This window comes from Sphaeramia orbicularis, chromosome 19, assembly GCF_902148855.1.
Source record: "Sphaeramia orbicularis chromosome 19, fSphaOr1.1, whole genome shotgun sequence".
NCBI classification, from domain to species: Eukaryota; Metazoa; Chordata; class Actinopteri; order Kurtiformes; family Apogonidae; genus Sphaeramia; species Sphaeramia orbicularis.
Window position 1 is genome coordinate 48,989,107 of NC_043975.1, and position 72,089 is coordinate 49,061,195.

At 40.6% G+C, this 72,089-nt stretch overlaps 1 protein-coding gene and 3 gene segments (V, D, J or C); 3 read left to right on the forward strand and 1 right to left on the reverse strand.

The window, feature by feature from the left end:
* Positions 1-28,899: 28,899 nt before the first annotated feature.
* On the forward strand, positions 28,900-29,381 carry LOC115439485 (Ig kappa chain V region 3381-like). The segment is given in 2 exon segments: positions 28,900-28,951; positions 29,059-29,381. Coding segments are annotated over 2 exon segments (375 nt in total).
* A 1,421-nt stretch (positions 29,382-30,802) lies between these two features.
* LOC115439597 (Ig lambda-2 chain C region-like) lies at positions 30,803-33,092 on the reverse strand (the record flags this gene model as incomplete). The annotated part of the segment is given in 3 exon segments: positions 30,803-31,303; positions 32,636-32,741; positions 33,039-33,092. Coding segments are annotated over 3 exon segments (486 nt in total), but the record flags the coding sequence as incomplete, so codon positions are not given.
* A 105-nt stretch (positions 33,093-33,197) lies between these two features.
* Positions 33,198-51,434, forward strand: LOC115439486 (uncharacterized). The gene is made up of 7 exons (XM_030163299.1): positions 33,198-33,249; positions 33,357-33,670; positions 37,772-37,799; positions 45,201-45,350; positions 45,858-46,178; positions 50,647-50,732; positions 51,318-51,434. Exons 1-7 carry the CDS (start codon positions 33,198-33,200, stop codon positions 51,360-51,362), a joined length of 996 nt encoding a protein of 331 aa, XP_030019159.1. The 3' UTR covers positions 51,363-51,434.
* Positions 36,205-36,879, forward strand: LOC115439585 (immunoglobulin kappa variable 6D-21-like). The segment is given in 2 exon segments: positions 36,205-36,361; positions 36,558-36,879. Coding segments are annotated over 2 exon segments (363 nt in total).
* Positions 51,435-72,089: the final 20,655 nt, after the last annotated feature.

Here is a 72,089-nt window from a genome sequence, read left to right on the forward strand (position 1 = left end):
GTGTTCCAGCAGTGCCAGTGTCAGAGCTGCTGACTGGGTCCGTTACTGCCTTCTGTCGTAGATCCCATGGGATAAACCAGTGCACATGGGTGTGGTGCTTTCATCAGCCTCAGGTTCGCTCTGGAACTGGTCTGTGTTGGATTTGTGGATCAGGATCAAACACATCCATGTTGTGTTTCCTCTCAACACACACCAGTACATGAAGAGTCTGAAGCACCTTTACTGATCCACTTCCTGTTTGTCACAGCAGCTGCTGATTCCAGCTCTGTGATTGGTTCCACAGTCTGTCCATCATCTGCTGTTCCACACTCCACTGACTAGGGATGGAACCATATGAACATTTCATATCACGGTTATTGTGACCAAAATTATCACAATTATCATTATTATTGCACTATTGTTGTAATGTGTTCCAAATGTTCACAAACTACTTCTACACACACTGAAATAATGGAACCAAGTTGTATTTTGAAAAAAAAACAAACAAACCAAAACCAAATAAATAAGACACCCAATGTCCTTTCTGTGGCAGAAACATTCAAATATTCACATGTCAACATCAAACATACAAATGTGCATTGTACTGTTACCACTACGTGTTAGATACTCTGTGTATGTTAACGTAGATAAACAGCAAGCCAAACTCATTTTCACAAGCCAGGATCTGAGCGTCTTGCTCCTTTAATACAGTCTTCTTAAGACAGCTTACAATTTACCATTGTGGCTTGAAAAGGTCGAGTGAAACTGAAATACATGAAACAGAAATGGAAAAATATACCTCAGTTTGGTATTGAGTATATGAATACATCAGGAAACACTTAGCGCCAAAGTAATGCATTAAACTGAACTAAAATGCCATCCCCAAAGTCACAGGAGGTATCAATAGTTATATTGATCCATTGATATGCTAATTAGATTGTTAACACACGTGAATAGCTGCTTTGATATGCTAAAACATTGCAACAAGCTAGTGGGATGCACAGGCTACGTCTATTTCCTGGTAATAAACATTCAGAAAAACGATCTCTAACAGAGCTTATACAGCTTATAAAGGTGACACATTCTTATTGTTTTAGCTACTAAACACTTACTGAACTTACAGCCATTGCTTTCGGAGGTTTGGATGAGATGTGAGACACAGCAGTAACTTGGACATGAGTACACAGGCTTACTGACAGCGCATTTTTCCAGACTGAGTTTCTCCTACCTACAATGCATTGCAACCGTCATCTATACCTTCAAAATAAAATACATGTAAACAAATACTGACTGTATAATCATTTTTAGCTTGTACTTTTAGTCTGAATTACAACCAATGAATTATGGAATATTTATCACAAAATTATTATGAACTTTTTTTTTTACCAAACACATTTTACCGAGGGCAGAACATGCATTAAAGATAGCACCTTATGGCCATAGGAGATATCTGCACCAGGGCTGGAAATGAAGAGGATTTGATCAATATTAATGTTATTGTGGATTCTGTTTACCGATCCAATTCCTTCTCAAGTCTCCTATCCATTCCTGAGTGTTTTTTGGAGCGGGAAAACCAGGAGTTGGACAGGTCTGTCTGCTGGATGAGGATCTGAAGCAGCGGGGGCCGGGGAGGCTTTTACAGCAGCGCCGACCCGCTCTGTGCACGCGCTCAAACCAACCGGGTCCGTGCGGGAGTCCGTTGTCCTCAGTCTGTGGAGCTGTGTCCATGCAGGAGCCTTCCAGCAGGTTTTCAGAGGCCAAACATTACAAACTGCACACGCACGCCTGGAGTGGAGCTGCTGGACCAGGAAACCAAGAGCAGCACCGGGATTTTCAAAGTGCCCTAATCCAACACGCTTATCATCAGAATTAGAATTTAAAGGCTAATACTAACCGTGGGAAATTTTAGCGCTTTAGCTTTCTCATTCTAGCGGTAATGGTTCCATCCCTACCACTGACAGAACCTGTTCAACTCAACATGTGGGTTCAAATGATCCAAGTATGAGTAGAATCAGTCCAGATCAGTTCTGCTTCAGTGTTTTTACAATTCAACCATCAAACACAAACTGAACAATAATCAGTTTCATCAAGTCTGGGTTTATTTCAGCTGATTCATGAACGATTCCTCCAGTTGGACTGATCCTGCTCAACCTAAATGTGTCAGTTTCATCTTGTGGTGGTTCATCTGCTGCTGTTCAATCATGTCATAGATTTGGATTTGAACCTTCATCTGTGTCTCATGTGCTGCTTTGGTATTTAGACGCCGTTTGTCAAAGTCAAAGCACAAACACAGTTCAGACAGATTTGGATCCAACCTGATCAGCCTCAGTTTCCTGTTTGGTTCCTAATGTGGACATGTTGGAGTTCTAATCCCAGTCTTGTCCTGTTTTCATGGCTGTCCTTTGTGTTTTTCCTGCAGGGCTCCTGTCTGAAAACAACAGCACTTCAACAGGTAAGAAATGCACAAAGGAGGGATGTGAACTGGGCTGAAGCTGAACATCCTGGTTCAGGTGGTTTTCATCTGAACAAACTGGAGCCAATGCAGAGGATTCAGGAAGGATGGGTTTACAGAAGCTCCACTGAGCACGCTCAGCTCCTGTTCCTGACATTTGGATAAGTGTGGCTTTAAAGATCCACAAGTGAAGGAAACACTGACAAACAGGAGCAGACTGAGCCATTCAATTCACTGACTGAATGAATGAGGGATGAACTGAGTCCGTTTGGACACAAAATCTGTCAGTGGGACTGAAAACACTGTTCACACATGGAAACCACATGTGCTCAAGAATCCAGTCCATGTGGTCCACATGGGCTGGGCTGGTTCTGGACTGGACTCTGACTGGTCTGTCTTATTTCTACAGGGTCGGTCCACTTCAGGTTGGTGGGAGGAGCCAGTGGTTGTCATGGTGACCTGGAGATGAAACGACAGGATGGAAACTGGAAACCAGTGGATGGGTATTACTGGTACAGGGAGTTAGGAAACAGAGTCTGTGCAGAACTGGACTGTGGATCTGCAGTTTCAGTGAGAGGCAGACAGACTGGTTCAGGTACAGATGGATGGAGCATCAGATCAGACTGTGATGAATCTGAACTGAGGAACTGTTTTGAATCTGAATCATATCTCTCTTCATTCCTGGAGCTGAGTTGTTCAGGTAAGAGCATGAACACTGAACCCTAACCCTTCCACTGTCACTGTGGGCTCCAGACTCTGTGGACTCTCAGATCCGGGTCGGTCCAAGACTTCAACTCACATTTAATGTCAACTCACACAAACTGAGCAAAACAATCAATACAATCTGTATTAATATAGCATTTATCATACAGCCAAAATGGAGCACAAAGGGATTTACACACACACACACACACACACACACACACACACACACACACACACACACACACACACACACTCCCACAGCCCCCCGGACAGACCCATCACACATATATATAAATAGAATATAAATCTCTAACAGTAAACAGATCTAACAGAAGCATTAGTTAAAGCCAAATTCAAAGGTGGATATTCAGCCTGGTTTACACATGTCTACATTCTCTGTGGCCATCAGGTTCTCCTCAGGTTCTCCACAGGTTCTCCACAGGTTCTCTTCAGGTTCTCCTCAGGTTCCCTTCAGGTTCCCCTCATGCTCTCCTTGGGTTCTCCTCAGGTTCCCTTCAGGTTCCCCTCATGTTCTCCTTGGGTTCTCCTTGGGTTCTTCTCAGGTTCCCCTCAGGTTCTCCTCAGGTTCCCCTCATGTTCTCTCTGGGTTCTCCTCAGGTTCCCCTCAGTTTCTCCCCAGGTTCTCCCCAGGTTCTCCTCAGGTACTCTCAGGTTTTCTTCATGTTCTCCTCAGATTTTCTTCAATTTCCCCTTAGGTTCTCTTCAGGTTCTCCTCAGGTTCCCCTCAGGTTCTCCTCAATTTCTCTTCAGGTACCCTTCAGGTTCTCTTCAGGTTCTCCTCAGGTTTTCTTCAGGTTCCCCTCAGGTTCTCTTCAGGTTCCTCTCAGGTTCTCCTCAGGTTCCATTCAGGTTCTCCTCAGGTTCCCCTCACATTCCTCTCAGGTTCTCCTCAGGTTTCCATTCAGGTTCTCCTCAGGTTCCCCTCAGGTTTTCTTCAGGTTCTCCTCAGGTTCTCTTCAGGTCCTCCTCAGGTTCTCCTCAGGTTTTCTTCAGGTTCTCCTCAGGTTCCCTTCAGGTCCTCCTCAGGTTCTCCTCAGGTTCTCTTCAGGTTCTTCTCAGGTTCTCCTCAGGTTTTCTTCAGGTCCCCCTCAGGTTCTCCTCAGGTTCTCTTCAGGTTCTTCTCAGGTTCCCCTCAGGTTTTCCTCAGGTTCTCCACAGGTTCTCCTCAGGTTGTTCCATAGGTCAGGGTCATAATGCTGTAAATCTGCCTCAGCCTTAGTCCAAGCCTCAGACCCTGATCTACTCCAGTCCACTACAGCCCAGTCAAATCCACTATATAGTCCAAGCCTCAGACCCTGGTCTACTCCAGTCCACTCCAGTCCAGTCAAATCCACTATATATGTATATATGCAGCAGCAGCAGCAGCAGAGCCTTTTTTATTCATTTTTTTAACTTACTGCTGTCAAAATTTGGGAGAAGTGGTGTTTTGATTATTTATGGCCGTGGATTGAGAAATTTAAAGGTGACATTTGGTGGATTGAAACTAGGCCTGTCATCCTTGGTGACAAACTAGCCAACAGCTTTAGCTGTAGCCCCTACTTGGCTTTAACAGCTTCCACCACCAGGCCTAAGCAGCTTCCACCACCCGGCCAAAGTAGTTTCCACCACCTGGACTCAGAAGCTACCACCACCACGCCATAGCACTCTTCACTACCAGGCCAAAGACGCTTCCACTATCACCACCATGCCCTAGTAGCTTCTTCCACCTTGCCTCAGGAGCTACCATCATCAGGCCAAAGCAGCCTCCTCCATCAGGATAAAGCAGCCTCCACCATCAGACCTCAGCAGTCTCCCCCACGCGGATCCTGGAGCTACCACCGCCAGGCCACAACTGCCTCCACTACCGGTGTGGATCAACCAACACCAAAGTTCCAGCAGGTGCTAGTTACATATCTGGCCAGGCAAGTGATTTCATAATCTCTAGGGGGTTCTAAACAGCTAAGTTGAGGAATATGGCTGTGAAAAAGGAAATTGAGGATATTAAGAAATCTCTGGACATGCTGCATGGCAATGTTGAAAAAATCACTGAGCAGCAAGCAAAGATCTTGGAGATGATGAGTGATATTAAAGCCCTAAAACTGCATAATGCTAAGAAAGACAAAAAAATCTGTGATCTTGAATGTAGGGTGGCTGAGCTGGAACAGTATTCTCGGATTAATGATGTTGTGATCACAGGTCTAAAGATACAGCCCCAAACATATGCTAAGGCTGTGGGAAAAGTGACTGAGGAAAACATGTCTGAAGATGATCGGGCAACAGTGGAAGAGCAGGTTGTATCATTTCTGAAAACTAAGAAGATTGCTGTTGACCGCAATTTTATTGAAACATGTCACCCTCTCCCACAATAAAACACCACCCATCCACCAGCCATCCTTCTCAAATTCACAAACAGGAAACAAAAGATCGGGCTCCTAAAGCAATGAAAAATATTAAGAGGAACTAATGTATATTTAAATGAACATCTGACAAAAAAAATGCAGACATTGCTAAGAAAGCTCGACTCCTTCGTAAACAGGGGAAAATCCAGTCAACATGGACCTCCAACTGCAAGATATTCATTAAACTGAATGGTTCACCAGAGGAAGCAAAGGTGAAAATTATTAGAGAGCTGAATGAGCTAGATGTGTATCAATGACTCTGAATTTTAATCTGGGTGATTTTTTTTTTTTTTTTTTTTTTTAAATTATTGACTGTGTTTTAATTTATTGTGATAATCATGTGACAAAAACCACATCATGTCATCCACTTACCTACCTCCTGTTGGGGTGACTGTCCCCCATGATTTTGATTCTTTCACCTTTAACCCATTTGAGTTAAATACTGACAAGGGCGGTATCTATGATGAATTTTTAAATCCAGATTTAAATCTTCTTAACTCAAAAAATGTGAAATTATCTTGTGAATATTTTTCTGATGATCAGTTTAACGATTTATCTCTTACTTTCCCACATGATGAGTTTTCAATGTCTTATGCTTTTTCAACTATGCACTTAAACGTTCGCAGAATGCCAAAAAATTATGATCACCTTAAGTTATATTTATCAACCTTGACGCATTCCTTCTCAATCATGGCATTTTCAGAAACCTGGTTAAATGATGATATTACTGATCTTTATCCCATATCTCAGTATAATGCTATCCATTCTTGTAGAAAGAACAGAGTGGGAGGAGGTGTGTCTTTGTATGTGTCCAATCATTTTAATTTTACCCCTAGAAAGGAGCTGAGTGTCCACTTTGAAAGCACCCTTGTGGAATCTGTGTTTATTGAAATTCCATCTTGCCGTCCTTTCAGTGGGAAGACAGTTATAATTGGCTGTGTCTACCGACCACCTGATACTGACCTCAGCATATTTAATGAGGCTCTTTTCTTAACTTTGGAAAATGTAAGCAATGAACATAAACTGTGTGTACTTCTGGGTGATTTCAACATTGACCTTTTCAAGAGTGAATTGCCATCTACGGCTGATTTCTTGAACACACTATATTCAACTTATTTTTTCCCTCTAATTCTTAAGCCCTCTCATATCACCAGAACATCACCTTCACTTATTGACAACATTTTATTTAATTCTCTGGATTTTGAGATCACCTCAGGTTTATTAATTTCAGATATTTCAGACCATCTCCCGATATTTCAGATAATACATACCAATGAAAATTATAAAAACAGTCATTTTGATGACACACAAACTAAATATCGCAAATTTAACAAACAGAATATGGAGTCTTTTGAGTCTTTAATCAGTGTCGTGTCCTGGGATAAGGTTCTAAGGTTGCAAGATGTTAATGAAGCTTATCAGTTATTTCTAGATACTCTGAATTCAATTCTAGAGTCTAGCTTTCCCTTGGTTTCTCCAAAACCCAAGAAGAACTCTTCCAAAGGAAAACCTTGGATGACGGATGAGTTAAAAAAAATGCTCTTGTAAGAAAAATAAACTATATAGGAAAGCTATTAGTAACCCCACTTCAAAAAATGTTGAAACTTACAAGAAATATAAAAACAAATTTACTCAATCTCTAAGAAAGACCAAAAAACACATATTATGCCAATAAGTTTACTCAGGCTTCTAATGACATTAAGTCAGCCTGGAATCTCATCAACCAGTTGCTTAATCGGAAAAAAACTCAAGCTGCTGTATCTGCTGATATGTTAGGAACTGATGGTCCCCTTTGTGACCCGAGAGACATAGCTGAGGGTTTCAATGAGTTTTTTGTCAATGTCAGCTCTTCCTTGGCGTCCTCCATAAAGGTCTCAGATGTTAATCCTTGTAGTTTTATCAAGGGTTCATTTTCACCACTTTTTGTGTTTGATCCTCCCAGTGTTGAAGAAGTTTATGAAATTGTTAAGAATTTAAAAACCTCTGCTCAAGGTCATGATGGTATTAGAAGTAATCTTATCAAAGAATGTATAGACTACATCATTTGTCCCCTAACCCATATTTTTTCTCTGTCTCTTCAGTATGGTATTGTCCCTCAAGAATTCAAAATTGCTAAAGTCTTACCAATATTTAAATCCGGTAGCACAAAGGAGTTTGGCAATTATCGGCCAATATCCATACTTCCCTGTTTTTCTAAGATTTTGGAAAAATTGGTCTATGTAAGAATCTCTAATCACTTAACTGTAAACAATATCTTGTATAAACATCAATACGGCTTCTGCAAGAAATATTCCACTGAGCATGTGTTGCTGCAATTTGTTAATAATATTTCTTCAGCTATGGATAGAAAAAAATTGCCCTTGGTGTTTTTCTCAATCTAAGCAAAGCATTTGATACAGTCAACCATAGCATACTTATTTCAAAGCTCAACAGATATGGAATCCAGAATGTTGCCCTTAAATGGCTGATACATTACCTGAATAATAGAGAACAGTTTGTTGTCTTTAATCATGTATCATCTACCAATCGAGAATCCCTTTTGGGGTTCCACAAGGATCAAGTTTGGGACCTTTATTATTCTTAATTTATATTAATGACTTGCCTATGTCTTGCAATAATCTTTTTCCCTTATTATTTGCTGATGACACTTGTCTTACAGCCGCTCATGATGACTTTAAGTCTCTTATTACATCGGTAAATAATGAATTACAAACTGTTTCGAATTGGTTCCAGATTAATAAATTAACACTCAATGTAAAAAATGTAACTTCATGATCTTCTGCAACAAAAATAAATCCTACATAAAAGAAGAAGCTAAAATATTAATTAACGGAACTGAAATCCGTCAAGTACCTCACACCACATTTTTGGGTGTTGTTCTGGATGAAGGTCTTAATTGGAATAGCCATATCAATCATGTATGCAAAAGATCAATGAAGATGCTTGGTATACTGAGAAAAGTCTGTCCCCTGATTCATCACTCTGCTCACTTGACTTTGTATTATAGTTTTCTGTTTCCGTATATGAATTACTGCAATATTGTCTGGTCAGGAACTTATCCAACTTATCTCAGCAAACTCTTGATAATCCAGAAGAGATTCCTGAGAACAATCTCACTGTCTAGTAGATACGAACCATCTGCACCAGTTTTTAGGAAATATTCAATACTACCCATTCATGAACTCAGTGTTTATCACTCATGTTTATTTGTGCACAAGTTTATCAATAATAAGCAAGATCTTCCGGACACTTTTCATAATTTTTTTAGTTTTTCATCCGATTTACATTTATACCCAACTAGACATAGCGACAATCTTCATTTACCCTTCTGTCGAACATCTGGTCATCAATTTAATATTTTATTTAGAAGTCCTAAATTGTGGAACATTCTAGACATGTCTTTAAAGTCTATATTGTCATTTACATCTTTCAAAAACTCACTGAAAAAACTTCTCCTGTCCTGACTTTTTCAGTGTTTTCTATATTGTTAATTGTTGTTTAATTATTGTTTTCTTATGTTTGTACATTCTATTTTTTTTATTTTATAATAGATGATGGGAGTGGAACTCTGTACAAGCCCTTTGGGCTTTGTTCCCACCCTGCACTGTTTTTATTGTGCTAAATAAATAAATAAATAAATAAATAAATAAATAAATATAGTCCAAGCCCCAGACCCTGGTCTACTCCAGTCCACTACAGTCCAGTCAAATCCACTATATAGTCCAAGCCCCAGACCCTGGTCTCCTTCAGTCCACTAGAGTCCCTTAGAGTCCACTTCAGACTCTAGGCTTATTCCAGTCTTCTTCCATCTGTGTCCACAGACTCTGTCAGACTGGTCCATGGGTCCAGTGGGTGTTCAGGCAGACTGGAGGTCCGGTCTAACCAGTCCAGGTCCTGGTCCTCAGTGTGTGAAGGACACTTGGACCTTCCTGGTGCCCAGGTGGTCTGTGGGGAGCTGGGCTGTGGGGCTCCTGGGCTCCTCCAGGGGGCGCTCTCTGGAGCAGCGGAGGCTCCTGTGGTGCAGACGTTCACCTGTGAAGGCCATGAGTCCGCTCTGCTGGACTGTGGAAGCTCAGGGTCACAGACCTGCTCATCTGGAACAGCTGTGGACCTTACCTGCACAGGTGGGCGGAGCTTTGACTGACACCAGCCGACATCAGTTCACTCACTTTGAGCTCATTTATCTGTCACTTGTATTTGATCAGATCCTGATGATGTCAGACTGGTGGGAGGAGCCAGTCGCTGTCACGGTGAAGTACAGATCAAACATCATGGAGAATGGAGAGGTGTGGGATATTTTTTCTATGACCCTTTGACCCTGAAGGCAGCAGATGTCATATGTGGTCAACTGGACTGTGGATCTGCTGTTTCTTGGAGAAGATCTGGCCCATATGGTTCATTTGTTCCTATGTGGTCCATCAGCTCCACCTGTCTTCTCTCTACATCTGCACTGATGGACTGTGTGACAACATATTCTGGGTTGTCTGACTCCCCCCTGTTCCTCACCTGTTCAGGTAAGTCTACTGATGATGGTCCTGGTTCTGTCCCAGTTCTTCCATGAGTCCATTCAGGTGTGTTTGATCTGAGCTGGGTCAAACCAGACCCAGTCAGACCAGGTCCACACATTGGACAGTTGGACTGAACCATCAAACACATGCAGCTGAATTCAGTTCCAGTCCATGAACGTGGTCACATGACTCTGCTTTCCAACTTTCCATCATCCGTCATATTTCCAAATGTTCTGTGGTCAGTGGGGTCCATAAATTCAGATTTTCTGCTGAGAACTGAAAACCTTCTGCAGATGAATGTGAGAACACGTGTGCACAGACATGGTTCTGCAGCCATTATTATTAGTAGGAGGATTTAGAATTAGGACAGATTTGATCCTTCTAATCATCTGTTTGTGGAACCAACCATTATTTATCTGTCATAATTCTGTCAGTCAGTCTGTCCCAGGGCAGCTGTGGATACAGATGTAGTTTACCACCACCAGAGTGGGAATGTGAGAGCCAATGAAGAATGGATCCTCTGTACGCACTTTGAGTATGTGTTCATAGAACAGAGCTGTAGAAATCTAATCCATTATTCTGATTAGAATTGGAGTATTTATCACTGTGACAGTAGACTGTATAGAACTGGACTGGGTTCTTCCAAATGAACACGTGTGTTGTTAACTCTTTCAAACCTGTCGTGTCATCGCTGACACACCCTGTGCATCTGCAGTTTGGATGGATGGAACTCTGGCACCGTTTCAGACGTTGTGCTTTTCAGCTTTTATTGGGTCATTACGCTCATTTCACTCAGACCTGAACTAGAAGTTGGAGACCATGGGCGCAGATAGCACTGGGGACGGGGGGGCATGTCCCCCCAGATTTATAGTGACCCAATCCGTCCCCCCAAATTGCTCAGTTTACCATTCTCCGACTCCAGAAGGTGGAGGCCTGGAGCAGATCCATGCTGAGTTGAAAAAGCGAGGAGTTCAATTCTGCACATAATCCTCAGTTCATAACAGTGCACAGCTGATCCATGAACATCCTGGTGTTTGTGCTGTCTACATGCCTACCACTAATGGTGCCTTCAGGTGTACTCGTAAACCAGAGTTTTGAAGTCGGAAAAGCATTGAAATCTACAAGCATAAACATTGGGGTTTTGGATTTATTTCAGTAATTGTCTTTTTTTTAATTCCATGTTCCATGAGTGAAAAAAGGCTCAATGGCAGTGATGTGTGATATTCACCCAGACAAAGTGAACAGAGCAGCAGTATGTTCAGGGAAATGACCAGAGGACACATGTTTTTAGGACCTGTTGAGTCTGTTTCAAGGCGCTACGTTTGTTTGGCTTTTATCAAGTGTGTTTATTATTTGAAAAAAAAAAAGTACAACTGTGCATACTTACAGAGGGAATTCCTGCTATTTCATTCAAAGTGTGAATTTCATTTCCCATTTCATTCCATGTAGGCTAGACTTCTGTAATTTTTCCCCTCAGCCACAGCGCTCACAGGGCATTGTTCCAAAAGATGGTTGACAGAGGCATTTTCATTCCTCCTTTTTTCTGAACCATGCTGTGCACTGTCACGTCCCATCTGGGTCCACATTGAGTGCAGTCTGAGTCCGTTTGTTCAAGCTTGTGAAAATGACCCTAATGACCCTAACATTTTACATTTTGCAAATCAGCGTATCAGTGACAGTCAATATTTGAAGATGTTCATAAGTCAGGCTGAAGGTTTTTGATATGAATCAGCTGTTTAAGTCAGTGTATACTTCTGTTCTCAGACACATTCTTATGTTTAGAATCGATTACATGAAGGCACAATTGTGAATCACTTCAGTTTTATTTTATTACTAATTTTTGTACACAGGTTCTTTGCTTTTTTGTCAGAATTCAGTTCAAGATTCTGGGCTGAGAATGAGATTCTTCATCCTGTTGAAATCAGCAAAGGCATGAAGTTTAGTGATTGACAGCAGACACATACCAGACAAATAACAGTTTGATCAGCTATGAATAGTGTTGATCAGGCAGTGGGGGAGAAAAGTCAAGATTCTAACTATACATATATATGTGTGTGTATGTGTGTGTGTGTGTGTGTGTGTGTGTGTGTGTGTGTGTGTGTGTGTGTGTGTGTGTATGTATGTATATACACACACACACGCACACACACATATTTACAGCTTGGTCCCCCCAGTTCTTAAATCCTATGTGCGCCCCTGCTGCAGAAGAAGCCTTTTAGCAGAATTAGAACATGCAGTCAATTGGAAATGACTAGATTGTGAACGTTCTAAGTGTTCTGGAAATATGAACAAAAGGACAAAGTCCCACATATTTTCTGTCCTTTTTCTAGTCCTAGATCATAAAAAAGTGCAGGCGGTCCATTTTGGGCTGAGGGTTGAAAGGGTTCAGTTGTCCACCCTCACACTGCCGTCTGTCCAGGGGCTTTTGTGTCTTTAAACATGTGTGTGTGTTGTTGTGGGTCCACAGACTCTGTCAGACTGGTCCATGGTTCCAGTCTGTGTTCAGGCAGACTGGAGGTCCACTCCAACCGGTCCTGGTCCTCGGTGTGCGAAGAGGATTTGGACCTGAACGACACCCAGGTGGTCTGTAGGGAGCTGGGCTGTGGGGCTCCTGGGCTCCTCCAGGGGGGGGCTCTATGGAGAGGGGGAGGCTCCAGTCTGGACCAGTGAGCTCCAGTGTGAAGGAAATGAGTCTGTGGTCCTGGACTGTAGGAGGTCCAGCTCTGCTGGGAAGACCTGCTCACCTGGAACAGCTGCAGGACTCACCTGTACAGGTACCAAGGGGGCGTGGCTTTCATATGACAGACTTTTACAGGTACCAAGGAGGCGTGGCTTTCATCTGACAGTGTGTTTGTGTGACTCATGTCTTTGTGTCTCTGCTCTGATCCAGGTGGGGTCAGGTTGGTGGGACAGCCAAGCCGATGTGCTGGTACTTTAGAGATCCAACACCAGGGACACTGGAGACCAGTAGGAGACCAGTATCAAGACTGGGACCTGAAGTCTGGATCTGCTGTGTGTCAGTATTTGGACTGTGGATCAGCTGTTTCAGTCGACAGCACAAATGATTCTACAGACAGACCTGTGTGGTGGGTCTCAGTTCCTTGTCTAAAGCTGACATCTGGACCCAGGGACTGTGTTAGACTGTATGATTACTATGAACACTCTGCTGTGGATGTGGTGTGTTCAGGTAAAAAAGGACACAAACTGTGTCTGAACTGAATTCTCAGTGACCAGATGGTTCTGACTCTGACGTTTAAAGTTCCATCTAATGAATCTGTTCATTTCATCAGTTGATTATTTTGTCTCAGTTCATTGTTTTTTCGGTCAAATGTGTCAAATATTGACCTTTGACCTTTGGAGCGTCCAGATCCCAAATGAACGTCTTCATTTGGACCAGATGAGGCTGAAAACACAAACAGATTTCCCATTAGTCTCATTTAGGACAAAAGGACCAAATGTTGACATGTGAGACTGTAAAAGCACCACATGTGTGTCCTTTTTTACCCATAATGCCTTTGAAGGTCAGCTGTGCTCTAAATGAGCCATTCCTCCTGTTTTCATTGGTCAGTGTTCATCCCATCCCAAACTCCTGTGGATCAGATCCATCTGTGTCTCTGAGGAGGATGGATTCTCTGACTGCTTGTTTGTGCTCATGTGTGTTGCTTGGTCCAATCATGTCTCTGTGTGTGGACAGATCTGCTGCCTCAGCCCAACATCTCCCTGTCTGACGGGGTCTTTGAGGTCTACCGGCAGGGGTTCCGGGTGCTGGTGTTCTCCGACTTCACCGTCACCTGCTCCGTCCGACCGCAGTACCCGGGAGGCTCCTTCCGGCTGATCTCCGACACCGAGAAGCCCCTGAACCTCACCCTGCCGGCTGTCAATCACTCCGCCCACTTCCTGTTGTCCTCCATGGGCTACGCCCACCGAGGGAACTACACATGTGTTTATCACGTGGACGTTTATAATCGCAGCTTCACGTCGTCTCAGAGCCCCGCCCTCTATCTGACTGTGGGAGGTAACGTCAGGACAAACACACACAAAACACCCACAATGCATTTGGGTCAAATCTGATTTGTTTGTGTTGGTTCAGATTCACATTAAATGTGACTTCTATCAGTTTGGAGTCTGAACTGAATGTGACCCTGAAGTGACCCACATGGACTAAAGAGGTCCTGAAGTGACCCACATGGACTAAAGAGGTCCTGACGGAATGCCAGACCACACAGACACACACTGTGTTTACAGAAGGAAATATGGTTTTCCTCCGCTCCGACTGACAACTGCGACGTTTGTCGCATTTCAATGACGGAAAGGTCGGATAAATGTGACCTGGACATTCAGACTGAAGTCACATTGAAAAATATCAGATCTAAGTCCGATTTAGGACCACATATGACAGTGGTCTGGGTCAGATGTAGGACCACATATGACAGTGGTCTGGCTCAGATGTAGGACCACATATGACAGTGGTCTGGGTCAGATTTAGGACCACATATGAAAGTGGTCTGGGTCAGATTTAGGACCACATATGACAGTGGTCTGCATCAGATTTAGGATCACATATGACAGTGGCCTGGGTCAGATTTAAGACCACATATGATAGTGGTCTTGCTCAGATTTAAGACCACATATGACAGTGGTCTGGCTCAGATGTAGGACCACATATGACAGTGGTCTGGGTCAGATTTAAGACCACATATGACAGTGGTCTGGCTCAGATGTAGGACCACATACGACAGTGGTCTGGGTCAGATGTAGGACCACATATGACAGTGGTCTGGCTCAGATGTAGGACCACATATGACAGCGGTCTGGCTCAGATTTAGGACCACATATGACAGTGGTGTGGCTCAGATGTAGGACCACATATGACAGTGGTGTGGCTCAGATGTAGGACCACATATGACAGTGGTGTGGCTCAGATGTAGGACCACATATGACAGTGGTGTGGCTCAGATCAGTGCTGTTCAGACTGTGTGTACCAGATCAGATCCAGGTCACATATGGACACATTTCCCTTCAGTCTCAGTCAGACTCAGAATCCCACTGAGCTCAGCACAAACATCCTCATGATGTAAATCTGTCCCACTGGTGCAGGTTTACTTCAGACTGAATACACTGGTCTACAATTAGGACCCCGCCCCCAAAGGGGAGACGAGGGCTGTGGTTTTTGGTTCCGTTTGTTTGTTTACAGTTTCGCAGTAAAACTATTGGCTGAATTCAGACCTAATGTGGTTTATAGATTAGCACTGATCCAGAACAGATGTGAGGACATTTGGGGAAAAGTAGGTCAAAGTTCAAATTTTTGATGATTTTTTTAATATCTTTTTTTTTCCATTTCCTTATAGTGGGCGGAGTTTAAAATGTCAATAAAAACATCAGTTTTGTTTCAGTTTACTTCAAACTCTGCACAAATCCAGAGGTAGTTGTTATCCATCACTCTGACATAAAGCTCAGACAGACCTATGTATTTTTTCACATTTTGGCTGAATTCTTTTCTTTTTTTTGCCCCCATTTTCCTGCCATTTGTGGTACTCTGCTGTTGTAAAGGATCGGGAAATCAGTCAAATTAAGAAAAAAAAAGAATCCATCAAAAACATGTCATTTCTAATAAACTTATTCTGAAAAAACAAATGAACTTTGCCGTTGAGGAAGTGATTAAAGGTGCTGTGGGTTCAAATGTTGAGCCTCGAGTCTGTGACCATGAAATAATATCAAGGAAATAATCTGAAAACAGAGCAAAGTCCTGAAAACATACTGAGCATTTATTTATTCAACTGCAAGAACATTATCACCACACCAGGGTGGAGAATAAGAGCCAATAGGTGCGAGGGGGCGGGGTTTGTGGTGCATGGGTTAGAAATGATCCTCCTCAGATTAAATGTGTTCAATGTTCTAGATTTGAATCAGATGAACTGTTCAACTAATGACCACAGTGTTGGTTTATTTATCCAACAGATGTGGAAATGTTCCACTGGTAGAACCTGTCCAGTCCATTTAGAAACAGATGTGTAGATGTTCCACTGGTAGAACCTGTCCAGTCCATTTAGAAACAGATGTGTAGATGTTCCACTGGTAGAACCTGTCCAGTCCATGTGTTGTCATGTGCAGACAGTGTTTGCAGTCGATGTGACACTAATATTCATCTGGTCTTAAATCCATTCTCTGGTTAATTTTCCAGTTTTCCATTTGGAGCCCAGACCTGATGCTTGTTGTTGTTGTTGTTGTTGTTGTTGTTGTGTTTCAGACTTGGTGACAAATCTGATCATCAGGGTGGTTGTGGTCCACTTCCTCCTGATCACAGGGACCATCTGCCTCTTCTTCTACTGTCGGGTCAGTTCACAGCTTTATTCAACACTAACACACTTCAACACTGACATGGGACGCTTCTGCCAAACTGGGTTTACCTCCAACATCTGACACATGTTTGTGCAGGTTTACCAGACTCATGGTGTGGACCAGACCACCACAGAAGAACCACTGAGAACGGAAGAACGGCTGAGAGCATAAGAACGGACCTGAACCCATAACGGAATAACTTACTATCTTATTGTCCTGGTAAAAAAAAAAATTCTTTGCAAATGTAATAACTGAGGTAATAACGAAAAATATATGAACTAGAAGCACTCGGAGAGCGCAGACCTCCACCAAGGCTGATCATTGCCCCCCCCCCGGTTCCCTTTTGTCTCTGTTCATATCTGAGGTATTTTTTTGGACTTCTTGTATGATTTGGTTTTGTCGCTGCCTCACTGTCGTTTTGTTTTCATGTGAAGAAGATTGAATCTGAGCTGCAGACAGATATGTGAGTTTTGGACGGACACATTTACAACATGTGTCAGTGATTCAATTCCCTTTAATACTTTTTAGGGATGGAACCAGATGAACATTTCAGATCACAGTTATTGGGACTAAAATTATCACAGTTCTCATTATTATCATGGTATTGTTGAAATTGTGCTCAAAATGTTCAAAAAGTACGAATACACACACTGAAAGAATTGAACCAAGTTGGATTTTGAAAAAACAAAACAAATTACATAAATAAATAAATAAAATAAAATAATAGTCCCAATGTCCCTTCTGTGTCAGAAACATTCCAATATTAACCCTTAGTGGTTTGAGTCTATTTTGTCTGTTTTTCAGTCCTTTTGATTTGGCCTTTATATACTATAGAAACAAATGTTTACTATACCCATGTTTGGGATCTGTTTTTTCAGCACAACTTCATCTAGATCATCTGTCTATTATTTTTTCACTTTAACCTACTACAAAAACATAAAAGGACAAAAAACACAAAAAGATAAAATCCAATTTTAAAAATATATAATTTATTGCATAAATAACACACAGATGTTTAACGAACCTTTTCAAAGACTTTAAAAGTGAATATTGGTTCAAATATTAGGTATAGAAAATTAAAATTGTAATAAATTGAAACTCTACTTAAATATTTGACATAAAAGGAGATCTTTCCATCGGGTTTTTTCCCCTAAAAGTGCGGTAATCAAGCACGGTTATCATGAGAATTAGAATTTAAACGCTAATACTAACCATCTGTGATTTTACTGCAGTTTATGGTTCTACCAGTAACAGTTGTGTTTATTCTGTTTGATGCTTTTATTTTGACAGTTGTGTTTTTATTCTGTATTATGCTTTTATTTTGAAAGCTGTTTTTATTCTGCATGATCCTTTTATTTTGAAAGTTGTTTTTATTCATTATGATGCTTTTATTTTGACAGTTGTGTTTTATTCATTATGATGCTTTTATTTTAAAAATTGTTTTTTATTCTGCATGATGCTTTTATTTTGACACTTGTTTTTATTCTGTATGATGCTTTTATTTTGAAAGTTTTTTTTATTCTGCATGATGCTTTTATTTTGACAGTTGTTTTTCTTCATTATGATGCTTTTACTTTTGACAGTTGTATTTTTATTGTCCATGAAGCCATTATTTTGAAAGATTTATATTCTGCATGATGCTTTTATTTTGACAGTTGTGTTTTTATTCATTATGATGCTTTTATTTTGACAGTTGTGATTTTATTCTGTATGATGCTTTTATTTTGGCAGTTGTGTTTTTATTCATTAGGATGCTTTTATTTTGACAGCTGTGATTTTATTCTGTATGATGCTTTTATTTGGCAGTTGTGTTTTTATTCATTATGATGCTTTTATTTTGACAGCTGTGATTTTATTCTGTATGATGCTTTCATTTTGGCAGTTGTGTTTTTATTCTGTGTGATGCTTTTATTTTGACAGTTGTGTTTTTATTCGGTGTGATGCTTTTATTTTGTGTATAGTTGTGTTTTTTAAGTCATTTCAGACAAACATACACAGGAAACAGGTTGTACTTTTCTTTCCTCCTTTTCTTTTACCTTTTTTCTTTTTCTTTCTTTTTCTTTTCATTCCTTTCTTTTTTGTTCTTTTCTTCCATTTCCTTTTCTTTCCTCTCCTTCTCTTTTCTTACCTTTTCTTTTTCCTGTTCTTTTCTTTCCTATTCATTCTTTTCCTTTTCTTATCCTTTTTTCCTTTTCTTTTCTTTCTTTTCCTTTTTTCTGTTCTTTTCTTCCATTTCCTTTTCTTTCCTGTCATTTCCTTTTCTGTTCTTTTCTTTCTTTTTCTTTCCATTCCGTTTCTTTTTTCCGTTCTTTCCTTTTCTTACCCTTTCTTTCCTTTCCTTTTCTTTCCTTTTCTTTCCGTTTCTCTCCTCTCCTCTCCTCTCCTCTCCTCTCCTCTCCTCTCCTCTCCTCTCCTCTCCTCTCCTCTCCTCTCCTCTCCTCTCCTCTCCTCTCCTCTCCTCTCCTCTCCTCTCCTCTCCTCCCTTTTCTTTCCTTTTTTCCTTTTCTTACCCTTTCTTTTCTTTCCCTTTTCTTTCCTTTTCTTTCCCTTTTCTTTCATTTTCTTTCCTCTCCTCTTCTTTCCTCTTCTTTTCTGTGAAATGAGTCCCAGTAGTTTGTCATCTGTTTTTTTCCTCTTCCTCTCTTTCCCACACATGGAAATCCAAACAGCGTCACTCCCACAGTAAAGCTGTCAAATGTTCCCATCCAACCTGTTTGGAATGAGAACCCAGTGGAACCCAAACCCACTTCCACCTAAATGGACTCATTGCTTGTTTGTCAGTCACTTCCAAACAGGACTCATCCGTATAAAGGCTGTTGTGCTTTCAAGTGTCAGACCTTCAGTCTGTTTCTGTTCCACTTCTTCAATCAGCTGATGGGACTTGTGGATTTTCTGCACTCTAGAAACATTCCTTTCATTTGATGGAACACATGTTCCCCACTTTCCTCTGTCCATTCAGTTCTCTTAACCTTTCACTCCTTCATCTCCAGAACATACAGTGTGTTTGGATCCACCAAATGGACTCAACCTGCAACTCATCTGAAGAAAAACCACTGTTTTCCTCTAGTTTGGAGGAAACTTTTCCCAAGATTTTCTCACTATGATCTCAAACATTTGGCATTTTTCAGTCCAAACCAAGTATTTTTATAGATTTAATAGAAAACAGTTATTGATATTATTTCATCTTTTTTTTTTAATCCACTTTATTGATGAACCATAATAGTTCAAACAGGACAGGAAACACTAGGAGCATCTAATGAAAGTGGATTCATAAACAGTTTGGATTCAAACTCAAAGTTTATCGTCAGGAATATTTTTCAAGAATTTGTGAAAATGAAGATGAAATTTACCTGAAAAAAAAAAAGAAGAAAAGATTAATTATAAACTATTTGTTAGGATCTCTGTTCATTTGGAAGAGATGATCCAAACTATTAATAATCTATCTATCTATCTATCTATCTATCTATCTATCTATCTATCTATCTATCTGTCTGTCTGTCTGTCTGTCTGTCTGTCTGTCTATCTATCTATCTATCTATCTATCTATCTATCTATCTATCTATCTATCTATCTATCTATCTATCTATCTATCTATCTATCTATCTATCTATCTATCTATCACAGGTGAAGCTCATCTTCTCCTAAAATGACTCCCATTAAATGCTCAAATCTGTTCAGTTGTTTTCATTTCATTGACTCCAAATGTGTTGGAACACGTTCATCTCTCAGACCAGTTGGTTCAGAATCAGTTTGATCCCAGATCAGTGGACTGGATGTTGTTCACTTCTCCTCCATTCCTGTGTCTGTTTTCTCATTCCATCTCTGCTCAGTGCATTTGTCCGTAGACGCTCAGCGTCCATGCACTTCAATGGGACTGAGTGGAACTGCTTTAAAAACCACTACAAACTGGACCAGCACTGGACACATGACACCTATCGTCCCGCCCCCGGACGCTCGGAGCCATGGGCGGAGCTCGGCCGGGCCGGACGCTGAGCTTCTGCGCGCCGATCGGAGGACGGGTCCGAAGGCTGAATGCGGTTTGATTGACAGCTGTTCTCAGATCTGCTCCTTCACTGACACAGTTCAGTTTAATACCGTCACACATTCTGCTGTGAAATCAGAGAAACCAAATGAACTGTTCATTTACTGACCTGAAAGAAAACACAACCACTGGAATAACTGGGTACACTGAACTGAAGTTACACATTTTCTTGTTTCAGTTCCAGAATTGAATCATTTCTTGTTCAGTTTCATATGGTTTTGTCAATAGTTAAATCAATCAAACTATTGTTTGTGTTTAAATAACTTGACTTTTTTTTTTATGTACGCTGACAACGAGCTTCCCCTGTCTGAAAGACGAACAGACGACACTGAATCTGACCAACATCCAAACCAAACCTGTTCACTCTGTGTGTATCTCATCTACACTATATTGCCAAAAGTATTGTCTCCCCCATCCCAATAATCAGACTCAGCTGTTCCAGTCCCTTCCATGTCCACAGGTGTATTAAATCCAGCCCTAGGCATGCAGACTGCTTTTACAAACATTTGTGACAGAATGGGTCTCTCTCAGGAGCTCAGTGAATTCCAGCGTGGAACTGTGATAGGATGCCACCTGTGCAACAAATCCAGTGGTGACATTTCCTGGCTCCTAAATATTCCACAGTCAGCTGTCAGCTGGATTATAAGAAAGTGGAAGTGTTTGGGAACGACGGCAACTCAGCCATGAAGTGGTAGGCCACGGAAACTGACGGAGCGGGGTCAGCGGATGCTGAGGCGCAGAGTGCGAAGAGGTCACCAACTTTCTGCAGAGTCAATGGTACAGACCTCCAAACTTCATGTGTCCTTCAGATTAGCTCCAGAACAGTGCGCACAGAGCTTCATGGAATGGGTTTCCGTGGCCGAGCAGCCGCATCCAAGCCATACATCAGCAAGTGCAATGCAAAGCGGTGGATGCAGTGGTGTAAAGCACGCCGCCACTGGACTGTAGAGCAGTGGAGGAGCCTTCTCTGGAGTGACCAATCACACTTCTCCATTTGGCAATCTGATGGACGGGTCTGGGTTTGGCGGTCGCCAGGAGAACGATACTTGTGGGAGCGCATTGTGCCGAGTGTAAAGTTTGGTGGAGGGGGGGTTATGGTGTGGGGTTGTTTTTCAGGAGCTGGGCTGGGCCCCTTAGTTCCAGTGAAAGGAACTGGGAATGCTTCAGCAGAACAAGACATTTTGGACAATTCCATGCTCCCAACTTTGTGGGAACAGTTTGGAGCCGGCCCCTTCCTCTTCCAACATGACTGTGCACCAGTGCACAAAGCAAGGTCCATTTGGACATGGAGGACAGAGTCTGGTGTGGATGAACTGGACTGGCCTGCACACAGTCCTGACCTCAACCCCATAGAACACCTTTGGATGAATTAGAGCGCAGACTGAGAGCCAGGCCTTCTGTCCAACATCAGTGTGGGACCTCACAAATGTGCTTCTGGAATGGTCCAAAATTCCCATGAACACACTCCTAAACCTTGTGGACAGCCTTCCCAGAAGAGTTGAAGCTGTTAGAGCTGCAAAGGGTGGACCCACGTCAGACTGAACCCATAGACTAGGAATGGGATGGACCTGACATTCATATGAGAGTCAAGGCAGGTGAGGGAATACTTTTGGCAATATAGTGTATTTTCTCTCCCATTGATTCCAGTGGAGGTTTGGATCCAGTCCCTTCTAGACCTGCAGGACCACACACACACACACACACACACACACACACACACACACACACACACACCAGAATAACCCTTTAGATTGTGTTCAGTTTTGTGGCTGAACTGGATCGTCAGCAGATTCTGTTTGATTGATTCATGTTGAGTGTTTTTATTCCTCCTTAGGTATGAAAAAAACAATACAATTGAGTTGTGTTTTTTTGTTTTTCGTGGATTTACAAAAATGTCCACTCAGCTTCACCATGCATTATATTCTTGAAACAAAGAAACAAGTATTTCAAACCCAATATCAGAAAATGATGTGAAAACAATGAAATAAAAATATGTTTAATGCTGCTAATCGGATGTTTTCCTCACATTTTAACATGTTCTAATACTAGTTATTACTCACTTCATGGAGATAATATGCAATAATAATAAAAAAAAACAACAAAACTGTTAATTACAATCTAACAATTAACAATTGATTGACACTCCAACCTGTTAGTGCAGATCAGGTTTATCCAGAACAGTAAAGTTACAGTAATGGTCTGTGTAGCAGCCCTTGGCATCAACGAAACGGCGTAGAGTTCGACTGGTGCAAATCTTTATTTCATCATGATGCGCTGTGAAACTAAAACACAAACATTTTTACATAAGTTATTTTACAAAATTTACTTAGTTACATTTTCCTTAAAAGCACATACATTACAAACAAGACATATTACTCATAATTGTAATTTAATACACACATTTCAAAAAACAAAAACAATCAAAAGAAAAAACATGCCACTACAATTAACACATACCTTGCTCCACCTACCAAGGGTGCAAACTCCTCACTCATCCCATGGATAACAGGTATGCGAACCAAACTGTGCTTTAACAACAAAAAACAACCCATTCCACATGAGTGTCAAGCTTGATATTTGTTCAAAAATAATATATCAAACAAATCAAACTCAAATGTTCTCTGTGCTCACCTCACTTCTTTATTCAGCACAGTCCTGCTCTGCTCTGTGTGGCAACCCAAATGCATATGGTAAAACAGGTGTGTGGCAATCAGCCTCATTATATCCCAAAAGGGGGTGTGGCAACAATAAAACAAAATGAAAAGAAAATCCAACAGAAACCAAAATAAACAAAAAAAAAAAGGGAAGAGGAAAAAATCTAAAACAATAAGCCTATCAACCGGCCACTGACAGTCTGAATGTCAGTGTATGAGGTGATACGGAACTAAAACAACCAATATAAAATATAATATACATATAAATAAAGTATAGAAGAGAACAGCTGTAGAAAAACTGTCCACTGGAGGAACCATTCTGCAGGAAAGGGTTCAAATGACTCCACTGGTCCCAAACACACCATGGTGCAGTCAGATGCAGCTGTTAGCTTTAGCCACCTTAGCTCGTGTATCTGTGCATTCAGATGCAGCTGTTAGCTTTAGCCACCTTAGCTCGTGTTTCTGTGCATTCAGATGCAGCTGTTAGCTTTAGCCACCTTAGCTCGTGTATGTGTGCTGAGCTGCTCCTGAACACACACAGACCCTATTTGGACTCAATGGGACTAAAGTGGAACTCTTGTGTTTTTCCCACTCATTCTTCCCATGAAAACCACCCGTATGTGGAGGTTCAAACATGGACGACCTCTGCTTTGGAAATGTTACCTCGCACTTTTCGCCGTTAGCTTCTAGCTTCTCCACAGGTGGCTAATGCTGTTGTTGGTGGTGAGTCTTTGCTCCTGCTCAGTGCAGTCTTCATCTCAGTTTTCGTGGTTCCGTCGTCTCGGTGCTGCCGTCTGCTGGTTGTTCTGTAACTACAAAGTAGCAAATGACCAACCTTCAGCTGCAAATCAATCTTCATTTTGTAATCACTAGTAGGTCTAAAATGCTGTAAGACAACAGAAAAACAGCAATAAAATCGAAGTGAGTAATCAAACAAAATTAAGGTAAAGATTAGATAACTCCAAATATTACATGGATCAGAATGCACATGACCAGTTGGAACGAAAAATCAAGGGTGAATAAAATGAGCATAAACCACACGTAGGCTTAGAAAGTCAAAACAGCAATAAAATCTGGGTAATGTAAACAACAATCAGCGAGTAAGTAATTATTTCTAAATACTAGAGAACTTTAACAATCAATAACAAACAATAAGTAACGCTAAACTAAATCAAAGAGATACGAGTAAGAATTTCTAAATATTAAAAATTGGAAATACACAAACAACCAATAATCAATACTAAAGAATTTCAGAATAATCAATACTAAAGAATTTCAGAAATACCTGAACCACGATAATCAATACTAAAGAAATCTATCTGCATAAATCAACACAGATCAATAACTAAAGATCCAAGAATGCCAAAGTGACAACAAATCAATACATTGATTATAAATGCATAGACAACAACAGATCAGCTGATAGGATTAACTAAATCAAAGATCAATGCTTAGAGAAGTAGGGCAGTATAAAGACAACTGATCAATCAGTGAACTTAAATAAATAAAACCAATACTAATCAAATCTATAAATCAATTACAAGTGCATAGTCAGAAACAGATCAATTAAAAGGATCAATTGAATCAAGATCAATGCTTTAAAAGGAAAAAATGCCAAAGTGACAGCAAATCTATAGATTGATTATAAGTGCATAGACAGCAACAGATCAATTAGTAGGATTAACTAAATCAACATTAATGCTCAGAGAAATAAGGTGGTATAAAGACAACTGATCAATCAGTGAACTCAAACAAATAAAACCAAAACTAATCAAATCTATAATCAATTATAAGTGCATAGACAGCAATAGATCAGCTGATAGGATTAACTAAATCAAAGATCAATGCTTAGAGAAGTAGGGCAGTATAAAGACAACTGATCAATCAGTGAACTTAAACAAATAAAACCAATACTAATCAAATCTATAATCAATTATAAGTGCATAGACAGCAACAGATCAATTAATAGGATTAACTGAATCAATGGGAGACGACTGATTACTTCTAAATGCAAAACAAGGACAAGGTAATCTGATAGAGATTAATCAGAAATAGCTAATAGGAATAATGGAATTAAATCAGGCAATGTAAAGTGATTATTATACTTCTAATTATTTATGGGCCAAAACCTAAAGAATAAAACTAAGGGAAATAGAGTTGGACTTCAGTCAGTGTGTCATTCCAAAAAGTTTCACTAGATGAAGCCAAAGCCTGCCTTATGCAAATTAGGCTGTCTGATGGCCCTGTCTCTGTTCTAATTTAACCAGATATGTTTATAGAAGATTTTGTAAAGAATGGAATAGAGTCAATAAACTTGAATAAGGTTTCTCCTTTTTCTTTTAAATTCGCACTGCCAGTTCTATTAGCCCTCTGTACTTATCTAGTCTCAAAATGGAACTTTCCAACCAGAATGAACTCAATACTTCAAGAATACTTTCAAATGGAGGCACAGTAATATGTTACGTCTGTTGGTCTCTACTCTTTGCATTACCCTTAGTTGCCTCAAGAATACTTTAAGAATACTTTCAAACAGAGTCTCTCAGCTATCATCCCAAACCTTAGTTCTTTTTAAATAATAAATAAACACAAACAGCTCTGTCGGCTGTCAGCCCGTACCTTAGTTCTTTTAAAAAATAAATAAATAAATAAACAAACACAAACAGCTCTGTCGGCTGTTGGCCCGTACCTTAGTTCCTTTAAAAAATAAATAAATAAATAAACACAAACAGCTCTGTCGGCTGTTGGCCCGTACCTTAGTTCCTTTAAAAAATAAATAAATAAATAAACACAAACAGCTCTGTCGGCTGTCAGCCCGTACCTTAGTTCCTTTAAAAAATAAATAAATAAGTAAACACAAACAGCTCTGTCGGCTGTCAGCCCGTACCTTAGTTCCTTTAAAAAATAAATAAATAAACAAACACAAACAGCTCTGTCGGCTGTTGGCCCGTACCTTAGTTCCTTTAAAAAATAAATAAATAAATAAACACAAACAGCTCTGTCGGCTGTCAGCCCGTACCTTAGTTCCTTTAAAAAATAAATAAATAAATAAACACAAACAGCTCTGTCGGCTGTCAGCCCGTACCTTAGTTCCTTTAAAAAATAAATAAATAAATAAACACAAACAGCTCTGTCGGCTGTCAGCCCGTACCTTAGTTCTTTTAAAAAAATAAAAACAAACAACATATGAACAATGTAACAACAAATACTTCCACTCCACACTCTGTATGCAAATATGCACATAAGTTTTGGCAAGCCTCAAAATTTAGAAAAGTCAATATGCAGAATTCAATTTAAACTGGATCCTGCTTCCTCACCTACACTCTTACACATATACTCACTTAGAGACACCGTGGGGGCTTGTCAAACGCAGAATTCTTCAGGTTTCTTCAGGTTCTTCCTCAGGAGATGTTTTTTCTGGGTTGTTCGTTTCTTCCTCTCATGTTTTTCCCTCTCTGACCTGTTACTGGGCACAAAAATGCACCGTCAGCCAGATGTCAGATAGAGAGCGACATGAGATAAAAAACTGAAAAAGCTGTTCTTTTCTTCTTCCCCCCTTCAATGAAATACATGCATTCTCCACCAAACTGTTGTCGTTTTGTTTCGCAAAAACAAGGTGAAACCAGTGGATCGTCTCAAAGAAGAGGGATTTACTTTGGCTCATAAAAGGTAAACAGGCATACTGACAGCGTCTCGATGTCCCAATACCAGTTGCATCTAGTGAACGGTCTTTTTCAAGGATTTTTCTGAGTTGTTACATGTATGTGTTTACGTAAATGGTAGATAAGTCCATGTCTCAGCTGGCGCCACTGTCTCTGTGGAAGGCCTTGACACCCTAAGATGGTTTCTAACAGCTTGTATGAACTTTATACGGAATAAAAGTGTGTCCAAAGTTCACATATAGTATAATATGGTTAAATAATGACATAATAAAAGTAAAAGTAAATAAAAGTATAGATCCATAAATATTCAACATTTAGCAGCATATATCTGTACATATGGTGTCAGACACAATTATTTAAAGGTTGAAAATCCATACTTGACTAAATAAAAAAGAATAATTAGCTTTTTGTTGTGTCTGACGGTGTTGACAAAAACAAAGTAATGACAGGAAAAACACCTGTTTGATGGAAAAAATAAAAAAATGGGGAGGTTGCATCACTGTAAAACTTGGTGGCCAAGAAATGGTTCTATGACTTTAAGACTTAAGATTTTTTTTAAAAATTAGAACTTTTTTTTCTACAAAAAAAAAAAAAATCCTGTTTTGTCCAAAATCTCAAGAATCAGTGAACTACATGTAAATTTGATCCTAAATATCTTTGAAAATGCTGCTTCTTTTTAGTAAGAAAGATTTACTAACACTAAACTAAATGTTTTCATTTTTTGTGACAGGTGTCAGCTTAGTTTTTAGAGTAAAATAATTAGCTTTATGCAGATTATGTTTAATTATTTCTTACACAAAAAATATATACTTTCAATTAATCTGTAATGAAACTCATAAATTAAAGACTTTAGATGGAGCTTATCATTTACTGACTGAATTTGGTGCCTCTAACACTTCAACTCTATCATGATAATTAATGCATCTTAACTGAAGATACAGAAACTCTACAAAAAAGTTATAAAACTTCATCGCACTGAACAGTTCATTTCTTTGTTCTTCTGATAGATGTGGATATTATTAATTTTATATAATATATACTGTAAATACAGACTGTGGGTTGGATCAAATAAAATTCCTCTTTTCTACATGTGTTCATTGTTCAGCCTGAAGGTTTTCTGTTTTTGTGGTGATAATTTTCAAAGCAGTTTGTACCAGATTGATTGGATTTTAATGTTACAGCAGGATTATCAAATCACACTGCTGCTATTATTATACTTTTGTATCTTAAAACACCAAAGTTCATCCAGTTTTGAGGTTCATGAAGCAGAATTCCCATATGTCTATTTACTAATAATATTAAAGACCTTACATTACTATGTACTACTGAGTTTCATTTTCTCCTCGAATTTCATTAACCATGACAACGGTCAGGCATCACTGCTGAACCGTGACAACAGACAGGTTTCAGGACCAAAGATAGAAAGATGAAAATAGTCACTCAAACTCAACGTTACATCATTAAAATAAAATACTGATGTTTGATGAATATAAATATTAATTGCTGCAAAACAGTTTAATAATCAAACAGTTGTAGAAGTTTGTAAATCAGACCCATTAATGCAACATGTAGATGAAATCAGTATTAACATCAGAGGATTTTCACTCCTCATACTCAGTTTGTGGAACAGGTTGTGTTACTGATAGAGAACATTTGTTCACTGAATGAAAATACTCTGAGAAACATTAAACTTCACATGTTGATTGAATCTGATAAAGAATGAGCATCAGTCTGTGAGCAGACACTGAACCTTCAAATACCTGAAATATTAACAAACTACAAACATTTCAAACATATTTACCCACCATGTGGAATTACAACAAAATAATTGCCTCATCGGAATATTTAGTTTTTTAAATATTAATTTTTGAATGAATCTTTCTGAACCTGTACAGCGTTGAATTGATTATGATGTAAAATCAACTCCCACATATTCCCAATCAATACTCAAATAAAGTGATTGATCCATTGAGGTGATTGATGATTAGAGTTAATCCAGGTCCCTGTTGGAGTGAGTCCTGATTTCCATACAGTGACTTTGCATCAGCAGCACCATGCTCCAGTGCTCTGGGAGAGTTTATAGTCCTGACACTGGAACTGTGGATGACTGACAGCTGTCCTTCATCACAACACAACACACACAAATCCTCCTCATCAAAAGCATGACTTTGGTCTCCGTCCTCATCTGGACTCTCCTCTGCTGCTGCTTCACAGGTAAAGTCCAGACAATCCAACTCCTCTCCTCTATGAACATCCGTCCCTCTGAGATGAAGAAGACAAAACCATGACGCTGCTTTATGTTTGTGTCTCTGTATCCTCAGAGTCCAGAGGCCAGGTCACAGTGACTCAGCCTGGAGCAGTGAGCTCTGATCTGGGAGCCTCCACCACCATCACATGTACCACCAGTCAGGATGTTGATGGCTCAGACCGTTTAGCCTGGTACCAACAGAGAGATGGAGAAACTCCTAAACTTCTCATTTACTATGCCACCACTCGACAATCAGGGATTTCCAGTCGTTTTTCAGGCAGTGGATCAAACTCTCATTTCACTCTGACCATCAGTGATGTTCAGGCTGAAGATGCAGCAGTTTATTACTGTCAGAGTTTTCATGTTATCAACAGTCAGAATGTGTTCACACAGTGAAAAACTGTCGTACAAAAACCTCCTTCAGCTGCAGAGGAACTGATCTGATCCTCAGCTGCACTGAAGCTAAAACACTAGATGGTAACAACACTATCCACTCCATAACTGGGATAAATCACACTATTTAACACTTTATTATTATTGTTTTTACACAGTTTTCAATCATGAGCTGAGCATCAAAACAACCTGTTAATAATTTTTTAACCCCTCCATGATTATTGAATTCCATTTCTTTGATGGTTTTCACTTGTTTTCATTTGTCTTTATGTTCAAGTTCTTTCACAAAACTAATAAATATCGTCAGTGTTCGAACGATGAAAATTCCGTCACATTATGCAGGTCATATTCTGTTACGATGTGAGTTTGTGAGCTTTGGTTTTTCATAGTTTGTTTAAGAACTGTACATAATTCTGTGTGCTAGGGCACACATTTTTTATTTGGATGTGTGATTCTACGTTCAGTCATATGGGAGTGGTAGCAATTCAAGACTGGGCCAGTATAATTCAGATGGACTAATTAGGCAGGTTTTTCAAAATGTTTCTGTAATCTGTGTGTTGCACACCTAAAATCGTGTGACGCCTTTTTGTGTGTTTTTTTAAATCTACACTTTTATTTTATGACTTTCTTTTTATTAATGTTTCCATTTTGCTGCAAAGTGTAATGCTTAACCTTGTCCAGTGATGGTGCTGTGAACTGTCATGGCACTGGCAGTGTGGATAACAGGGGTTTACAATAGGAGTTATGAGGTAGGAACTATTCTTCTACTCCAGTTTCCTCTGGGGTACTATAGTGATGCACTGCCCCTCGTCCTCAGATGCATTCTGGGAAGAAGAACAGTGAGTGAAGTTTCCTCATTGCTCTGTTTGTTCTGTGTCATTTGGATCTGGTCCACATCAGGACCAAACAGTCATTGTTATTGTGGCTCTCAGCGCTCTGGGACCGGTAACATGAGCACTGGGCCGTTAGCAGAAGTCAAACCACATCTAAGCAGATCAGGATCCACATTCATGTCTTTTTATGTGTGGATCTCTTTCCAAACCTCTGGCCACAATTTTTTTTCTTTTTTGTTCAAAGTTTCACAATATACTTAGTCAGTAATAGTAAAAATGTGATGAGTGGTAATACCATACATGCATTTCATTCAAGCACACGGGTAATTGTTAATGACACACTTAATGTTTTCTATTGAAATATTTAATTTATTGATGAAAATAATTAAAATGTTTATGTATAAACCTTCAATGACCAAAATAGAACACTTTATAACAAGGTGTCATTATTTAATGGGATCAAATCCTATTTACATTGTCCAGCAGTATAAAAAAATGATCTGTCAACTGTATTTAATTTGACCCTTTATTGGACAAAATCAGCAAAAAGTGAATAAAACACAACATAACAATGAACGCAAAAACCCCAGGTTTGATGTACAGACGTTTATTTGCGGTCAAACACTGAACCAATATTGCAGCAGTGAGAGAAGCCTGAAAATGTTTGCTGTTCAAAGTGTTGAAATGACACAAAGCCAGAGAGTTGGAGAGACAGAGTGAGCTGATGAGCAGAGTCAGAGCAGTAGGTGATCCCCAGTGAGTGGGCTCAGTACTGGGAACACTGGTGTGTCCTCAGTGTGTGTGAGAGTGCAGACTGGGAGCCCTGGGTGGCCTCACAGGTCACAGAGTTCACCTTCCTCCACTGGTCTGCAGGGAGCCTCAGGGTGCTGCTCCAGCTGTAGTGGCCGTCCTTCTGCAGCACCGCGGGGCTCCTGCTCTCCTCCCAGCTGATGCTGCTGCCGCCGTTCACCTTCCAGGACAGACTCCAGTCTGAGGGGAAGCCCTTGTTGGCCAGGCACATGAACGTGGCCTTCCCCTGCTGCAGCTCCTCTGTGGAGGGGGGCAGCACCGTCAGGGTGGGACGGGTATCACCTAGGAGACACCAATCAGCTTAGAGGACAGGGACCACACAGCTGTCAATCACACATCCCATACTTGGACACAGTGACTATGTGAGAGGGGATTTTCTCCTTGAAGGACTTGGTGTCAGATGGTTTTTCTGCTCCACCAGTCACTCACTCACACATGGTTTCACTTCCTGGAAACAAACTCAACTTGGAAATCAGCACAAACAGTCCTCATATGAGCTGAAATACAGCAAAGTGCACTGAAAGAACATGTTCAACCAAGTCTGTGCTGTGTTCTTTCAACTGTTTGACAAAGTCACCAGTGAAATCAGAATAATCTGTGTTGTCATTAACATTCATTCAAACCTATTTATTTATTTATTTATTTATTCATGAGCCTATTTATATTGAAACCAACATAAAGACAACAGTGATTCAGTTCTTTTATCACTGACACAACCTGATGATAAACTGTTAAATATAAAACCAAATAACCTCTCAAAATTAATGCAGGTTTAGTCTTGGACAAAATCTGAGCTGAGTTGGAAAAATCACATATAAGTCTCATTTGTTCATGAAAAACATGACGTTAAAAATAGATCAAACTCAAGGCGATAGGTAACGTCTGTATTAGAAACAAAGACAGACTGTATATGATGGAAAATGTCTAATATTCATGGTTCTGTTCAACGTTGTGAACATATTTACTGTCAAACACAAACAGACGCATGACAGAGTTAAGAACAAACAGTGACATAAATAACTGACGACAATCACACCTTCATGTCGATTTCAATTATCACTGTGCAAATCACTATAAATGATTCCAACATAAACTACAAACTGTAACTGACACAATGAGAAGATATTGAGACATTTTTTCAATTGTGCATCTGTTTGTAGATTTAGTTGAGTTTTTTTAATGTCACTGATATGATAAACTAATATGTTTATGGTGGAACATGACAATGAACTGATGTAAAACTTGGACTAAAGTCTGAACTCTTCTCATTTACATCAGTTTAAACATCAGTGAGACATAGATATGGAAAGAAATGTTTAGGAAAGCTGCACTGAGGACGACGACACCAAATAAAACACAACCTGAAAATTTTACATATGAAAAAAACCTTTTATCCGTTTATCCTTTAATCTAGAATTTCAGTTATGTTCCTGTCTTTACACCAACAACTACAGCAACGAGTCATTTCACATATTTCTAACTGTTACCAAACAACTACTGTTCACTAACATTTAAAGTTGATGTACAGTCATTATAAAAAAAAAAGTAAAAATTCAGTCTAAAGCAATAAATATTGCTGATAAATGATTGAAATTTGTTGAATTTTGCACTTACTTCCAACATCCAGTCTGGTTCCTCCACCGAACGTGTACCACAGTGATACAAAGTGGTTGAGTCGTCGTACAAAAACCTCTGAGTGTAAAGACACGGCTCTGTGACTCTGAAAACAACAAACTCAACAAAGTCAGTGTGAATCTGTAAAACACAGCAGCATCAGGACAAAATGAATCACAACACAAACACAACAATCAATACAAATATAGATTTAGTTCCACATTTATTCTGTTTGTAAATGTATGTGAAATTAAGTGTGAATTGAACTGTGCAGATGAAAAAAGAACTAAAACAGACATTTACACAAGAAACATTCAGAGACAAAAAACACTAATCTTATCCCTGACACATTCCTAATCAATCCAGTGTAAATGTATTGATCCATGTATAGTAATCAGAGTACCTGTTGGAGTGAGTCCTGATTTCCATACAGTGACTTTGCATCAGCAGCACCATGCTCCAGTGCTCTGGGAGAGTTTATAGTCCTGACACTGGAACTGTGGATGACTGACAGCTGTCCTTCATCACAACACAACACACACAAATCCTCCTCATCAAAAGCATGACTTTGGTCTCCGTCCTCATCTGGACTCTCCTCTGCTGCTGCTTCACAGGTAAAGTCCAGACAATCCAACTCCTCTCCTCTATGAACATCCGTCCCTCTGAGATGAAGAAGACAAAACCATGACGCTGCTTTATGTTTGTGTCTCTGTATCCTCAGAGTCCAGAGGCCAGGTCACAGTGACTCAGCCTGGAGCAGTGAGCTCTGATCTGGGAGCCTCCGCCACCATCACATGTACCACCAGTCAGGATGTTTATGTTGGGAGCTACCACTGTTTAGCCTGGTACCAACAGAGAGATGGAGAAACTCCTAAACTTCTCATTTACTATGCCACCACTCTACAATCAGGGATTTCCAGTCGTTTTTCAGGCAGTGGATCAAACTCTCATTTCACTCTGACCATCAGTGATGTTCAGGCTGAAGATGCAGCAGTTTATTACTGTCAGAGTGCACATTATATCAACAGCCTGTGGGTGTTCACACAGTGAAAAACCATCGTACAAAAACCTCCTTCACACTAAACAGAAACTGAACTGACGGCTGCAGCTGGAAGATACTGCACAGACTCACACAGTTCAATGAACACAGACAACTTTTTTTATTTACAACAAAACACAATAAAAAAAGTATTTTTATGAGACACTACATCATTACACAGATATGTGTGTTCTTCCAAAGTATAAGATTAAATAAATGTGTTTATAATTTACCAACCTTTTGTTCTATCTCTTTTTAAGATGACATTCTACTCTTTTCTTAAATATCACGTCCATTTGTTGGTACAAAAATGTGTTAATATTGTAATTAACAAAACTGACTGTTTTAAATTTACAGTAAAAACATCCAAATCTAACTGAAAAAAGGCAAAAACATCCACAGGAATATTTACTAAATCACCCTTTGAACAAAATGACAAAATTCATCACCAAAGACTTTTTAACCATCCCGTAAAGACTCGACCTCTTATTTCAATAGAAAAGATTCAAGATTCAAGACCTTTGTTTTTCCCTGGGAGGAAATTGTTTCTGTCGCAGTACTAATTAAAACAACAACAATAACAATGTGAGACAGAGGAAGACACTCACATAAAAATAGTTGGTGCAATAAAAACAGGTGCTTTAATCCAATGTAAACTAATGCTAATGCTACCTGTGCTGTACACAGTTATTATACAGATGACTGAGGGGATGAAGGAGAATGTGTATCTGTTTGTTTTGGCTGAAGTTTGTCTGAGTCAGGAACTGAAATTCAGAGTGCAGAGGGTGAGCGCTGTCAGACATCATGGATTTGTCCTTCTTTGACACCTGGTTATTGGACAATTTGAATGACAGATTTTTGCTGAGGACCAATGATTTTACTCCTGATTGGTTTTATCCTGGTTAATGTTTTTTATTTATTTATTTATTTCTGATGCAAACCAACAAATGAGAGAAAATGTAAGAATAGACTCAATAACAGATCTATAAACCATAGTCATCAGAGGTCTGTCCACCTGGAACTGAACTGGTTTCCTCAGGTCAAACAGACGCTGTTGACTTCTGTTCACCAACATGTCAGTGTTATTGTTGAATGACAGTTTGTCATCAGTTATGGTCCTCAAATACTTATAGGACTCTATAATTTCAACAGCCTCGTCATTGATTTTGGTGTTTACAGGTTCAGGAGGTGTGGTCGGAAATCACTGCACATGTTGTTGGTTTTAGTGACATTTAAAGGTGGGGTCTGAGATCTTAGAAAAACGGTTCAAGCAGCTACGTTTTGAAAATAGTTAATTCAAAAGTCCAAACCCCTTTCTTCAGACGTCCCTCTGAAGCCACGCCTCCAGAGTAATGGCATGTCCAGTGCTTGTTCCCGAGCGTTCATGAGCGCTGCACGGCAACAATTTGCCACCTGAGGCTCTGACCCCATACGGCCCCGGCTCAGGCTCTGACCCGACTCAAGCTCCGGCTCACAGATCCATGCATACCTCATTCAGTCTCCTCCAACACCCCCGCTCTCACAAACCAGCCCCAGTTCAGACCTATGTGACTAACGTCACATTTCCTACTGATTTATGTTAGTGACAAAACAGTTTGCCGGTGAACTTTCCATCCTAATAGAACTAATATAGCCAAACTCTGCTCTGGCTTCGTTTCCTGTACAAGTGCTTCCATCCTCTGAGAACGCATGATTCATGTTCGAAGAGGGGTACGCACAGAGGGGGGAGGGAGGAGAGACATGTGGCAGTTGAGTTTGATCAACATATCACTGTTTAATCATTTCGAGTGGGTGCTCAAAATGATTGGATGGTGTTTTTTTCAGTCCTGTCCGTTCCACAGGTGACTAATTTTTTTATTTTTGTGTTAGAGCTTTTAATTAATTAGATGTAATCAGGGTGTGAAGGGGATTTTAAGCAATATAGGAAAAAATGCTCCAGGAAAACACCTCGGACCCCACCTTTAACTGTAAAAAGGCTTCAGTGCACCAGTTGAAAAAAAACATTTAAAACAGAACCATGGAAGATTTAAGTGTCAGTGAAAAGAAATTACAGTCATTATTACTGTCATTTATTTTGTCATATATTCATTTTTCTTGCATGTCTGTTAAATGACAGGATGTGTTTTACAACTTAAATTATGATGTTTATTTGAAGAAAAATCCCTGTCTTTCAAAAGAAAAATGAGAACTTTTTTCAGTACAAACCTCTGACACAGACGTTCAAATCAACTGTAGAGTTCCATTTACAGAAGGAGTCCCAGTGAAGCTCTGTAATTCAATGGTAATGATCCAAAATGAAGGATGTTGTTGTCCCAGTTTAATGGATGAACATTTAGAAACACTGAAAGACAAATGGTGAAAAAACCAGACTGATCCTTGTGTGTGTGTGTGTGTGTGTGTGTGTGTGTTTGTGTGTGTGTGTAGGTGTGTGTGTGTGTGTGTGTGTGTGTAATAAGTGAAGCAGTGATTGGTGTGAGCTCTGTCATGAACCTGATGATGTGTTGCAGATCAGCTCCAGCTGACTGACTCTGTGTGTTTGCATATGTGTCCGTCCTCTGTGCTCCAGCCGTTAAGAGGCCAGTGTTGATCAGTGTGTGTCCAGGCCTTTCACAGCCACTGACACACCAACAACACAATGATGATGTCCCTCATGTTCCTGCTGGCCACCCTGGGGCTCCTTGTTCAGGGTGAGACTCTCTTGTGCTTCAGGATGCCACCAGCTTCACCACAATGATGTTCTGCTGGGATGGACAAACACTGGAAACGTCCACCTTCTTCCATCTGTCCTCTGTCTTCAACAAATGACACTCTTCTGTTTCATGTTCAGCATCTTTACACAAATGGATGTGTGTCTGAAACTGGTTTGGTCTTTGTGTTTTTCAGGTTCATCAGGAGATATTATCCTGACTCAGACTCCCAAAGCTCAGTCTGTTGTTCCAGGAAACACTGTTTCCATCAGATGTAAATCCAGTACAGGCATTAGTACATGTCTGCACCGGTACCTTCAAAAAGAAGCAGAATCTCCAAAGCTTCTTATTTATTACTCTACAAGTCTTCAGTCTGGTATTTCCAGTCGTTTCAGTGGAAGTGGATCTGGAACTGATTTCACTCTGACCATCACTGATGTTCAGGCTGAAGATGCAGGAGTTTATTACTGTCACCAGGGGGGTTACAGCTTCCCATTCACACAGTGAAAAACCGTCGTACAAAAACCTCCTTCAGACTGAACACAAACTGAACTGACTGATACAGTTCAATGAACACAGTCTGTACAACGATAGATCAGACTATTTATATGGTTTTGTGCTCACATTCAACTCACACTAACACCAAGATTTCAAACACATTTTTCTTCATATTGTTGTGAAATCAGTTTGTTTGCAGATGACATCCTCTTATACATTATAATCTCATATTCTCCACTGGTTTGAATAAAGTTATCAGTAATAGAACAGTTTTAGGATTCTTTTATAAACCAGTAGGTCTTTCACCAAATTCACATTTACATTTTAACTACATTAATGGCAAGAAAATGAAAAAGTTCTCTTCAGGCATTCAAGAACAAATATATTTATACAATCCCATCCTTCACTCTCACTATGAGAACCTACAGGTAAATTTGATTCTAACAAAAATGTTCAGAAATGCTGCTTCTTTTAAGTAATAAAGATTTTCTTTTCTTTTTTTTTTTGACCCGCCACCACCCCCCCTCTTTGGGGGACAACTTTATTATTAATTACAGCTTATACTTAAGAAGTGACCAGTAACAATTTCAAGTTTATACTCCTATTGACCTACATTCCTTGCTAGTATATATGTACATAGAGGGAGGGGTTCATATAAACAAAAGTGCACAGGGACGAGACTTAACAAAGTGGCGGATTGACACACGACAGTGGGACAGAACGAACATAAGACAAGACAGTGGGACAAAACAGACATGAGACAGGACAGTAAGATAGGACAGAAATAAGACAAAATAAATGGACAGACAAATTAAGTGGTCACTCTTATTGAAGCTACTGTCGATCAGATGTATCGCATTGTTGTAAGTGTGGTGTGTGTGTATATTTATGTTAATGATGAGTAGGGGTGAGGTGTGGAAGTTAAATGCTGAGATAGAAAGTGGGTGTTGGGGGGGTTAAAGGGGCAAGGGGGTATGTGTTCTGTTCTGATGATATATGCAGTTTTCGGCTATGTTTGCTTTAAGAAAGTTATGAATGGGTTCCAGTTGTTCTCAAAGGCTGACATATGCTTCTTCTGAAAAGCATTATTTTTTTTCATTGAAATATATTCAGCCATGAGGTTAGTCCAGTGAGTGATATGACATGTATTCTTGGATTTCCAGTTTTGTAGGATTACTTTTTGGTGACAGCTAGAGAAATGAGTAATACGTTTTTGAATCTGGATGGGAGGTGTACATGGGATATATCGCAAAGAAGACAGAGTGGTGCTGATGCTGGGATTCTGGAACTCAGATGGTGGATAGTGTTTCAGTGACCTTTATCCAAAGGTTGTGTACTGGTGGGCATAGCAAGATGGTGTGAAAGTAGTCGTCTGTGCTCCCTGATGTGCAATGTGAACAGATATCTGAATCGGCCAGTCCCATTTTAAACATTTTGTTTTGAGTGATGTGAGTTCTGTGAATGGTTTTATATTGTATTAGCTGTAGGTTGGTGTTAGTGGTCATGGAAAAAGTGTTTTTACAGATTTGTTCCAAGAAATCGGGGTTGGGAAAGAGGGCCAGGTCTTTTTCCCACTTGCTTGTTGAGAGTGTTATTGTACTATTTAAGGTGGATATGAGTGAATACAGTTTGGATGTTAGTTTCTTAGGACTACTGATTTGGAAGATTTCTTTGGTTAACTGGGATGGCTGCACTGTGTTATTGCTTGAGTTAACTTTTTCTTTAATTCTTAGTTTAAGCTGTTGATATTGAAGAAACTGATCTCTCCCAACCCCGTAGGTCTGAATAACTGTGTTGAATGGCATGAATTGACTGATGAGAAATAAGTGGCGGAGGTGTGTGATTCCCTTTGTTTCCCATGTGGAGAAGTGAATGGGTTTATTTTGTAGAGTGAAAGTTGGGTTGTGCCAGAGTGGGGTGAATTTATTTGGTGCTAGTGATGACTTTGTGATTCGATTTATTTTCCACCAGGCTGTCAGGGTTGTGGAAATAGTGTTAATCTTACAGATGTTAGATTTACTAATAGATTGTGGGAGGAAAGACAGATCTGCAATGGAAATGTTTTTACACTGATACTGTTCTATTTCAAGCCAAGGGGAACTGTGGTTCTGTTTGTGAATCCATTTAGCTAAATACTGGAGTTGATTGGCAAGGAAATAGTGTAGAAAGTTTGGTGCCTCGAGTCCACTATGTGTTTTTTTATTTTGCAGAGTTGATAGTGAAATTCTGTGTTTTTTATTTTTCCAATAGAATTGTGTTGTTATTGTGTTAAGTGTTCTGAGCCCATTGTCTGTGGGAGTGGTAGGGATCATAGAGAAGAGGTAGTTAATCAGAGGTAAAGTTTTCATTTTTACTGCTGCAATTCTTCCAATGAGTGTGAGTGAGAGTTCTGTCCAGTATTTATAGTTGTCTTCAATTTTTTTAGGAGGGGGGTGTAATTGAGATTAAAAAGCTCTGACAGTCTGGAGGAAATATTAATGCCCAGATATTTAATGTTGCCTGTTTGTAGGGGAGTGAAGAATCCTGAGTTCCAGAATCCCAAGCATCGTCAGAGAGGGGTAAAATTGTTGTTTTTTTTCCAGTTAATGGTATAATGAGAGATTTCTGAGAATTTGTTGATGATATTGAAGGTTTCTTGGAGGGATGTACGTGGATTCTGTAGGTACAGTAGTAAATCATCTGCATATAATCTGATTTTGTGTTGCATGTCCATGACCTGTATTCCTTGAATGATGTTGTTTTGGCATATTGCTGCTGCGAGGGGTTCGATGAAAATAGCAAAGAGGGAGGGTGAGAGTGGGCATCCTTGTCTGGTCCCCTGGTGCAGTGTGAAACTTGGTGAAGTGATTCTGTTAGTAGTAATAAAAATCTTTATTACAATTACTACTAACAGTAATAAAGATTTTCTAACACTAAAATAAATGTTTTCATTATTCCTGACAGGTGTCAGCTTAGTTCTTAGACCATAAAATCTTCTTTATGCTGATGATACTTGATTATTTCTTACACAAAAAAAATATACTTTCAATTAATCTGTAATGTAAATCTTAAGTTACAAACATTCGATGGAGTTTATCATTTACTGACTGAATTTGGTGCCTCTAACACTTCAACCACATCATGAAAATTAATGAACCTTAAGTGAAGATACAGAAATTCTACAAAGAAGTTATAAAACTGAACAGTTCATTTCTTTGTTCTTCTGATAGATGTATATATTATTAGTATTATAATATAGTATATATATAATATAGTATATATATATAATATAGTATTATAATATATATTGTAAATACAGACTGTGGGTTGGATCAAATAGAATTCCTCTTTTCTACATGTGTTCATTGTTCAGCCTGAATGTTTTCTGTTTTTCTGGTGATAATTTTCAAAGCAGTTTGTACCAGATTGATTGGATTTTAATGTTACAGCAGGATTATCAAATCACACTGACACTATAATTATACTTTTGTATCTTAAAACACCAAAGTTTATCCAGTTTTGAGGTTCATGAAACAGAATTCTCATATGTCTATTTACTAATAATATTAAAGACCTTAAATTACTATGTACTGCTCAGTTTCATTTTCCCCTCGGAGTTCAGTAACCATGGCAACGGTCAGGCATCACTGCTGAACCATGACAACAGACAAGTTTCAGGACCAAAGATACAAAGATAAAAATAGTCACTCAAACTCAACGTTACATCATTAACATAAAATACTGATGTTTGATGAATATAAATATTAATCGCTGCAAAACAGTTTAATAATCCAACAGTTGTAGAAGTTTGTAAATCAGACCCATTAATGCAACATGTAGATGAAATCAGTATTAACATCAGAGGATTTTCACTCCTCATACTCAGTTTGTGGAACAGGTTGTGTTACTGATAGAGAACATTTGTTCACTGAATGAAAATACTCTGAGAAACATTAAATTTCACATTTTGATTGTATCTGACAAAGAATGAACATCAGTCTGTGAGCAGACACTGAACCTTGAAATACCTGAAATATTAACAAACTACAAACATTTCAAACATATTTACCCACCATGTGGAATTACAACAAAAGAACTGCCTCATCGGAATATTTAGTTGTTTTAAACATTAGTTGTCAAATGAATCTTTCTGAACCTGTACAGCGTTGAACTGATTATGATGTAAAATCAACTCCCACATATTCCCAATCGATACTCAAATAAAGTGACTGATCCATTGAGGTGATGGATGATTAGAGTTAATCCAGGTCCCTGTTGGAGTGAGTCCTGATTTCCATACAGTGACTTTGCATCAGCAGCACCATGCTCCAGTGCTCTGGGAGAGTTTATAGTCCTGACACTGGAACTGTGGATGACTGACAGCTGTCCTTCATCACAACACAACACACACAAATCCTCCTCATCAAAAGCATGACTTTGGTCTCCGTCCTCATCTGGACTCTCCTCTGCTGCTGCTTCACAGGTAAAGTCCAGACAATCCAACTCCTCTCCTCTATGAACATCCGTCCCTCTGAGATGAAGAAGACAAAACCATGACGCTGCTTTATGTTTGTGTCTCTGTATCCTCAGAGTCCAGAGGCCAGGTCACAGTGACTCAGCCTGGAGCAGTGAGCTCTGATCTGGGAGCCTCCACCACCATCACATGTACCGCCAGTCAGGATGTTCGTGTTTGGAGCAACTACATTCTTTTATCCTGGTACCAACAGAGAGATGGAGAAACTCCTAAACCTCTCATTTTTGCTGCCACCTATCGACAATCAGGGATTTCCAGTCGTTTTTCAGGCAGTGGATCAAACTCTCATTTCACTCTGACCATCAGTGATGTTCAGGCTGAAGATGCAGCAGTTTATTACTGTCAGAGTGAACACATGATCAACAATCACAATGTGTTCACACAGTGAAAAACCGTCGTACAAAAACCTCCTTCAGCTGCAGAGGAACTGATCTGATCCACAGCTGCACTGAAGCTAAAACACTAGATGGCATCAACACTATCCAATCCATAACTGGGATAAATCACACTATTTAACACTTTATTATTATTGTTTGGACATAGTTTGAGGTCTACTTAAAAAAAAAATCTTACATTAATGATTCAATCCTCACAGGATTATTGAACTTTTTTTTTCTTTGATTGTTTTCACTTCTTTTCATTTATCTTAATGGTCATTTTCTTCAGTACATAAAGTAAATATTTTCAGCCGTATTAAGATGAAAATTATATTATATCACTTTATACTGATGATATTCTACCCTTCATTCCAGATTTCTAAATATATGTTAAAGGTATTTTTAATGTATTTTATGAAAATTTTGAGAAAACCTATTGAACCATGATTGTTTAAGAAAAAGTTTTAATGATAGACTTTATGTTTTCGATTAAAATGCTTCAAATATTGATAAATAGAATAAAAATATTAATGTGCAAGCCTTCAGTGACCACAAGAGAAAACTTTACAAAAGCATTCATTGTATAATTGGAACAAATCCTTTCCAAACAAATCCAATTCCTTTATTGATGAATACAATGATTTTTAAAAAAATTAATCTGCAATGACCGAGTTAGAACACTTTACAAAGAGTCATTATGTAATTGGAAGAAATCCTATTATTAACAGGAGAAGAAAAATACTGCATTTAATTTGACCCTTTATTGGACAAAATCAGCCAAAAGTGAATAAAACACCACGTAACAATGACCACAAAAACAGCAGGTTTGATGTACAGACGTTTATTTGTGGTCAAACACTGAACCAATATTGCAGCAGTGAGAGAAGCCTGAAAATGTTTGCTGTTCAAAGTGTTGAAATGACACAAAGCCAGAGAGTTGGAGAGACAGAGCGAGCTGATGAGCAGAGTCAGAGCAGTAGGTGATCCCCAGTGAGTGGGCTCAGTACTGGGAACACTGGTGTGTCCTCAGTGTGTGTGAGAGTGAAAAATGAAATTATTTAAGAAATGTAAACACAATTTTATCAATATTATGCCTTGACTTATCATTTATAGGCTACATGTGCATTACAGATCAGATCTACAAAGGTACAAAACATTTAGTAACAGGCAAAATATTGTTAAAATTGCACTGAATTTTCTATGGACATTTCAGGTAGTTCATATTTGTTCAGGTTATTCACATTTTATTGTTAAAGAATAGTTTCTTAAAGGAAATATTTTCCTAATTTAAAGTTTTTTGCACTAAATCGAAGAGAAAAAATTGGTGTTGTCCTTATTTATAGCTTAATATGATATTATTTTTGAGTTTGATGCCCTAACTTGCACTTTGCAAATTCATCCCACGGGCCGGATTGGAAACTTTGGTGGGCTGGTGTTGGTCCCCAGGCCGCATGTTTGACACCTGTGTATTAGATTATCCAGCATTAACAGGAGAAGAAAAATACTGTATTTAATTTGACTCTTTATTGGACAAAGTCTGCACAAAGTGAATAAAACGCCACGTAACAATGACCACAAAAACAGCAGGTTTGATGTCCAGACGTTTATTTGTGGTCAAACACTGAACCAATATTGCAGCAGTGAGAGAAGCCTGAAAATGTTTGCTGTTCAAAGTGTTGAAATGACACAAAGCCAGAGAGTTGGAGAGACAGAGTGAGCTGATGAGCAGAGTCAGAGCAGTAGGTGATCCCCAGTGAGTGGGCTCAGTACTGGGAACACTGGTGTGTGAGGGGGGCAGCACCGTCAGGGTGGGACGGACATCACCTAGGAGACACCAATCAGCTTAGAGGACAGGGACCACACAGCTGTCAATCACACATCCCATACTTGGACACAGTGACTATGTGAGAGGGGATTTTCTCCTTGAAGGACTTGGTGTCAGATGGTTTTTCTGCTCCACCAGTCACTCACTCACACATGGTTTCACTTCCTGGAAACAAACTCAACTTGGAAATCAGCACAAACAGTCCTCATATGAGCTGAAATACAGCAAAGTGCACTGAAAGAACATGTTCAACCAAGTCTGTGCTGTGTTCTTTCAACTGTTTGAGAAAGTCACCAATGAAATCAGAATAATCTGTATTGTCATTAACATTCATTCAAACCTATTTATATTGAAACCAACATAAAGACAACAGTGATTCAGTTCTTTTATCACTGACACAACCTGATGATAAACTGTTAAATATAAAACCAAATAACCTCTGAAAATTAATACAAGTTTAGGTCAAACTCAAGGCGATAGGAAACATCTGTATTAAAAACAAAGACAGACTGTATATGATGGAAAATGTCTAATATTCATGGTTCTGTTCAACGTTGTGAACATATTTACTGTCCAACAAAAACAGACACATGACAGAGTTAAGAACAAACAGTGACATAAATAACTGACGACAATCACACCTTCATGTCGATTTCAATTATCACTGTGCAAATCACTATAAATGATTCCAACATAAACTACAAACTGTAACTGACACAATGAGAAGATATTGAGACATTTTTCAATTGTGCATCTGTTTGTAGATTTAGTTGAGTTTTTTTAATGTCACTGATATGATAAACTAATATGTTTATGGTGGAACATGACAATGAACTGATGTAAAACTTGGACTAAAGTCTGAACTCTTCTCATTTACATCAGTTTAAACATCAGTGAGACTTTGAAATCAGCAAAGGCATGAAGTTTAGTGATTGACAGACCAGACACATACCAGACAAATAACAGTTTGATCATGTATGAATAGTGTTGATCAGGCAGTGGGGGAGAAAAGTCAAGATTCTAACTATAACGTGCGTGTGTTGTGGGTCCACAGACTCTGTCAGACTGGTCCATGGTTCCAGTCTGTGTTCAGGCAGACTGGAGGTCCGCTCCAACCGGTCCTGGTCCTCGGTGTGTGAAGAGGGTTTGGACCTGAACGACACCCAGGTGGTCTGTAGGGAGCTGGGCTGTGGGACTCCTGGGCTCCTCCAGGGGGGGCTCTATGGAGAGGGGGAGGCTCCAGTCTGGACCAGTGAGCTCCGGTGTGAAGGAAATGAGTCTGTGGTCCTGGACTGTAGGAGGTCCAGCTCAGCTGGGAAGACCTGCTCACCTGGAACAGCTGCAGGACTCACCTGTACAGGTACCAAAGGGGCGTGGCTTTCATCTGACAGACTTTTACAGGTACCAAGGGGGCGTGGCTTTCATCTGACAGTGTGTTTGTGTGACTCATCTCTTTGTGTCTCTGCTCTGATCCAGGTGGGGTCAGGTTGGTGGGACAGCCGAGCCGCTTTGCTGGTACTTTAGAGATCCAACACCAGGGACAGTGGAGACCAGTAGGAGACCAGTATCAAGACTGGGACCTGAAGTCTGGATCTGCTGTGTGTCAGTATCTGGACTGTGGATCAGCTGTTTCAGTCAACACAACAGATGATTCTTCAGACAGACCTGTGTGGAGGGTCTCATTTCCTTGTCTAAAGCTGACGTCTCGACCCAGGGACTGTGTTGGACTGGCTGATTCCTTTAATCTCTCCTCTGCTGTGGACGTGGTGTGTTCAGGTACAAACGGACACAAACTGTGTCTGAACTGAATTCTCAGTGACCAGATGGTTCTGACTCTGACGTTTAAAATTACATCCAATGAATCTGTTCATTTCATCAGTTGATTATTTTGTCTCAGTTCATTGTTTTTTCGGTCAAATGTGTCAAATATTGACCTTTGACCTTTGGAACGTCCAGATCCCAAATGAACGTCTTCATTTGGACCAGATGAGGCTGAAAACACAAACAGATTTCCCATTAGTCTCATTTAGGACAAAAGGACCAAATGTTGACATGTGAGACTGTAAAAGCACCACATGTGTGTCCTTTTTTACCCATAATGCCTTTGAAGGTCAGCTGTGCTCTAAATGAGCCATTCCTCATGTTTTCATTGGTCAGTGTTCATCCCATCCCAAACTCCTGTGGATCAGATCCATCTGTGTCTCTGAGGAGGATGGATTCTCTGACTGCTTGTTTGTGCTCATGTGTGTTGCTTGGTCCAATCATGTCTCTGTGTGTGGACAGATCTGCTGCCTCAGCCCAACATCTCCCTGTCTGACGGGGTCTTTGAGGTCTACCGGCAGGGGTTCCGGGTGCTGGTGTTCTCCGACTTCACCGTCACCTGCTCCGTCCGACCGCGGTACCTGGGAGGCTCCTTCCGGCTGATCTCCGACACCGAGAAGCCCCTGAACCTCACCCTGCCGGCCGTCAATCACTCCGCCCACTTCCTGTTGTCCTCCATGGGCTACGCCCACCGAGGGAACTACACATGTGTTTATCACGTGGACGTTTATAACCGCAGCTTCACGTCGTCTCAGAGCCCCGCCCTCTATCTGACTGTGGGAGGTAACGTCAGGACAAACACACACAAAACACCCACAATCAGGCCCGGACTGGCTAATCAGGAGGACCAGGACAATTCCCGGTGGGCCGGTATAATATTTGGGCCGCGAGGGCCGGAGTTCACTTTAAATATGTATTTAATATTTTATTTATTTATTTTTTGGGGGCTGGTGTTCAGTCATAGCACTGAGTTGACCACGTAATCTGCAGCTGCTGTTCCTGGGCCCCACCCCCTCTACTGGTAAACTGTTTGTTTTCTTCCTGTTTTTTTTTGCGGACACACCGTGACCTGGCGTAACATGTCCTTGCATACGGTTAGTAGCTCTGTACTGTAGCTGTGGAGCATATACGATCTGTGCTCTGTAGGCTATGTCGATGGTCAGCTGTGTTTGCTGTTTGAAACATGGATAATAGAAAGAGCAAGGGGGGTGTGGAGAAGCAAGAATTAAAAAGAGGAAAGCTCTGGAAGCAAACGCAGCCAAATGTGACAAAATCGGCAACTTTTTCACAAAAACGACTTCCCGGTTGGAAACAACTAATAAGGACGATGAACCGGGTAAACCACCTTTCAAGTTAGTTAATTATCGAGTCAGTGAATTGTGTGGCATTGTGACGTGGAACATAACGTTATGTCATTTAAATAATAGTATGATGCGACGCCACGAAAGTGGGAAACTTTGTCTTGTAGCTTCTCAGATTCAGAAACCAGATCCAGCACCTGCCATGAGCCCACAAGTCCAGAGTGGGCAGGTAGGACTGCTCAGAGAGGGAAGAGGATTAGAAGAAATAGGCTCCAATGAAGAGTATGGTGTAGGCCTGTTCAGTATGAAAGGGGCTCTGAGATGCTCCAGGATTCAGCACTACATGAATGAAACTGACACCAAGGCTTTGAAAATAGAAGATCTGTGCTGAGAATTCTGAGCATTTTTAAACTGTGCTTTAGTGTCAGAAGCAGAGCCAGGAGCCAGTAGTGATGAGGGGATTGTTCCTGTCAGGATGGAAGGAAAAGGTGAGCTGTTGGAACAGACTGTGTGAACAAGCATCAGTTCCCGTAAAACCACTTTCTAGACCCAAACTATAGTCCTGACCTATTTTAATTTTTATTATTAAAAGTGAGACAGTAAATACACAAAGCCCACAACTGAAAGGCAATAGTATAAAGTCATATTAAATAAGCCTGCATATTTAGCCAGTGTAAAGATCTGAACTGGTTCAGTAAGTCCAAATGTCTGTAGATATTATTTTTTATTGTGATCCAGGTGCAGGTGAGTCTAGAGAAACTGGAGGAAGTGTGAAAGGGAGAGCAGAGTCTACTGATGACAGAGGAGCAGCTCAGCAGCACAACCCTGAACCACTAGGCACAAATGACACAGATGAAGAGGAGTCTGTTGTTAGCTTTGATTGCTTTGCTCACCCTCAGTCACAGGATACACATATTTTTTTCTTATCATCCTCATCAAACCCCTAATATCACTGTACCAAAAGTTTTCAATAGCATCGATGGAACAAACCGCAAGTAAGTTGTGATGGAAATCTTTTGTTGCAGAGGATACAAAAATAATAGTTATTAGAAAGTGCAGCAAGCTTAATTTATTTATTTATTTTTTAAATTTTTAATATTTTTATACTTTAATTTCATTTCAAACATTTTAAAGGTTTGAAAAATGTTAACACTTATAAGAAAAAATATATTGATTCTGTTATTGTTGTGTTGTGAGGAATAATAATGTTGGAGATGTCGATGTGCACTCACTGTTGAAATAAATCCACATTGTGAAGCAACCTTTACTTACGCTGAATTGGAAATATTTTAGAAAATACACTGAATTAGAAGGCTTTGCAGAACAGTGTGTAGACCTAACATGTAAGGTTAGAATTGCATGATTTTAATAGTAATCGGTCGTGATCTAAAGTGGGCCGGTCTGAGGTATGAAACTCCAGGGCTGAAAATGAGTCTCAGTCCGGCCCTGCCCACAATGTATTTGGGTCAAATCTGATTTGTTTGTGTTGGCTCGGATTCACATTAAATGTGACTTCTATCAGTTTTGAGTCTGAACTGAATGTGACCCTGAAGTGACCCACATGGACTAAAGAGGTCCTGAAGTGATCCACATGGACTAAAGAGGTCCTGAAGTGACCCACATGCACTAAAGAGGTCCTGAAGTGACCCACATGCACTTAAGAGGTCCTGAAGTGACCCACACGCACTAAAGAGGTCCTGAAGTGACCCACATGCACTAACGAGGTCCTGAAGTGACCCACATGGACTAAAGAGGTCCTGAAGTGACCCACATGCACTAAAGGGGTCCTGAAGTGACCCACACGCACTAAAGAGGTCCTGAAGTGACCCACATGCACTAACGAGGTCCTGAAGTGACCCACATGGAATAAAGAGGTCCTGAAGTGACCCACATGCACTAAAGAGGTCCTGAAGTGACCCACATGCACTAAAGAGGTCCTGAAGTGACCCACATGCACTAAAGAGGTCCTGACAGAATACCAGACCACGCAGACACACACTGTGTTTACAGAAGGAAATATGGTTTTTCTCCGCTCCGACCGACAACTGAGACGTTTGTCGCATTTCAATGACGGAAAGGTCGGATAAATGCGACCTGGACGTTCAGACTGAAGTCACATTGAAAAATATCAGATCTAAGTCAGATTTAGGACGACATATGACAGTGGTCTGGCTCAGATTTAGGACCACATATGACAGTGGTTTGGCTCAGATTTAGGACCACATATGATGGTGGTCTGGCTCAGATGTAGGACCACATATGACGGTGGTCTGGCTCAGATGTAGGACCACATATGACAGTGGTGTGGCTCAGATGTAGGACCACATATGACAGTGGTGTGGCTCAGATGTAGGACCACATATGACAGTGGTCTGGCTCAGATGTAGGACCACATATGACAGTGGTGTGGCTCAGATCAGTGCTGTTCAGACTGTGTGTACCAGATCAGATCCAGGTCACATATGGACACATTTCCCTTCAGTCTCAGTCAGACTCAGAATCCCACTGAGCTCAGCACAAACATCCTCATGATGTAAATCTGTCCCATTGGTGCAGGTTTACTTCAGACTGAATACACTGGTCTACAATTAGGACCCCGCCCCCAAAGGGGAGGGGAGGGCTGTGGTTTTTGGTTCCGTTTGTTTGTTTACAGTTTCGCAGTAAAACTATTGGCTGAATTCAGACCTAATGTGGTTTAGAGATTAGCACTGATCCAGAATAGATGTGAGGACATTTGGGGAAAAGTAGGTCAAAGTTCAAATTTTTGATGATTTTTTTAATATCTTTTTTTTTCCATTTCCTTATAGTGGGCGGAGTTTAAAATGTCAATAAAAACATCAGTTTTGTTTCAGTTTACTTCAAACTCTGCACAAATCCAGAGGTAGTTGTTCTCCATCACTCTGACATAAAGCTCAGACAGACCTATGGATTTTTTCACATTTTGGCTGAATTCTTTTCATTTTTTTGCCCCCATTTTCCTGCCATTTGTGGTACTCCGCTGTTATAAAGGATCGGGAAATCAGTCAAATTTAAAAAAAAAAAAAAAAGAATCCATCAAAAACGTGTCATTTCTAATAAACTTATTCTGAAAAAACAAATGAACTTTGCCGTTGAGGAAGTGATTAAAGGTGCTGTGGGTTAAAATGTTGAGCCTCCAGTCTGTGACCATGAAATAATATCAAGGAAATAATCTGAAAACAGAGCAAAGTCCTGAAAACATACTGTGCATTTATTTATTCAACTGCAAGAACATTATCACCACACCAGGGTGGAGAATAAGAGCCAATAGGTGCGAGGGGGCGGGGTTTGTGGTGCATGGGTTAGAAATGATCCTCCTCAGATTAAATGTGTTCAATGTTCTAGATTTGAATCAGATGAACTGTTCAACTAATGACCACAGTGTTGGTTTATTTATCCAACAGATGTGGAAATGTTCCACTGGTAGAACCTGTCCAGTCCATTTAGAAACAGATGTGTAAATGTTCCACTGGTAGAACCTGTCCAGTCCATTTAGAAACAGATGTGGAAATGTTCCACTGGTAGAACCTGTCCAGTCCATTTAGAAACAGATGTGGAAATGTTCCACTGGTAGAACCTGTCCAGTCCATTTATAAACAGATGTGTAGATGTTCCACTGGTAGAACCTGTCCAGTCCATTTATAAACAGATGTGTAAATGTTCCACTGGTAGAACCTGTCCAGTCCATTTAGAAACAGATGTGTAGATGTTCCACTGGTAGAACCTGTCCAGTCCATTTAGAAACAGATGTGTAGATGTTCCACTGGTAGAACCTTTCCAGTCCATGTGTTGTCATGTGCAGACAGTGTTTGCAGTCGATGTGACACTAATATTCATCTGGACTTAAATCCATTCTCTGCTTAATTTTCCAGCTTTCCATTTGGAGCCCAGACCTGATGCTTGTTGTTGTTGTTGTTGTCGTTGTGTTTCAGACTTGGTGACAAATCTGATCATCAGGGTGGTTGTGGTCCCCTTCCTCCTGATCACAGGGACCATCTGCCTCTTCTTCTACTGTCGGGTCAGTTCACAGCTTTATTCAACACTAACACACTTCAACACTGACATGGGACGCTTCTGCCAAACTGGTTTTACCTCCAACATCTGACACATGTTTGTGCAGGTTTACCAGACTCATGGTGTGGACCAGACCACCACAGAAGAACCACTGAGAACGGAAGAACGGCTGATAGCATAAGAACGGACCTGAACCCATAACGGAAGAACTTATCTTATTGTCCCGGTAAAAAAAATCTTTGCAAATGTAATAACTGAGGTAATAACGAAAACTATATGAATAAAACTGTATTTAAGTTTGATTTATTAGAAAGAACTGGGATCACATCACAGAGAGAGAGAGAGAGAGAGAGAGAGAGAGAGAGAGAGAGAGATTTTTTTTTTTTTTTTACCAGACCAATAACGTTCGGCCAATAGTTTACCGTTCTCTGTGGTTCTTCCGTTCTCGGTGGTTCTTCTGTTCTCAGTCAGATAACTTTCAGATCCGTCCCATGTCAGCAGGATTTCACTGATCAGCTGATTGGATTCACTGATTGAATGGACTGAACATGAGTGACAGCAGCACATGATGGTCACATGTTTGTTCCAGGCCAGTGGGGGGCGGAGCCAACTGAAGGCACGCAACACACCATGAGAGACACCGACACAGTCTACGAACACAGTCTACGAACAAAGTCTATGAACACAGTCTACGAACACAGTCTACGAACAAAGTCTATGAACACAGTCTACGAACACAGTCTACGAACAAAGTCTATGAACACAGTCTACGAACACAGTCTACGTCCATGTCCTCGTCCATCCTGCAGAATAGTTGTGTGTGTTGTTTGTGTCCCAGTCCCAGTTCTGGTCCTGGAGTCCTGGTCCGGTCTGAATGTTCAGTGTGTTTGTGTTTCAGCGGTTCCTGGTTCTTCTTGGACTTGGACTGGGACCTGTTCAGTCCTGGGTTAGGGTTGGGGTTCTTCAGGTTCCCTTTTGTTTCTGTTCATATCTGAGGTATTTTTTTGGACTTCTTGTATGATTTGGTTTTGTCGCTGCCTCACTGTCGTTTTGTTTTAATGTGAAGAAGATTGAATCTGAGCTGAAGACAGATATGTGAGTTTTGGATGGACACATTTACAACATGTGTCAGTGATTCAATTCCCTTTAATACTTTTTAGGGATGGAACCAGATGAACATTTCAGATCACAGTTACTGGGACTAAAATGATCACAGTTCTCATTATTATCATGGTATTGTTGAAACTGTGCTCAAAATGTTCAAAAAGTACGAATACACACACTGAAAGAATTGAACCAAGTTGGATTTTGAAAAAATAAAACAAATAAATAAATTAAAATAAAATAAAATAAAATAAAATAATAGTCCCAATGTCCCTTCTGTGTCAGAAACATTCCAATATTAACCCTTAGTGGTTTGAGTCTATTTTGTCTGTTTTTCAGTCCTTTTGATTTGGCCTTTATATACTATAGAAACAAATGTTTACTATACCCATGTTTGGGATCTGTTTTTCAGCACAACTTCATCTATATCATCTGTCTATTATTTTTTCACTTTAACCTACTATAAAAACATAAAAGGACAAAAAACACACAAAAAGATAAAATTCAATTTGAAAAATGTATATAATTTATTGCATAAATAACACATAGATGTTTAACGAACCTTTTCAAAGACTTTAAAAGTGAATATTGGTTCAAATATTAAGTATAGAAAATTAAAATTGTAATAAATTAAAACTATACTCAAATATTTGACATAAAAGCAGATCTTTCCATCGGGTTTTTTCCCCTAAAAGTGCGGTAATCAAGCACGGTTATCATGAGAATTAGAATTTAAACGCTAATACTAACCATCTGTGATTTTACTGCAGTTTATGGTTCTACCAGTAACAGTTGTGTTTATTCTGTATGATGCTTTTATTTTGACAGTTGTGTTTTTATTCTGTATTATGCTTTTATTTTGAAAGCTGTTTTTATTCTGCATAATGCTTTTACTTTGAAAGTTGTTTTTATTCATTATGATGCTTTTATTTTAAAAATTGTTTTTTATTCACATGATGCTTTTATTTTGACAGTTGTTTTTATTCTGTATGATGCTTTTATTTTGAAAGGTTTTTTTTCTTCATTATGATGCTTTTATTTTGACAGTTGTTTTTCTTCATTATGATGCTTTTATTTTTGACAGTTGTATTTTTATTCTCCATGAAGCCATTATTTTGAAAAATTTATATTCTGCATGATGCTTTTATTTTGACAGTTGATATATATATATATATATATATATATATATATATATATATATTCAGGGGTGTGTACTGTATGTGGTCCTGCAGGTCTAGAAGGGACTGGAGCCAAACATCCACTGGATCCAATGGGAGAGAAAATAGATGAGAAACACACAGAGTGAACAGGTTTGGTTTGGATGTTGGTCAGATTCCGTGTCGTCTGTTCGTATTTCAGACAGGGGAAGCTCGTTGTCGGCTTACATAAAAAAAAGTCAAGTTATTTTAACATAAACAATAGTTTGATTTAACTATTGACAAAATGATATGAAACTGAACAAGAAATGATTCAATTCTGGAACTGAAACAAGAAAATGTGTAACTTCAGTTCAGTGTACCCAGTTATTCCAGTGGTTGTGTTTTCTTTCAGGTCAGTAAATGAACAGTTCATTTGGTTTCTCTGATTTCCCAGCAGAGTGTGTGACGGTATTAAACTGAACTGTGTCAGTGAAGGAGCAGATCTGAAAACGGCTGTCAATCAAACCGCATTCAGCCTTCGGACCCATCCTCTGATCAGCGCGCAGAAGTTCGGCGTCCGAGCTCCGCCCACAGCTCAGTTCGCCCCCGGAGACGCTGAGCGTCCGGGGGCAGGACGACAGGGTGTCATGTGTTTACTGCTGGTCCAGTTTGTAGTGGTTTTTAAAGCAGTTCCACTCAGTCCCATTGAAGTGCATGGATGCTGAGCGTCTACGGACAAATGCACTGAGCAGAGATCGGCCCGGCCGAGCTCCGCCTACAGCTCCGCCCACAGCTCCGCCCACAGCTCCGTTTAGCCCCAGAGACGCCGAGCGTCCAGGGGCGGGACGACATCCAGTCTGACGATTTGGAATAAAACAGATTCTGAACCAACTGGTCTGAGACGAACCAGTTCCAACACATTTGGAGTCAATGAAATGAAAACAACTGACCAGATTTGAGCATTTGAGTCATTTTAGGAGAAGAGGAGCTTCACCTGCAGTCTGACACAAAACACCTGTGAGAGAAGGACTGATGAAGATCTGAAACATCTGAAACACATCTGAGGACCAAGAAGAGGGACGTCTGGGTCCAGTTTGGGATGGATCAGGTCTAACAGGGTTAGACCACTGGGTCATGTGGGTCCAGTGGATCCAGTGGGTCCATACTTTTTTCCAGTGGGTCCAGTGGGTCCAGTAGGTCCAGTAGGTCCAGTCCTGTTTCCAGTGGGTCCAGTAGGTCCAGGGGATCCAGTGCTGTTTCCAGTGGGTCCAGTGGATCCAGTGGACTCACTGGTTAAAGGTGGACGTTTGGGTCTTTAAGGGTCTTTTAAGGGTTAACTTTAATGCGTTTAAGGGGTCATAGTGGGTCTGACTGAAACAAACTGAAACACGCTGGATCAGAGGAGCAACGATGACTGGCTTCAATGGACAGAGTCAGCTGGAGTAAAAAAAACAGAGAGAGAGAGTTAAAAATAACACTTAGAGAGAGTTAAAATAACACTGAGAGAGAGTGTTAAAATAATACTGAGAGTGTTAAAATAACACTGAGAGAGAGAGAGAGCTAAAATAACACTGAGAGAGTGTTAAAATATAACTGAGAGTTAAAATTACACTGAGAGAGTGAGAGTTAAAAAAACACAGAGTGTTAAAATAACACAGAGAGAGAGTTAAAATAACACTGAGAGAGAGAGTTTTAAAAAAAAAATCACAGACAGAGCGAGAGTTAAAATAACACCGAAACAGACTGAAACACATTGGACCAGAGGAGCAATGACGACCGGCTTCAATGGAGAGAGTCAACTGGAGTAAAAAATAACACAGAGAGTTAAAAATAACACTGAGAGAGTTAAAAAACAGAGAGTTAAAATAGCACTGAGAGACAGTTGAAATAACACTGAGAGAGAGAATAAAAAAAAAACAGAGAGAGAGAGTTAAAATAACAGAGAGAGAGAGAGTTAAAATAACACTGAAACAGACTGAAACACATTGGACCAGAGGAGCAATGACGACTGGCTTCGATGGAGAGAGTCAGCTGGAGTAAAAATAACACAGAGGCAGAATTAAAAAAAACAGAGGGTGTTAAAAAAAACACAAAAAGTGTGTTAAAAAAAACACAAAGAGAGTGTTAAAAAAAACACAAAGAGAGTGTTAAAAAACACAGAGAGTTAAAAATAACACTGAGAGTTAAAATAACACAGAGTTAAAAAAAACACAGAGAGTTTTAAAAAGTAAAAAATACACAAAGAGTGTTAAAAGAACACAAGAAGAGTGTTAAAAGAACACAAATAGATTGTTAAAATAACACAGAGTGTTAAAAAAAAACATTGACACACACTGAAGGACACTGAAGCTTTAAAGCCATGCTGCACAGTTAGGCTCCATTCAGATGAAGGGAAATGTGTCCACATGTGACCTGGATCTGATCTGTTACAGTCTGAACAGCACTAATCTGACCCAGACCACTGTCATATGTGGTCCTTCATCTGATCCAGACCACTGTCATATGTGGTTCTTCATCTGATCCAGACCACTGTCATATGCAGTCCTAAATCTGATCCAGACCACTTTCATATGTGGACCTAAATCTGACCCAGACCACTTTCATGTGTGGTCCTAAATCTGACCCAGACCACTGTCATATGTGGTCCTTCATCTGATCCAGACCACTGTCATATGTGGTCCTTCATCTGATCCAGACCACTTTCATATGCAGTCCTAAATCTGACCCAGACCACTTTCATGTGTGGTCCTAAATCTGACCCAGACCACTGTCATATGTGGTCCTTCATCTGATCCAGACCACTGTCATATGTGGTCCTAAATCTGACCAAGACCACTTTCATATGCAGTCCTAAATCTGATCCAGACCACTTTCATATGTGGACCTAAATCTGACCCAGACCACTTTCATGTGTGGTCCTAAATCTGACCCAGACCACTGTCATATGTGGTCCTAAATCTGATCCAGACCACTGTCATATGTGGTCCTAAATCTGACCCTGACCACTTTCATATGCGGTCCTAAATCTGATCCAGACCACTTTCATATGTGGACTTAAATCTGACCTAGACCACTTTCATGTGTTGTCCTAAATCTGATTCAGACTACTTTCATATGTGGTCCTAAATCTGACCCAAACCACTGTCATATGCGGTTCTAAATCTAACCCAGACCATTTTCATATGCGGTCCTAAATCTGACACAGACCACTGTCATATGCGGTCCTAAATCTGACCCAGACCACTGTCATATGCGGTCCTACATCTGACCCAGACCACTGTCATATGTGGTCCTACATCTGACACAAACTACTTTCATATGGGGACCTAAATCTGACCCAGACCACTTTCATATGCGGTCCTAAATCTGACCCAGACCACTGTCATATGTGGTTCTAAATCTGACCCAGACCACTATCATATGCAGTCCTACATCTGACCCAGACCACTATCATATGCAGTCCTACATCTGACCCAGACCACTTTCATATGGGGACCTTAATCTGACCCAGACCACTTTCATATGCAGTCCTAAATCTGATCCAGACCACTTTCATATGTGGACCTAAATCTGACCCAGACCACTTTCATGTGTGGTCCTAAATCTGACCCAGACCACTGTCATATGCGGTCCTAAATCTGACCCAGACCACTGTCATATGTGGTCCTACATCTGACACAAACTACTTTCATATGGGGACCTAAATCTGACCCAGACCACTTTCATATGCGGTCCTAAATCTGACCCAGACCATTGTCATATGTAGTCCTAAATCTGACCCAGACCACTGTCATATGTGGACCTAAATCTGACCCAGACCACTGTCATATGTGGTTCTAAATCTGACCCAGACCACTATCATATGCAGTCCTACATCTGACCCAGACCACTTTCATATGGGGACCTTAATCTGACCCAGACCACTGTCATATGTAGTCCTACATCTGACCCAGACCACTTTCATTTGTGGTCCTAAATCTGACCCAGACCACTTTCATATGCGGTCCTAAATCTGACCCAGACCACTTTCATATGGGGACCTTAATCTGACCCAGACCACTTTCATATGTAGTCCTAAATCTGATCCAGACCACTTTCATATGTGGACCTAAATCTGACCCAGACCACTTTCATGTGTGGTCCTAAATCTGACCCAGACCACTGTCATATGTGGTCCTAAATCTGATCCAGACCACTGTCATATGTGGTCCTAAATCTGACCCTGACCACTTTCATATGCGGTCCTAAATCTGATCCAGACCACTTTCATATGTGGACTTAAATCTGACCTAGACCACTTTCATGTGTTGTCCTAAATCTGATTCAGACTACTTTCATATGTGGTCCTAAATCTGACCCAAACCACTGTCATATGCGGTTCTAAATCTAACCCAGACCATTTTCATATGCGGTCCTATATCTGACACAGACCACTGTCATATGCGGTCCTAAATCTGACCCAGACCACTGTCATATGCGGTCCTAAATCTGACCCAGACCACTGTCATATGTGGTCCTACATCTGACACAAACTACTTTCATATGGGGACCTAAATCTGACCCAGACCACTGTCATATGTGGACCTAAATCTGACCCAGACCACTGTCATATGTGGTTCTAAATCTGACCCAGACCACTATCATATGCAGTCCTACATCTGACCCAGACCACTTTCATATGGGGACCTTAATCTGACCCAGACCACTGTCATATGTAGTCCTACATCTGACCCAGACCACTTTCATTTGTGGTCCTAAATCTGACCCAGACCACTGTCATATGTGGTCCTAAATCTGACCCAGACCACTGTCATATGTGGTCCTAAATCTGACCCAGACCACTGTCATATGTGGTCCTAAATCTGATCCAGACCACTGTCATATGTGGTCCTAAATCTGACCCAGACCATTGTCCCATGTGGTCCTAAATCTGACCCAGATTTCACTGTCGACATGTTCAAAATAAAGTTTTCATTCATTCATTCATTTTTTATTTTTGTTTACAAAGACCTTGTCATTTTTTCTGGGATCTTGTGTTCTTATGGTACTGGTCCGGCCCACTGCAGACCCCACTGGGCTGAATGTGGAACCTGAGCTAAAGTGGGTTGGACCCCCCCCCCTCCCGCCTTAAAGCACTTCCTGTTGGACTTCCTGTCGGCTCATCCCAGTCCTCACCTTGTCTTTTCCGTATCGTCTCAGGAGTTCGTAGGGCCACTCCCTCACCACAGTCCTGTGATCGTCTGTGAGCAGCAGTGACTCATGTCCCACCTGCAGCCAATAGGAGCCCTGCAGACCACAGCGGGACGACGCCCCCGTCCTCTGCATCGTCACCCAGAACTCTGACACTGGAACAGACCGAAAAACAAACCAAACATCCTGTTTCTGAACCGACTCCGACATTGGAACAGACCCAAAAAAAAACCCTATGCTCCTGTTTCTGAACCGACTCCGACACTGGAACAGAACAAAAAACAAACCAATGATCCTGTTTCTAAACCGACTCCGACACTCGAAAAGACCGAAAAACAAACCAAAGATCCTGTTTCTGAACCAACTCCAACACTGGAACAGAACAAAAAACAAACCAATGCTCCTGTTTCTGAACCGACTCCGATACTGGAACAGACCGAAAAAAAAAAAAAAAAAAAAAAAACGCTTCTCTTTCTGCACCATGTCCGACACTGGAAAAGACCGAAAAAACCAAACCAAAGATCCTGTTTCTGAACCGACTCCGACACTGGAACAGACCGAAAAAACAAAAAAATGCTCCTCTTTCTGCACCAACTCCCACACTGGAAAAAACTGAAAATGCTTAGTTGTAGTTTAGTTGTAATTTAGATGTAGTTTATTTTTAGCTTAATTGTAGTTTAGATTTAGTTTAGCTTTAGTTTAGTTTTAGTTTAGTTTTAGTTTAGTGGTCTCTTTTCTCTTCTTCTCTGTAGTCGTATTCAAATAAATCCCAGACAGGACTCTGCTGCTTTAGTCTCCATGTTTCCAGGTAGAGGGGGGACCAGAAGACGACTGGAAACCACAAGTGACGGACCAAAAAGTGTCGTATGGTGACAGCACAGAAAACTGAGAGAGACAAAGAAATCCATTTAACATCAATCTGACATTGACGAAGACGAAGGGAATTTGATCCATAATTTTTTATCTGTTTCAGTTAGTTTTGTAAACACACAATACAGTTAGTTATGTTTTTTTTCTTTAAATTATAGTTTTTAATTGTTTCAGTTAACGAAAATGTTTTTTCAATTCTGGTTTTGGTCATTTCGTTAGTTTTTGTAAATGATAATAACCTTGGTCTGGTCTGGTCTGGTTGACCTCCGTTCATGTGTAAGTAAAGACAGACAGGTAGAATGTGGACCATCACTTTAGAATGTTTTCACCAAACAACATGAGTCTGAAACCACACAGGTGACTATAGACCAGGGGTCTCAAACTTGTGGCCCGGGGGCCAAATGCGGCCTGCGGGATGATATGTTGTGGCCAGTGTCGGCTGTTCATCTTTTGGACAGATGAAGCTCATTGTTGGTTTACATAAAAAAAAAAAGTCTAGTTATTTAAACATAAATTCATCCTCTGTTCCTTTTTCAGAAAATGCTCAGTGACCTTATCGCACCATGTAAACAAGAAAATGTTGAAATTCTGTTAAATGTACCCCAGTTAGTCCAGTGGTTGTGTTTTCTTGCCAGGTCAGTAAATGAACAGTTCATTTGGTTTCTGTGATTTCACAGCAGAATGTGTGACAGTACTAAACTGAACTGTGTCAGTGAAGGAGCAGAGCTGAAAACAGCTGTCAGTCAAATGGGATTCAGCCTTCGGACCCGTCCTCCAAACGGCATGTGGAAGCTATGCGTCCCGCCCGAGCGAGCTCCGCCCACAGCTCTGCCCACGGCTCCGTTCGCCCCCAGAGACGCCAAGCGTCCGGGGGCGGGACGACAGGGTGTCATTTGTCCACTGCTGGTCCAGTTTGTAGTGGTTTTTAAAGCAGTTCCACTCAGTCCCATTGAAGTGCATGGACGCTGAGCGTCTACGGACAAATGCACTGAGCAGAGATCGAATGAGAAAACACAGACACAGGAATGGAGGAGAAGTGAACAACATCCAGTCCACTGATTTGGGATCAAACTGATTCTGAACCAACTGGTCTGTGAGATGAACGTGTTCCAACACATTTGGAGTCAATGAAATGAAAACACCTGAACAGATTTACTGTTTGAGTGTGCGTTCCATTTTCCCAGTTACCTGAAAACTGCTCTGACACAGTCTGTCCACCCACTGCACAGTCGTCTTTGAACGCAGCAAACACCAGCGTCCTGTACTGAGTCTCCACACAAAACGCACACATGTTCTCCTGCAAAGACCACAATCACACTGATTATATCTGCACACCTTTAACCCTTACAGACCCAAACGTCCACCTTTAACCCTTACAGACCCAAACGTCCACCTTTAACCCTTAAACACCCAAACGTCCACCTTTAACCCTTACAGACCCAAACGTCCACCTTTAACCCTTAAACACCCAAACGTCCACCTTTAACCCTTACAGACCCAAACATCCACTTTTAACCCTTAAACACCCAAACGTCCACCTTTGACCCTTACAGACCCAAACGTCCACCTTTAACCCTTAAACTCCCAAACGTCCACCTTTAACCCTTAAACACCCAAACGTCCACCTTTAACCCTTACAGACCCAAACATCCACTTTTAACCCTTAAACACCCAAACGTCCACCTTTGACCCTTACAGACCCAAACGTCCACCTTTAACCCTTAAACTCCTAAATGTCCACCTTTAACCCTTAAATACCCATCGTCCACCTTTAACCCTTAAAGACCCAAATGTCCACCTTTAACCCTTAAACACCCAAACATCCACCTTTAACCCTGCAGTAAAAGGAGTTCATAGTATTTGTGCTAACAGTATATGAAGTGCTAATACCAAAAATACCAGATTCATGAAATACTCATGGAAGAAAATTATTTTATTTCATGTTAAAAATAGCCTTTAAACATTTTAGCCAACTTATATGACTGTAATTGTCAGATAAATAGTGCACATGAAAAACACTAGGGGCTGGTTTGACCACAGTGAATAATATTAGCTTAGTTTAGTTTAGCTTAGTTTAGATTATTTATTTTGGTTAATATATTTATTAACTGAATGTCAGATGTCATATGGAAGTGGATATGTCTAAACCCAGTCAGGATATGAAAGTTGTTCTGATATTAAGCTGTAAAATGTTTCAGTCTGTAGGACGAGCACAGGGACAGGTTTCTGATTCATCCAGTCCATTTCCACTGTTTACTTCAGCTGAAGCTTTAAGATCAGGATCAACTCAGTATCTGAAGTGATTCTGCACACACAAACATATATTCACTGAGTAGAGCTGATTGATATCATCACACACTTCCTATTTTTCTGTCAATACACACATCATGAGGCTCGACGACAGCATCAGCCAATCAGCTATCAGCAACCAGAGACCAGAGGAACCCAGTGTGGTTCAGTTCCTTCCATCAGTGATATGGATCAGAAAAGTGAAGAGGAAGAAAACTGAAGCCTCTGATATTGATCAGCAACAAAAAAACCACAGTCAGCCTCAACACTGACACATACTACTGCACTGACACAAGAAATAAATAAATAAATAAATAAATTATATATATATATATATATATATATATATATATATATATATATATATATATATATATATATATATATGTATATGTATATATATACCTATTAAATGATGGATATAAGAAAAGAAAGCATGAACAGAATATCATACACCACGTCTGCCCAAATAATACCAGTAACAAATCCACACATCCTCAGTTGTTCACATGAATCTGCTTTTTTTTTTGGTTTGTTCTTTTAAATTCTTTCATCCTTGGACGTTTCTTTAACTCCAGATTAAATCTGTTCCACAGTCTCACCCCTCTGACTGAAACACTCAAACCTTTCCTGGTCGTATGTATTCAGTGAATTTTAAGTTAGTTTTCCCCCTTAAATTATAAACCCCCCCCCCCCAATGAATACTGAATAATTTCTGTGTATTTGTTGGTAATAGATTATTTTTTGCTTTGTCCATTATTTGAGCTGTTTGATCGTCCATGCCGGATCTACTAAGGTCCCAGTTTGCGTGGACTAATTTGCATCTGTGTAATCTAGAATTTAGTGTGTGGGGTTGAACCGCGGTTTGCAGGTGATGTACTCAGATTACTTATGCAAATGTCAACAGGTTGAAAGTGTGTCCTGTTTAAATGAGGCTTTAGTGTGTGCTACTGGTGACAGTCCACTGTAAAAGCTGCTGTGGGATAAAGCAGCACTAATGGAACAGAGACGGAATGAAGCAGACCAAGGAAATGGAAGAGTGGAGGAGTTTAGTCAGAGGAGGAGCAGGAGGCACTCATTAATTAATTCATTAATTTGCGTTTCGTGTGTGTGTGTGTGTGTGTGTGTGGGGGGGGGGGTTGTTGGTTGGTAACCACATGTGTGTGTGCATCACTTTGCGTCCTCCTTCTAATCCTGTGGGGGTACAGGGTGGTGCAGTCTGTGCCCCCGCACAAGTGACAGTCAAACTGTTCACTGACTGTAGACCAGACCCACCTCCAGGAAAACGCTCCCATACCGACCCCGCATTTGTGTGCGTGTTTATTCGGGGGTGCACCGCTGCCACAAACAGACGGTCTGTCTGTGTTTGGCTCCTCCCACAAACAGACGGTCGGTCTGTGTTTGGCTCCTCCCACAAACAGACGGTCAGTCTGTGTTTGGCTCCTCCTCCATGTCCATACAGACATTCTAACTCATCAGTGCCATGATCCAGTTCAGTGACCGCCTATCCCAGCCACGGACAAACCGTCAGCCTTCAGACAGGTGTGGACGGGCGGAAAAGGGCAATTAGCCGACAATTAATAATTTAATCGAGCAAATTCTTATCGACAATTAATTGTTAGTCGATTAATTGTTTACATCCCTAATTTGGATGAAATTTTCAGTCAGTGTTGATACTGGCACAAGGAAGAAATGAGTACATTTTGGTGGTGATCGGGAATGGGGGGGTGGGGCCTACGGGGGGGCCACTGATCGGCCTTGGCAGAGGTCTGCGCACTCCAAGTGCTTCTAGTTTTTCATTTTAGAGGTGGTGGTGGTGGTGGGGGGGGCTGTGGGGGGTGTTGGATTGAATGACTGTCAGACACACATCCTTTAGTTCCACTGTAGCCGAATGTTGGTGCGTATTTTTAATCACAATCTACAGATCAAGTGGACAAGAGTCCTGGAAAGTGTGTGTGTGTGTGTGTGTGTGTGTGTGTGTTTTTTGGGGGGGGCATACGTCTCAATTGTTTTTCTTCCGTCATTCCAAAACTGTTCCCATGAGGGTGAAACATGTGTTCTGTATCTTGTTTCATGGTCTCCTCCTCTTCCATGTGTGTGGAATTCCACATCCAAACTGTTTGCTCCTCCTTTTAACTCCTGTTAAATACACACTCACTTTCTATCAGTTCAGTTGTTTTCTGCTTTGATAGATCCCTTTGTGTATATTAAATTCATATATTGACATGTTCTCCTCCCAGCACACGCACAACTGTGTGGAAACGCCCCATATTTCATGTTCATTATGTCAAACGTACGAACTGATGCACCTCTGACAGACTCCACCCTTAGTGTCACTGTTAGGAAATCAGTTTGGACAGTTGGAATCCACAAACCTGGAGTAGATCCAGCCCAGTGTGTGTGAATGTGAGGAATTTAGACCAAGAATAATAAGACTGTGTGTTCCTGGTAGACAACACACACACACACACACACACACACACACACACACACACACACTTCAAATGCACTAAAACCTTTAAGGGTGAACTGAATTTCTACCATTTTGAAACTTTTAAAATCAGCTGTTCATTGTTTTAGTTCTTTTATGTAACATGCCCTTTTTATTTCATTTTATTTTAGATCGTTTTCTTTATTTGACTGAATTTTTTTTAAGTTGTTTGTTTTATTGTATATTTATATTTAATTTAATTTAGTAGAAAACTTGTTTTTAAATGTATTTGATTTTACATTATTTTACTTTCAGTCTTACACTGATTTGACTTTTATTTGAGATATTTATTTCATTGTGTATTTGGAATTTATTTAATTGGTTTTATTTGATCATATTTTAGACAAGTTTCTTTTATTATATTATAGTATTTTATTGTATCTTGACTTTAAAAAAAAAAAAAAAAAAAATATATATATATATATATATTTTACGTGATATCACTTCATGTTGTTTTTTATTTATTTATTTATTTATTTAATTGTATGATTGTATTTAATTTTGTTTCATTGTATTTTATTGTTTAAAGTTCAGGTTAGAGGAGGAGGGACAGGTTGGGTATGGGCTGAGGGTTAGGGTTAGGAACAGGGTCAGGGTTAAGAACAGGGTCAGGAACAGGGTTAGGGTTAGGAACAGGGTCAGGGTTAGGAACAGGGTTAGGGTTAGGAAAAGGGTCAGGAACAGGGTCAGGGTTAGGAACAGGGTCAAGAACAGGGTCAGGGTCAGGAACAGGGTTAGGAACAGGGTCAGGGTTAGGGTTAGGAACAGGGTCAGGGTTAGGAACAGGGTTAGGAACAGGGTCAGGGTTAGGAATAGGGTCAGGGTTAGGAACAGGGTTAGGGTTAGGAACAGGGTCAGGGTTAGGGTTAGGAACAGGGTCAGGGTTAGGAACAGGGTCAGGAATAGGGTTAGGAAAAGGGTCAGGAACAGGGTCAGGGTTAGGAACAGGGTTAGGAAAAGGGTCAGGAACAGGGTCAGGGTTAGGAACAGGGTCAAGAACAGGGTCAGGAACAGGGTTAGGGTTAGGAACAGGGTTAGGAACAGGGTCAGGGTTAGGAACAGGGTCAGGAATAGGGTTAGGAAAAGGGTCAGGAACAGGGTCAGGGTTAGGAACAGGGTCAGGAATAGGGTTAGGAAAAGGGTCAGGAACAGGGTCAGGGTTAGGAACAGGGTCAGGAACAGGGTTAGGAAAAGGGTCAGGAACAGGGTCAGGGTTAGGAACAGGGTCAGGAACAGGGTTAGGAAAAGGGTCAGGAACAGGGTCAGGGTTAGGAACAGGGTCAAGAACAGGGTCAGGAACAGGGTTAGGGTTAGGAACAGGGTTAGGAACAGGGTCAGGGTTAGGAACAGGGTCAGGAATAGGGTTAGGAAAAGGGTCAGGAACAGGGTCAGGGTTAGGAACAGGGTCAGGAACAGGGTTAGGAAAAGGGTCAGGAACAGGGTCAGGGTTAGGAACAGGGTCAAGAACAGGGTCAGGAACAGGGTTAGGGTTAGGAACAGGGTTAGGAACAGGGTTAGGAACAGGGTCAGGGTTAGGAATAGGGTCTGGGTTAGGAACAGGGTCAGGGTTAGGAACAGGGTCAAGAACAGGGTCAGGGTCAGGAACAGGGTTAGGGTTAGGAACAGGGTCAGGGTCAGGGTTAGGAACAGGGTCAGGGTTAGGAACAGGGTTAGGAACAGGGTCAGGGTCAGGAACAGGGTCAGGGTTAGGAACAGGGTCAGGAACAGGGTCAGGGTTAAGAACAGGGTTAGGAACAGGGTCAGGGTTAGGAACAGGGTCAGGGTTAGGAACAGGGTCAGGGTTAGGAACAGGGTTAGGGTTAGGAACAGGGTCAGGAACAGGGTTAGGGTTAGGAACAGGGTCAGGGTCAGGAACAGGGTTAGGGTTCGGGTCTTGTGTGCTGTTCCTGCTGCAGTCGTGGCTCCATCTGTCTGCTCCATGTCCAGTTCCTCTGTCCTCATTTGTCCATTAAACCCAGAATCAGTGTGTGTTCAGATGGTTCTTGGTCCAGTCCTGATGGTTCCTCTTCTGGTTCTGGTTCTGTGCTGCTCTGTTCCAGCCTTTCTGACCAGGACCTGGTCTGTGAGGCCTGAACATCTTCTCCTTCTGGACCCTCCAGGTCAGTTGTGCTTCTGGAACATAGTGGTTCTCCAGGTCCATGTGTTCCTGCTCCTTTCCCTCTGGATTCTGTTCAGATCTTTTCTGTTCATTTGTGTGTTTTCTTCTCTTTACATATTTTTTGACTCTGTCGACTGCTCTAAAACAGGATTATCTTGTGGTCGTGCTTCAGTGGTTGAGCTGTTTCCACATCCTTTCATCTGAAGGTTTTTTTTTTTTTTTTTTTTTTTTACTCTTCACTGTTACTGAATCTGTGTTTTGGATCGATTTCAGCTGAAGTACAGAGGCTTCCTTCTAATTCTGCACACCTTCATATAGGCTGGGAACATCTGAGGCCGTACTCTCTCCTCTTATACAAATATAGATCACCTGGGAATGACTCATTCCAACCACAAATGTCATTTCTATAGTCTGGAGGATCAAACCTGCATAAATATGATGATTTGGTCCAAATACTCCTGTGTCTAATAATTGTGCACACGCTGTAGAAACCAATAGAAAAAGAACAAATAAAGTAAATCAACTGTGAAGGACAGATCCTCCAAAAGAAAAAGAACCATAATAGTGTGATTCAGGTGCTCTGTCCTGGTGCAGTGGTGCATTGTGGGTGTTGAGTCTGCAGCTGGACTGACCACAGTTGGACTTAGTAGCAGTAGATGAGTTCCTTCAACCACTCCATTTCCATCCACACTCACATGGGACTAGAACTGCACAAGACCCTTCCATTTTCTACAGCAGGGCTGTCAAACATGCGGCCCAGGGGCCAAATGAGGCCCACCAAAGGTTCCAAACCGGCCCCTGGGATGAATGTACACAGTGTATAAATTCCACAGTCCAGGCTGTGGAACTCATTTTAGTTGTGGTTCCACATCCAGACCAATCTGATCTACAGTCAAATAATAACAGCAGAAGAACCAACACAAAAGAACGACTGCAGATTTACTACTGGGTTTGATGGAAATAATATTACACTATGCCTATAAAGAATGACAACTGCAAATTTTTGTCTTTGTTTTAGTGCAAAAAATGACAATAAATTATGAAAATACTTACATTTACAAACTATCCTGAAACAATAAAATGTCAATAACCTGAACAAATATGAACAACCTGAAATGTCTAAAGAAAATTCAGCCCAGTTTGAACTCTTTTCTTCCTGTTCCTCAGTGTTTAGTGTCTTTGTAGATCTGATCCAGAATGCACATGGACTAATGAGAAGTTTAGGTAGAATATTGTTAAAATTGCACTTTTTTTTTTTTTTTTTTAAGAAATTTCAGTTTTTTCAGGTTATTCACATATTTTTTTGTTTGGATAGTTTATAAAAATAAGTATTTTCAAAATTTATTTATTTTTTTTATTTTTTTTTGCACTAAAACAAAGACAAAAATTTGGAGTTGTTGTTATTTATCGATTATTCTGTTATTTTACTGGTCTGGCCCACTGGAGATCAAATCAGACTGAATGTGGAACCTGAAAGAACATGAGTTTGAGAGCCCTGATGAACATTCAACCTTTCTGTAAACGGCTGAATCGTTGCGTCCAGAAAACAGCGGTTTGGACTCACAGTGGAATATTTCTGCTCAAATGTGTGAAGGCATGTGACGTAGAAGGCCAACCACAGCAGAGGAGATGAGGAGATAAGAATGAGGAGGAGCTGACTGGTTTCCTGTTCAAAGATAGAGACAGAGACAGTGAAGGGGAGGACTCAGAAAAGAAGAGAAGAGAAGAGGACGAGACGAGACAAGCATGCGACTGGACATGGACAACACACTGCTGATCATCTCTATGTTCTTCTGGATCCAAGGTATGAGGGAGGGTGGACCCACACACAGAGCTGAAAGGGTTAACTGCTGTCTGACAGCTTCATCTCCATGGTTACAGACGTGTTATGTGTGTGTTTGATATAAGTCATAGCGTGTGCTGATGGTATCGGGGAAATTATTCAGTATGTGTCTCTTATTTCATGCACTTGAGTAACTTGTGGTAAATCCTGTTTGTCCCAGGTCCCCATGACCTGTGGACATTAGATGTGGGAACAGGAAAGAGAGGATGTTCCCACCAAAGCCATGTTGAAAACAAAGTCATTAATAACATGTCATCATATTTTGCAGAAGAGTCGATCACGTACACATGCGATGGTTGGTTCCTTTTATGGTAACGCTAATGTCAGACCCCCCCTGTATAAAACCCCTGTTGAACACAGAATGGGACAGATTCCCTGAGAGCATCCCGAAGTCGTGGTTTCTTGGTTATTTTTTGTCCTGTCTTTTTGTCCTGTCTGTAGGTGTGATCAAGTGCCTGTCTTGAATGTTCAATATATGTGTTGTTGTAACGCCAAGACATTCACCTAGACTGCAAAACAAATCTACCTACGGGTATAAATAAAGTAACCTTGACCTTGATTTTAGCCACAACAATCAGCGCCCAGCGTGGGGCTGGAAAGAGGCCTAGGTCTGTTCACAGATGGGTGGTGGTGATGCTGTGTTTGGGCCCAAACTAAAGGTCAGAGCTTTCTTTCTATCCAAATACATGCACAGTCTCAACACGGCTTACTGTGAGTAGAATTTGGGCTGTGTTTGAAAAAGAACTTGATGTAAAGTGATCGGATGTGATCTGGGGAATCTGCACTCACCAACAGGCCCTGGGACCCCTGGGTGTTTTCAATAAACTGACCCGGGTCTGGTATTTAAGAACTGGCAGTTCAGAGTCGATGTGCCGTCCACGAGGGACCGAGTGTTTAGTTGAGACGGAGCAGAAGTAAATGTGTGTGAGTGCTGTGGCAGTCCTCGGCCCTGGGGACAGGATTGGATCTATGAATACGGTCCATGGCATTATTTGGAGTCCTGGTTCTAGTGTTCTCTGACATGCCTTTGCATATCTGCGTTCCAGCCTGTGTTGGAAGTACTGCACAGAAGGTGTAGAACTGGGAGAAAAAGGGACCAGTCTGAAATATTCAAAGTTCATCTTTCATCTGGTTTGCAAGGAGTTGTGTAAATGAATTGTGTCCATTTGACCAAAACAGTAGTGGGCCTTTGTGAGTGAGTTTAGGACTCTGCAGATTCATGCAGTCCTCTGTGTGGGCGCCTCATGGGAATATTCTAGAATAATGTCAGATCTGTCCTAGAATTTTATGCTGTAATATTAGCTTGCACCTGCTTGATGCTCCAATAATCCTGCATGTAACATGGCTGTTGTATGTACGTGTTGGATTGGATTGGATGTTTGTGTGTGATTGTGTGGAAAGTGAGTGAGCAGAGGACAGAGGAGTGTGGGTAAAAAAAAGTCTGAGTAGAAAAGAATGAAGGATGTGTGTGTGTGTGTGTGTGTGTGTGTATGTGTGTCTGTCTGTCTGTATGCATGTGTGTGTGTCTGTCTGTGTGTGTGTATGTGTGTGCGTGTGTGTGCTTGTGTCTGTATTTGTGTATGTGTGTGTATGTGTGTGTGTGTACGCATGTGTGTGTATATGTGCATGTGTATGTATGTGTGTATGTGTGTGTGTGTGTGTGTATCTACAGGGTGTATCAGATCACAGTAGACTGTCAGAAAAAACAACATTAAACCAAACTGAAGACATTTTGTAAATCTGCTCATCTGTGTTTATTGTCCATGGAATTGTCCTTTGATTGACACCAGTGTCCTGGGTCAGGACATGTCAACCCCCTACCATCCAAAAAGAAGGGCATGTCCATCCCCACTTCAGCTGGGATGATGCAATGAATGACGTATGTGGACTGAAATGTTGAACAATTCAAATGGTCCAAACCAGCTGAAAGAATCCTGACTGACAGCATTAACCCTTTGTGTTTGTCCAGATAGACTCCAACCTGTTGTTCATGTCAAATCTGGGAATGGCTGGTAGGGGGTTGACATGTCCTTATTTTTGGATGGTAGGGGGTTGACATGTCCTGACCCAGGACACTGGTGTCAATCAAAGGACAGTTCCATGGACAATAAACACAGATGAGCAGATTTACAAAATGTCTTCAGTTTGGTTTAATGTTGTTTTTTCTGACAGTCTACTGTGATCTGATACACCCTGTAGATATGTGTGTGTGTGTGTGTGTGTGTGTTTGAGGTTGTGTCCTCTTGCTCACAGTTGTGTCATGTGTGTGTGTTTGATATCAGTCCTAGCGTGTGCTGATGGTCATGTGACTGTCATGACGGTACCTGAGGCTCAAACTTAGATCAGTGTGAATCCAGTCAAATATTGGTGCTTTGATGAATCCTGTCTGGGTCATTCCATCCCAAATCAACCAGATTTCAGAAAGTGCCCCATGTGACCCCCTCAGAACATTCTGAATAAATTCACACTTGTTCACCTACAGATAAACCAACACATCCAACATTTGAATGTCATGTCTGTAAGAGTTTAGCAGATACAGCCCTTTGAAAAGTAATGTTTTTTTTTTTTGTTTTTTTTTAATTTTGCAGTTGTGCTTTTGGTCCAACTCTGAGCAGCTCTCTGTCCTCAGGTATTCCATCCACACTGAAACTGAAACTGAGTGTCTGGGCTGAAACCCCCTGAACAGAGCAGACTGTGCATCAGAAGAACTGTGTGCTCCTTCATGTTTGGTCCATGAGGCCTTGAAATCAGGCCCAAAGGCTCATTCTGCAGATGTCCTCTGTCTTCAGACTGTCACTGGGACAGAATGGATGAATGGACACACCTCATGTTTATACATGGATTCTTCTGGTCCAGATGCAACAATCTACTGAAAAAGACCACATTTAATGAAAAGTGTTGATGTGAGGACATGAAGAAAATGGGTCCATTTACATTTGTCACAAAAATCCTCTTTATTTGAGCACCCACATGACCATGTGGACAGTTCAGGAACATTTGGACATTTGGACCATGTCTTCATATATGTTTACAGATGTTGTGCACAAAATTTGAGCTTTAGGATAGAACTGGTTCTATTTTTTATATTTTTTTGACTGCATGACTCTATTTTCTTCCAGTTGTATCCAAACGTAGGTGTAAATGTCATTTGAACAGTAGAATGGCATTGATTATTGCACCAGTTGTGATAATACTGCAGATATTTGAACTAGGCTGTGGAACTGCAGGATGGCTCAGATAGAAGAAGGACACATTTACCACAACTGGCTCAGGTTGAAGCCTGGAGTAGAGACTTCTGGGAAAGTGGATGGAGCTGGTCAGCTGACCCAGTTTCACCAGGGTCAGCTGACCCAGTTTCACCAGGGTCAACGACAGAAATGGAGCTCAGATTTCCCAGAATGTTTATGATGCTATCCAGCCTAATTTTGGGAATTCTGTTCCTAATCCTGAACAAACTTCTTCATCATGGAGGAAAAATGTGTAGTTGGATTGATCTGAAAGAAGGAATGTCACAGAAAGACATTATCAAGACAAACAGGCTTTGTGAAAACTGGGGATTCTGGGGAGAGGGGCGGAGTTACAGACGCAGCAGAGAGGAGAGGGGCGGAGTTACAGACGCAGCAGAGAGGAGAGGGGCGGAGTTACAGACGCAGCAGAGGGGAGAGGGGCGGAGTTACAGACACAGCAGAGGGAAGGGGGCGGAGTTACAGACGCAGCAGAGGGGAGGGGGTGGAGTTACAGACACAGCAAGCACATGAACAGGAGGGAGATGAGAGAAACAGAGTGAGAGCAGGAGCACAACACAAACAGACTGGAAAGGTCAAAAAAGGAGAGAAAATGAGTGACAACAGGAAACGCAGCAAAATCTGGACCCAAGCTGAGACACTTGGTTTTTCTCAGTGCCAGTCTTCACTGAAGCAGAAAACTGTTATCTGGATGCAGAGTTTTGTCCTTTGTGTTTTACACATTTGAATGTATATTTTGTTGTGATTCTGTAAACTTCTGTATGTTGTTTGTCTTTAAATTTGTTTCGTTGTAAAAAGCTAAAAGTTTCAAATAGTTCACGTTAGTAAAGGTTATTTGGAAATAGTTCAGTGTTTCTTTTTGCACTTTCTAATGTATTTATTTTTATTTCTCTGTAGAGTGTATGAATAAAGGTGTATTTATTTCAGAAACATGTGATATAGTGCATGTTTTTTTACATTAGTAATTTATATTGCACATAACTTTACATTATTGTTGGTAATGAATTACTTTAAACAGCAAAAAATCTGAAGAGCCACTTGGGAGCCGAAAGAGCCGGCTCTTTTTAGTGA

Bases quoted from the DNA above. Each gene is read 5' to 3' on its own strand.
- LOC115439486 (XM_030163299.1), top strand. From the start codon at position 33,198: ATGACTTTGGTCTCCGTCCTCATCTGGACTCTCCTCTGCTGCTGCTTC. The intron at 33,671-37,771 runs GTGTTCACACAG...AGTAGGGGTGAG, and splicing joins ATTATATCAACAGCCTGTGG to GTGTGGAAGTTAAATGCTGA. The intron at 46,179-50,646 runs GTAACGTCAGGA...GTTGTGTTTCAG, and splicing joins CCTCTATCTGACTGTGGGAG to ACTTGGTGACAAATCTGATC.